The sequence below is a fragment of the Meles meles genome, chromosome 6 (genome assembly GCF_922984935.1).
Source record: "Meles meles chromosome 6, mMelMel3.1 paternal haplotype, whole genome shotgun sequence".
Lineage (NCBI taxonomy): Eukaryota > Metazoa > Chordata > Mammalia > Carnivora > Mustelidae > Meles > Meles meles.
This window is the reverse complement of record NC_060071.1, coordinates 2,655,866-2,726,507: the sequence shown is the minus strand read 5'-3', so window position 1 is coordinate 2,726,507 and position 70,642 is coordinate 2,655,866. Positions and strand designations below refer to the sequence as shown.

At 52.3% G+C, this 70,642-nt stretch overlaps 1 protein-coding gene across 1 annotated transcript; it reads left to right on the top strand.

Moving 5' to 3' along the window:
- Window positions 1–34,073: 34,073 nt before the first annotated feature.
- On the top strand, window positions 34,074–70,201 carry TMC3 (transmembrane channel like 3). The gene is made up of 22 exons (XM_046009213.1): window positions 34,074–34,159; window positions 35,341–35,487; window positions 39,030–39,105; window positions 44,519–44,600; window positions 47,330–47,436; window positions 48,160–48,258; window positions 48,362–48,504; window positions 49,919–50,066; window positions 50,850–50,893; window positions 52,908–53,055; window positions 54,378–54,487; window positions 56,381–56,459; window positions 57,491–57,736; window positions 58,599–58,727; window positions 58,988–59,055; window positions 59,957–60,085; window positions 63,335–63,445; window positions 64,183–64,308; window positions 64,931–65,009; window positions 66,077–66,119; window positions 67,429–67,684; window positions 68,840–70,201. The coding sequence occupies exons 1-22, from the start codon at window positions 34,074–34,076 to the stop codon at window positions 69,684–69,686; spliced, it is 3,303 nt and encodes a 1,100-aa protein (XP_045865169.1). The 3' UTR covers window positions 69,687–70,201.
- The last annotated feature ends 441 nt before the right edge of the window (window positions 70,202–70,642 follow it).

Below are 70,642 nucleotides of genomic sequence, written 5' to 3'. Positions count from 1 at the left end.
AGTTGCTGTATCGGTTTACTTTCTTATCAACGGTGCACGAGCATTCCCTTTTCCCCACATCCTCGGCAATGCTTGTTATCTTTTAGGTTTTTTTTTAAATTTTATTTACTTGACAGACGGAGATCACAAGCAGACGGAGAGAGAGGAGGAAGCAGGCTCCCCACTGAGCAGAAAGCCCGATGCGGGGCTGGATCCCAGGACCCTGGGATCATGACCTGAGCCGAAGGCAGAGGCTTTAACCCACTGAGCCACCCAGGCACCCCATCTTTTGGGTTTTGGTAACAGTCATCTTAAAGGAAATGAGGTGTTGCCTCCTAATTTTTCGATTTGCATTTCCCTGATGCTGAGTGATACTGGGCACCTTTTCATGTAACCATTGGCCATTTATATGCCTTCTTTGGAAAAGTGTCTGTTCAGATCCTTGGCCCATTTTTTTTAAATGGTTATTGCATCTTATTTTATTTTTACTATTAAGGTGTAAGAGTTCCCCATATATGGTGGACATGAACTATCAGAGTTTTGCTCTGAATATTTTTTTGCATCATTTGCAAATATTTTCTCTTATCCTGAAGGTTGTCTTTTCATTTTGTTAATTGTTTTTTGACTCTGTGCAGAACTCTTTTTCATCTGATATAGTCCCACTTGTCTAGTCTTGTGTTTGTTGTATGTGCTTTTGATGTCATATCCAAGAAATGACAACAAACTTTTCTCCTTGGTTTTCTTCTAGGAATTTTACTGATTCAGGTGTTGAACTTAAGTCTCTAATCCAATTTGAGTCAATTTTTGTGCATGATATAAGGGAAGGGTCCAGTTTCGTTCTCTTGTATGTGGCTGTCCAGTCTTCCCAACATTATTTTTTAAAAAAGATTTTATTTATTGATTTGACAGAGAGATATCATGAGGCAGGCAGAGAGAGAGGGGGAAGCAGGCTCCCCACTGAGCAGAGAGCCTGATGCGGGACTCCATCCCAGGACCTGAGCTGAAGGTAAAGGCTTAACCCACTGAGCCACCCGGGAACCCACCCCCAACACCATTTATTGGTACTCTTGGTGACCTTGAATACTGGTGTACCTTTATCAACACTCATTTACATATCTAATTTTAAAGCCTGAAATGTGGCTTAAAGAAAACAGGCTAATAGAGTACAGAGGTACCAGGAGTGGGCTGGGGGAGAGCTGTTTTGGCCAAATGGTCAAAGGCCTCGCCAAGGAGGTCCCATGAGAAGAAGACCTGGGGAAGAACTTTCAGGGCCAACTGTACATGCAAAGCCTTTGAGGTGGGACAGAGTTTGGCATGTTCGAGAGACTCAGAATGACCGGTGGTCATGTTGGATGAGGCTGAGGAAGGGGAATGATGAAGATGGCATTTCAGGGTGTAAGTAGGAGAATAATGTCTCTGATTCATTTTTCAAAGATCACGCTTGTTGCCTTGTGGGGAACGCATGCTTAAGAAATAGGAAGCCGTTGAGTTGGTGCAGACAAAAGATGGGGGTGGTCATCTTCCTGACCAGCGTGCATGGAAGAAATGGCAGGTTCTGTTTATATTTTTGTAGAGGAGCTAATAAGAGTCTGATGCTGGATTGAAGACAGGGGGTGAGGTCTGGGAGGGGCCGGAGATGAATATTGAGTCAGGAGAGAAACTCTGTTCTGCCCTATCCCCTTTCCCATAATGGAAAAATGAGCATGAGATATCAAAAATTCACCACACTAGCCAAACAAGTGTCCCAAGACAGTGCAAAACATGTTCAACATCATGAATAATCAAGTAAGTGAGTATTTATATATTAAAAAAAAACTGTCATTTGGTTTGCCCAATTGGCAGAGTTTTAAAAGATACATATCAGGATTATCGAGGAATGTAAATGAATCCAAACACTCTACAGAGAGATTTGAAATGTATTTTTTTCTTCTTTTAAAAAAAATATTTCTTTATTTATTTGACAGAGAGAGAAAGAGAGAGCACAAGCAGAGGGAGCGGTAGCAAGCAGAGGGAGAAGCAGGGTCCCCGCCGAGCAGGGAGCCTGACGAGGGGCTCAATCCCAGGACCCTGAGATCATGGCCTGAGCCGAAGGCAGAGGCTTAACAACTGAGCCACCCAGATGCCTCTGAAATGTAATTTCAATTACCTTCATAGTACATGCTTTCTCTAGCAATTCTACCTCTTGGAAAAGAATCTAAGGAAATAATCAAATACGAGTTAGATTTATATTAAAAAAAATTAACTACAGTAACAATAAAGGGAAATTTGAAATAATATAAATGTCCAATGATTAAATGTCGGATGGTCCCGCCGGGTATGCTGTGATTAAAATCATATTTTCGAGTAAATGGGGTAATTATAAAATGATCATGATGTAAGCAATACTGAGTTGAAAATATGAAAAATTAAAAAAAAGTAAATATGTAAAAAACTTTACATGTGAAAATATGCCCATACATGCAAATAGCAGGAAGGAGAAATTGAAGGTTTATCATGTTTTTTTTCCACAGAGACCAGATGATAGCTGATTATTTTCAAAATCTCCACAATGAACTTGTATTATTTCTTTTCCCCAGCTTTATAGAGATTTGATCGACAAGAATTGTCAGTTTCAAGGTGTACAACGTGATGCTGGATAAATGTACACACTGTGAAATGACTGAACTTCTGTCCTTACAAATTCTACAAACCCTAAGAAATCCAGGGAACTTTCTGGGCTCCCATATGTGGTCCCAGCAAGATGGGACAACTTGGGAACATTGGTGGGGTCTCCGGGGAATTCCCTCCATCTACTGTTGTGTTGGATTTTCTTTCTCCTGTGACTTACAGATTTGTGGGACTTTCCCTTCATCTGGTCTTGGCTACACAAGGTCATCCTCAAATGTCTAGAGGTTGGAGGTCTGCTTCCTTCATGACTGTGCTGGTACAATACTTCCTCCTGCCGTGTTCCTTTCATGATTGCAGTGGGAATGCGTGAGAGGTGGAGTTAATTTGCCAAATACAGAACCCTTAGTAGCCGGGGATCCCATATCGGCCACCTTCCCACACACCAGCAGTGGGAGACAGGAGGAAGAACCTTCAGGTTACAGGGACTCAAGACCATTAGGGCACCATTTTAAAGTCACCCAGCACACTGGGTTTTGCCTCTCTCTCTGGGTTATCCCACCCAATCTGAGTGCCTTTTCCTCTAAATATGTGTAAAGTCAAGAAATGAATAAAACCCGAGATACACTAGCAAATTTTTTCTGTCACCGTGGCCATATCTAGCCAGTTACAGAACTTGCATACACTGACTAGTTGGTATCCAAACAACAGACTGACTTGTCAACCCATTTTGGATACATAGTCTGTCTTCCAGGACGGTGAAAGTAAGCTAGGGAGTTTCCCCAAGGGTTGTCACATTCAGGGACTCTGATCATCATTATACCAATTCTCAAATTTTATGTAATTCCATTTTATGAAAGTCTTTGATGAAAAATATTGCTTGCATGAGTGTTGTGTCCCTTGTGGTTGTGGTGAGGTTCGGCGGGGAGAGGCAGCTCTGTGGAAAGGTGGTTGCTGACGGGTGATTTAATCAGCAAGCTCATAAATGACACGTTTGCCATCTGATTTGCATAGAGGGAAATGTCTGAGGGCAGAAAGAGTGTCTTCCCCATTTTAATTTGACTTCCAGACCTAATTGCATTTGCTTAAACTCAACACACTTGTGGTTTTACGAGGAGGATGATTTCAGCTTTTTAAAATGTCTAAACTTGATGCTCTTTCCTAAAAATTAAACTCCTGCTGTAGTTTAAAGATCTAGGCATCAGAAGGAACTTATTTTGATTGCATATTAAAAAAAAAAAAAGGTAGACTCAGGACAGCCTCTTTGCCAAACCTGATCATGTAAAATGTAGCCAGAATTTTCAAAGACGAGCAGTAGGATAAGAAAGTGCCTTCTGTCGAACTTTCCAGGTATGCCAGCTCACACCTTCTCCCTAAATGTACTAGCTACAGCAAAAAAGGTTTTCAAATCTCGTCTGGGTTTTTGGTTTTTTTTTAATGCTTTACACAGCTTTCTAGACCAAATTTGAAGTCTTTTTTTGGACAAGCCTGAAATACCACAGTCTCTCTCTCTGTCTCTCTCTAGTCCGCCACCTACCGATCTAGTCAACACCTAACCGCCACTTTTATTATATAAATCACCTGAATTGTATAAATCACGCTGAAATATTCATAATTATCTCCTCAGTCAAACTGAAGCTCTTGAGACTGATAGGAATGTAAAAATAAAAAAATAGCAGTAATTATATATTAAGAACGACTGATTTCTAACGAGCATTTCCTTTCCAGATGCTTTTCTAGATGTCTTGCCTGGATGTAACTTACCAGCTCTCCCAGTAACCCCACGGGGTGGGTAAGGCAGTGCCTATCTGTGGAGTGTAGAGATGGAGGCTCAGACCAGCACGGCCCGGGCGGGACCTGGGGAGAGGGCTAGAAGCAGGGAACCAGCGTCCTTAGAACCACATGTTACCCCTTGAAGGGGAAACCAGTGGGTCGTGTCAGAGAGGTGACTGGATCTTCATTATACACAACGAATACAGGAACGGATGACCAAGGAGCCTGGTATCAGAAACCATGCAAGCATCCGATGCTTCTGGAAGCCAAGCTGATCCAGATGCACCCCAAGAAGAGAAGCAGAGTCAGCACCCCTCCTCACTGGACGGTCCTGGGCCAAGCCAACAGATTCAAGGCTTCAAGGAAAGGCGGAGAAGTCATGGTGCTGTTTCCTCCAGGGCCGTCTGCACGCGCTGTCTTCCTCCCGCTCGCGGCTCCCATCACGTTTGCTCTGGAGGTTTCGCCGACGTGCCCCTCCTCGTCCTTCTGTGTCCAGCATTCATTCTTCTAAACGATAAACTATGTCATGATTTACTCTTGATACTTTATGTAGGTAGGTTCATACGTGCCTCCTAAAGGAGTTAAGGACAGCGATTTAGCGTCACCAGCCTCCTGCCGAGCCCCCTTTCCCCTCTGAGCTCCAGTGTAGGAAATGACAAACACCCTTAGGGCAGCGTGATTTGGGGCTGGCTGTTGCGGGCAGGACAGCGTTGTTCTAACTCATGGTCCACCACCGCCCTTGACACATAGGGGCGCTCTGTTCGTATTGCTTTGCTAACTTCAATCAATAGTTCAATGTGTAGTTTACGAGTGGGTTCAGATCACTCCACAAATGAAGAGAAATCGCCACGGGACAGTGTATGTGATGAGCGGTAGTGGAAACGTGAGTCTGATTTAAAAATTTTTAACAAGGAAATGACCACAGTGCTACAAAAACATCTCGCAAAGATAAAATGCGGCGACCTATTGTGATTTTTTTAGGTGTTATGGTGACAGAGTATGGTTTCATACTACAGCCGTGAGTACGGGTGACAACCAAATTCAACACACGCCAGCTTTTGGGGTTTTTTTTTTACACCTTTTTTTAAGTCTTAGCATACAGTGTTGTATTAGATTTAGGTGCACACTGGGGAGTCAACATTTTCATGCGTAACCTGGTGCTCATCTCGAGTTTAGAATACAGATCGTGGGGGCGCCTGGGTGGCTCAGTGGGTTCAGCCTCTGCCTTTGGATCAGGTCATGATCTCAGGGTCCTGGGATCGAGCCCTGCATCGGGCTCTCTGCTCAGCGGGGAGCCTGCTTCCTCCTCTCTCTCTCTCTCTCTGCCTACTTGTGACCTCTGTCTGTCAAATAAATAAACAAAATATTAAAAAAAAATAAAGATCGCGGTGTCAGAGTTTTACCAACTGCAACAATATTTCCCTAACAATTAAGCTTTCAAAAACCGTTTTATATCTATGTCAGGTTTATTTGTTGATTGTTGCGTTATGTCACGCCCAGGGTCGTTCGTTAGAAAAATGAGGAACCCTAGGCGTCCTTTGTGGAATGAGCAAAAAAAGAGGATGCGAGTGTTGCTAGGTTCTCCCGTGGCTTGAAATGTAGCTGTTCAACAGCTCTATTTTTGTCAGCCTAAAACAGGTCAGATATTTTTTCACGAATGTCTGCAAAGACCGACCCCCCAGTTTGGAGGATTTTTTAAGGATCTGAGTCAATGTTTCCAGGTTAGCTTTCTAGCAGGGAGGTTAAGAGACAAGCCCGTTTATTCCCGAACTAAACTCACAGCTTGGAGACCAAGAGCCCTCGAGGAATTCACTCTACCTTTAGCGTCAGGGAGCCACGGCTCCAGCAAAGGGACACAGACTCTGGCCTGATCTGGAGCATGCAGACACAGGACAGCCACCACGAGGAATGTGTGGCTCAGGGGACCGAGCCCTTGCGAGAAAACCGTCACGGGTCAGTTCTCTGTGGCCGGTGTGAACTGTCTGAACTCCGAGCCGCGCCGCCTGCGGGGACCGATTTCGCACTTTCTGGGTCTCGGTGGAGCGGGGGAACGTGTAAGCCAATACCAGGAACTGTCCTGCTAAGACCATTCTAAGAGTCAAGGGTAAGGAGAGGTCAAGGCACTCGGCTGTTTCCAGAAGCTCAGTTATGGTTCAAAGAGAAAAGTGGAGCAAAAAGAGCAGATCCGCAGAGTCCAGCCTTTCCCTTGCTTGTCCCAGACGGGGCCCGGCCGGGAGAGGACAGTACGACTCTCCTTCTGAAATCCCTTCCAAGAAAGTGAGGATTAAAGAGCCTCGGGGAAGGACTTGCGGATGCCCAGAATGCTCACAGCAGACTGTGTGGTTGCTCCGTGAGACGACACACGGGAACCCCCTGGACAGCCCCAGCAGGTGTCTGCTTCGTGTCTTTGCTTGCGGGGGCGACCACAGCAACACGGCACAGCCTGGCTGGCTCGGCCGGCAGAGGAGTGTTTTCTCATGGTCCTGGAGGCTGGACGTCTGGGATCAAGGTGTTGAGATTTGGGGTGACTGCCGTCCCGCCGGCCCTCGGGGGGTCTGTGCCTCGTGCAGCCCCTAACCTCCTATTGCTGGTTAGCTCAGTTAATTAAGATCATGCTTTAATTACCTCTTTGAAAACCTTATCTCCAAATACGGTCACGGTTGGAAGCAGCGGGGGTTAGGACTCCAACGCAGGAATGGCGGAGCTGGGAGGAGCACAGATCAGTCCATACCAAGAAATCAGAGACACCAAAATTAAACATGCTGTACAGAAATAAAAATCGTTCCGTGATGGGCCTCCGTTCATGATAAAATAGACGCAGCTGGCCGGGGACGTGTCCGGGAGACTTGTCCAAGTTGCCCCGAATCTGTTTATTTTTTCCCATCGTAATTTCATGGGCTAAATAATTTAAAGATCATGCTGGAATATATGGCGTTTTTATTAGTGTCGGATGCTGGTGTTTTGAGGCAGTTCCTTTTCTTTATATTGGATGATTGAATTTTTCAACGCCTAAGCCCGTGGTGCATTTCTCGTTAACTGTACGTTATTTCTTCCGAGCCTAATTGCGTTGTGGTGGGACAACGTACGCTGTATGGAAATAACTACCTTAAATGCTTCAAAATACATTGAGGTTTGCATTGTGGATGAGGATTAACATCCAAGTGTTATAAGCATGCCACGTGTATTCGAGAAAAATTCTTCTTTAATTCTTTAATGGTTAGGTACTGGCCACATATATATGCATTACATCTACCTTATTAACTGTATTACTCAATTTTCTGGTTTGGGAGAGGTGTGTGCCTGTGTGTGTGTGTGTGTACCTGTGTGTGCATGTCTCTGTGTGTGCCCCTGTGTGTGCGTGTCTGTGTGTGTGCCCCTGTGTGTGTGTCTGTGTGTGTGTGTTTGGCCTGCAGTTACTGACATGGTAGTGAAATTTCCCAATATAATAATAAATTGGTCACCTTTTCCCTGTGATTAGTGTCATATATTTGGGCGTGATTTTAGATGATTGTGCACAGAACTGCTCTCCTGAAAAGTGACAGTTTTATCATAATTTAGTAATTTTATACATTCATGGATGATTTCTCCCAAAAATCATTTTGATGCTACTATAGAGACGTCGGCTTTCTTTTGATGAGCGTTTGTCTGGCGTGTGTTTTTCAGCTTCCACTTTTGGCCTGTGAGTCAACTCTCCGTCCTTATCGAATCCGTGAGTCTCTCCTCATCGGCAGATGGCTGGATTTGGTGCCTTTTTAAATCTTAGAACGTGATCTGTGCCCTTTAACTCATGTATGGGACGTGTTGCCTTTTGGCATTATCCGTGATCTGACTGTATTGATCTGAAATCATCTCGTGCTGTTCCAGTAAGTGCTTCGCTTGTGGTGGCAGGAGGTTTTGGAAAACCTAGCCCACCACCACGATGCGAGCGCAAGTATAAAAAGTACTTTCAACCATACTGAATGTCAAATTTGATCAGGTGCATTTTTCTCCTCTATGGAGAGATGTTTTCTCTCCCTTTTCACTTACTAATTAACAATATTCATGGAAGGGGCACCTGGGTGGCTCAGGTGGTGAAATGTCTCCTTTTGGCTTGGGTCATGATCCCGGGGTCCTGGGATGGAGCCCCGGGTCGGGCTCCCTGCTCCGGGGAGAGTCTGCTTCTCCCTCTGCTCCCCGCTCTCCCTGCTTGTACGCTTGCACTCTGTCTCTGTCAAATAAATAAATAAAATCTTAAAAAGGAAAGATTAAACTCTTGTTAATAAAAACATTTTTTAAAAAAATAGTATTTATGGAGAATTTACAGTATCAAGGCAGTCTGCAATGTGGTTTATAGGTTTTATCTTTTTTTTTTTAAGATTTTATTTATTTACTTGAGAGAGAGACCCAGCAAGAGAGGGAACACAAGCAGGGACAGTGGGAGAGGGAGAAGCAGGCTCCCCACCGAGCAGGGAGCCTGATGCAGGGCTCTATCCCAGGACCCAGGGTCATGATCCAAGCTGAAGGCAGACACTTAATGACTGAGCCACCCAGGCGCCCCTCTATGTGTTACCTTCTCTGGTCCTCAAACCATGCTGAGAGCACCCATGAAGATGCCTCTGTCCAGTGATGAGAAGGGCCTCCAGGCATGCCTTGGCCAAGACCTTTTTCCGGCAGTAATTCACACCATACAGTGAAATATCCCTTGACATGGGCAACCTGTTACAGATGATAGTGTTCAATTATGTTTCATTATAGCATTTAATCTTTTTAGGCCTCAGTTTTTTAATCTGTGGAATGGGGATAAAACCAATGTCTCCCAGACAGGGTTGTGTGAGCTGAAGTGGGAAACATAAAAGGTATGAGAGAAGGAAGCGGAGTGCTCGGAGCATACCCACCCGTTCGTTCAACAAATATTTAATGAACAAGTTTGGATTAACTGGGTACCACGCTAAGGGCTGGGGATGCATCGTTGAACAGGTGCACACGGTCCCTGCGTCGTTGAACAGGTGCACACGGTCCCTGCCTTCGAGCTGCTCACTCTGTAAGGGAGGCGACCGAAAGGCCGGATGACAAAGCACGCAGCTCAGCACTTGGTTCTGATTCTGATCCGCTGGGTGAGGGAGAAGTCGGGGTGAGAGGACAGAGGAACCAGAGCCAATCCGGAAGTCTGAGAAAGCTTTCCTGAGGCGCTGGCGTGATCTCTTCCAGCTCTTCGGGAAGCTGGGCAAAGATAATGCAGTTTGCAAGTACGAGACTATAAATACAGCTGAAATCCAGGGAACCCCCTCCCCCCCGCCTTTCTAGTGAGTAGCTTAGTAGCAATCCCAAGTGGTTGTACGATTCTGAATATAAAATAGCAGATAAACCGGAGATTATGGCAACTTCGCTCTGCTCTTTCTGAGCCTGGACTTGCTAATTCTCGTGGCAATTGTGTGCCCTTAATGTTCATCAGCAGGACTTCTGTGTCTTTGAGCACTTTTTTTAAAATCACTATTCAAAAAACGTCCAGGGCCTTGTCAGTGAAGAGATTATCTTCTTTTAGGTTATATACAATCCCCTCTTGTGATACACCATGTTTAGCTAGGGCATAGTCAGTTGTTGGTGTTTATATAATATCCTCTGTTAATGGCTTTGATCCCAAGCTCTATTTTTTAATCAGATTTCATAAACAGAAGAAAATAGGGAAATGGACCCGCCTATCGGTCATAATTCACGCATTCATTCATCCCATATCGAACCGTCCACCCCGGGCCACACTCTCTTCTAACGGCTAACCAGTAGGAGCCCGACTGAACACGTTTCTGCCTGCTTTGACCATAAACTCTAGGGAGGGAGGGACACTCGTGAGTAGAAGAGGAGACGACTTTTCCTTTGGAAAGTGGGAGGTGTCTGTAAGCGGAGAGATGAGAGAGAGCGGCCGGAAGTCGTTTGGGGTCGAACGGCCAGGGAGGTCTCTGCAGTGCGGTGACGTATGACCCGGGAGCTGACACAGAGCCAGGAGATGAGCTGGGAAAAGTGCCTCTGGGTCTCCAGACGAGCCCTGGGCTCCCACAGCAGCAGGAGTCCCAGGGTTTCAAAACAAAAGCATCCACTGTAGGATTAAAGGAGTTGATATTGCTGGGGGAGTGTGGGACAAGACCCAGGCTTCCCCAGACCGTGACATCCTGCCGAGGGCTGCAGCATAGTGTGGGGGGTGGGGCACCCCTGGTCTCTCCCAGGGGAACCTGCCTCGAGGATCAGCTAGTCACCGATAAAGAAGGCGTGAGCGGCGGCTGATGGTGGGAACTGTCAGTTCCCTAGGCAGCCCAGACGCACCTCGTCCTCTATCCATTTGGGGGACAAAGTCCGTGCGCGTCTCTGCCTGCAGGGTGATGCTCTCAGATCTGCCTTGAGGTTCCTGAATCGTCTCCTGGCTATCTCCTGGCTTCCGCTGATTTGTTTCTGTAACAGTTTCTCTGCTTCCGTTTTCAGTCGGTCGTCTTCTGCCGCTTGAGAGCCCGCAGCAGCACGTGGTGTCTCCAAAGAGAGCGAACCACAGAACCTACGGTCCCGTAGCTCTTTTCCGTCCCTGCTTTTCCCGCAGGTGGCTTTGTGTTGTGGACGGCGCTGCAAGAGGAACTTGAACATGGAAGTTCTGTGGGGAACACGTCTGGGAACACGTGCCCAGATTCGTCCCCGAGACGGCCAGGGACTGTATCCCTCGGCGTCTCCTGCGAGAGCACGAGGCTGGCGTGTCTGCACCAGCGATGTCCACCGCCGAGGGTGGGTCACGGCCCGGGGCATCACCAGGACTCCCGTGCCTCCCTTCCTGGAGGGGGGATCCCAGACGGTGACTTAGTGACTTGGTTTTGCCTGTCTTTGGCCAGCAACACAAAGGCTCACGGACCTGGGATTTTCCTCAGTTCTTTGGTGCCATCTGGAGGTTGGACGTTCGAGTCACATCCTATAACTGAATGCTGCAAACCACGTGCAAATGTGGGGCAAAGAGAATGAGTAATGATTCACCAATTAAGACTCTTGTCTGCACCCACAAACGTGCAGTACGGGCTGGAACCGAGGAGTGAGGTCGGGCTGGACGGAGGCCAGTGACGTTCTTCCGAACCCGGCTGCTGGAGCTCATAGCAGCCCGTGGTAGTCGCACCAACGCTATTACAGTCGCTTCAACTCATGAGCCGCGTGCTGGGAGGTGGGCTAGATCTGGCCCTCCCGGGAATGGTCTCCATGCTTTCCAGTCTGTTGGTGACATTATGCCAGCACGTGCATAACCCGGGCTTGGTATGGAGAACGCGGTCGCCGAGGCACAAGGACAACTTTGTGGACATGCACAGGAGGGACCCAAATCTCCAGACTCGGGAGGGAAAGGAGGGAGAGGGTCATGCTGTCCTGCACGCCGCCGCGGGAGAGGGAGTGGGTGCAGCGGGGCTGAAACGCACCCCTCATGGGACCTCGTGTTCCTTTTTCTTCAGGTCACCCTGACATCCCACAGGGGAACTTCTGAAAAGAGGGAGAATTCTTGTTAAGTTAACTGTTATTCCCACGGCATCCGTCCTACCCCTGCTAATGACGCGGCATCTTAACAGTTCGCAGAGAACTTTCATATTCGGGAGAACATGGGAGGGTTTGCTCTTTTTGTGCATAGTGAGTTGACGTACGTAAACGCTTCAGACGGCGCGGGACGCGTAGACGGGGCTACAGAATTCCCACCTCCATCGTCATCATCACGAGAGGCAGCCGCTTCCAAAAAACACAAATGCCGAGAGCATGTCCTCGGGCCTTACTCAGAGGCTGGCATGGGAAGACGCCGCTCACCTCGGTGCTGGAAAGTGTCCAGGCAAGAATTTCACATCACGAAGAGTCCCGGGAGCTCTCCGACCAGAGTCACCCACGAGAACCCGAGAGAACAGAAAAATAAATACAGTCAAGGGTTAGGTTGGCTGCTCCCTTCATAAGAAGCCTGGAATATATCCAAGTTAGCGAGAAAACATCTAATGCAAGCAGAGAAGACCAACGATGTCCTCCCAGTACAGCACGTAATAAGCATTGCCCGGGGTCCGCGTACTCTGGGGACAATGCACGCGGAAGTTTAATTAAAAATAAAAACAAAAATAGCAAAGCTGAGCATATCCCGAGGACTCGTCACCCATACTCCGGAGTCCCATGACCTGCGTCAGCTGCCTCTGCGGACCAACTTCTCTTTTCCCCGTCAAGGGAAGAAGAAAGCTCCAAGTCACTCACGCACATTTGAGAAGTCAACTATGTTGCGAGGTTTACCATCGAAGAAAGCCAGCGATCCCTGGGGCTTCTCTGTCCCTCTCCAGGAGGAGGGACGTGGTCCAGGATGGAGGACGGGCCTCCTCCCACAAGCAAGGAAGTGGGCTTGCAGCCCCGAGCTGGTCTGAATTATGAATTACTTCAAGTCACCGTTCCTGAACACAACGCTAAAATCAGGGGGTTGGTGATAGTGATGCCTCATGCCCGCAAGGGGCCACTCCTGGTCCCGGACAAAGGTCCCCCCTCACTTCTGTGTCCCACCGGGGCCGTAGCAGAATGGATGCGGGACAGAACCACGCCGGCGTCTTGGTAACACCTTTCCAAGTCCCCTTCAGTTCCTCCCTGCAGCGACCCGGGTAATAGTCCCCAAAATATGCACGTCCTAATCCCTGCCACCTGCAGAGGACAAGGATGTGATTATGTTAAGGATCTAGAGAGGGGAAGACTCTCCTGGCTTTTTCGGGGGGGGGGGGGCCCGAGTAACCTCAAGGGTCCTTGTGAAGTGAGGCAGGGAGAGACAAGAACACGGAGCAGAACAGGGCCGTGGGTGGGGGCCGCCCCACCGGCTTTGAAGGAGGAGGGCGGGGACAGAAGCTGGGGCATGCTAGGAAGGGGGCCGGAGCCTCCTGGGTCTGCAGGGGGGATCCGGCTTTGCCGATGCGGATTCTCTGGGGACTGGCGTGAGCCACGGGCCCCGAGAGGCCGTGCGCCACCTGACTGTGATGCTTGCATCTTGTCCCAAATGGCCAACGGTACAAATAAATAAAGGGACAGTTGCCCCAGTAATAAAAGGAAATACAAAACAAAGAAACAGAATTGGCCGGTGAATCTGTAAGAGGTTATAGGCTTAGTTTTCCGGCAAATACACAAGTGTGACTTTAAATCACAGCCTGATTGCCTTTTTCACCTACCGCATGGTCCAAGATTAAAATAGTTGCTTGATGTTTGGGGGGCAAGTTCAGTCTCTAAGTGCATCCGGGGGGTAAATGGGGGCAGCCCGCTTAGGGTACAATTTGTAATTCCGTATCGAGTCTCTTTAAATGATGCGTCCTGCTGACTCCGCAATTCCAGCTTCAAGCCTGTGTGCAACGTTGGCCTGTCGCTGTAGCCACGTCCTCCGCAGAATTCTTATAATAGCGAAACAGAAAAGGCAACCAGATGGTAGAACTCGTGTACGTGTGTAATGATTTAGGCCGCATCCATAGCGCTTACCTTGTCAGACTTGAACGCCAAATGACAAGACAACGTCGTCTTCCTCACTGCCCTTCCCATGGGCCTATTGTCGTTCGTCTTAATGTCTCAGTTCTCCAGCTCTTACTTTCGAAACCGATCATCGGGACGCAGTTTAGTGACATGTCCAAGTTTTGCGCTCATCCCCAGAGAAAAGCTAAAAACCGGGGTGGTCCCCACAGGCTCACAGCATCATTGGGAAGACTCGTCCCCTGTCAACCCCGGACAGTTCACAGCCATCAGGTGCCCTTCGAGATCTCATGGAAGATCTCACAGGCCTACTGTCCCCTTGTCCGTTGGCCTTGACCACGGCTCCTACCTGGTTTACATGATTTGCCTTGTGATGTGTGCCCTTGACCACGGCTCCTACCCGGTTTACATGATTTGCCTGTGATGTGTGCCCTTGTCTCCGTTTCAAACTGTCCATCTCTTACAAGCACGACGGCCACCTTCTCTCTTGATCTGACGTTGTGTTTTTCTCTTTATAAATTAAACACGTTGGCGTACGTATGGCACATTTCGTCGGAGTTCTGTCGTGCTACTCTACGGTACAGCTTCTGCTCGATCATTGTAAAAAAGCCTTTAACCACGCGTGTGTATGTGTAGGCTCACGGGAGCCTCCGTACGTGTAGGCTCCCGTGTCCAGTTCTCTGATACCTGTAACGGTCTGTTTGTGAACTCTAGTGCTTACTGACATAATGTTTCTTTTAACAACGTTATTTTGTGGTTTGTTTAGATGGTATCACCATGAACCGGGATAAATTCGCCAGTTTCTCTTTCCTTCCCCTGTCCTACAACCACAATTTAACTTACAATGTTATGTCTCTGGGTGTATTTTGAACTGTTTTCTCAGGAATCGCTATGCCCAGCGTGGGGCTCGAACTCACGACCTTGGGGTGGAAAGTCGTACGCTCCGCCTGCTGAGCCAGCCAGACGCCCTGCTTTTGGACCGTTGAATGATGTCATTACCTGATTTAGACTAAGATTTAGTTGACGCTTTAAACGAAACCCTTTGACTGTAGCTTTTACAAAACAGTCTCCTTATGTATCTGCCCGCCTCGACTTGCTTTTCCCTCCAGGTTCTGCGGCTTGTATCATCCTGTATCACCATACAGATGGTTCCTGCAGTCTGCTCTCAAACCCTCGCACTTAGATCTACGATTAAGGGTGTTTTTCGCTCTTCTCTGGCCTTTCCGCGTGTCTTTTTTCACGGGGGTTCAGACTCTGAGAGCTTTCTCCAGAGTCTGAGCTCTTGCTGATTCAAAACAGGTCTGCGGGCTTTGTCCTCGCAGGACGATTTAGGTGGAGATAAAACCCTTGGATTAGCCTTTCTTCTGCTGATATCTATGAGCATTGTTACATTATCTTCTGGCTTTAAATGTTGCCGTGGAGACATCTGAAGCCAGCCCGGCTCTCGTCTACGCGTTAAGTGAATTTACTTTGCTTGGACGCTTGAAAGAGTCTTTCTTGGGGCACCTGGATGGGGCGGTCGGTTGAGAGTCCTTGATTTCGGCTCAAGTCTGATCCCACGGTCGTGAGATTGAGCCCCGTGCTCAGCGTGAAATCTGCCTGAGTTTCTCTCTCCCTTTCCCTCTGCCTCTTCCTGCTCGTGCTCTCTCTCTAAAATAAATAAATTTGTAAAATGGGGGAAAAAAAGAAAAGAAAAGAAGAACGAGTCTTTCTTCATCTCTAAGATGCACTACGTTTATGCCGAGATATCCTCGTGTAGTTGGCACGAGGTCACTTTTCCCTGCCACGCGGTGAGTCTTTGCAGGGCGTAAACACAAAGACTCTTTAATTTCGGGAATGCTTTCTTCAGTCTCGGCTTTAAATACCAGGGCGGTTCTGCTGATTTGCTTTCCTCACGGGCGACCCCCTCCCGGTGCATGTGTTTGTCGTCTTCCCCGTGTTCCCCGTTTGTCGTCTTCTCCCCAGCCCTACGCTTGGGCTCTGAGTGCCCACCATCCGCGCCCCTCGTCCTGGGTGTCCGCCGTGTTTGTGCGACGCCTGCCTGTCCCCGCCGTGTCCTCTTCCCACGGCTCCTGGCCCTCGAGCCTCGGGTCCGCCGTCTCTCCAGGTGCCCCCTGCATGCCTGCACTTGTGTTCGTTACTTTTCATACTCTGTGCTCCTCTCCACCCCCCATTTTTTAAACGATATTATTATTTATTTATCTGTCAGAGAGAGAGAGAGAGAGGGACGGAGAGGGAGAAGCAGACTCCCGAGCGGGCAGCCTGATGCAGGGCTCGATCCCAGGACCCCGGGAGCATGACCTGAGCCGAGGCAGACGCTCGATGGAGCCCTCCAGGCGCCCACACGCTTCACCTCCTAACAGCTCCCTCCTGCTCCCTCCCACGGTTTCCTCTCCTGTGGACGCTCCCATGGGCCTTCTCTCCTCCTCATAAAACCATTCCCTTTTTTAAGACAAACTCTAATTTCTGTGCTGAAGGGTCACTATTTTCTCCCCGGCTCTGCTGCGCCAGGACGGGCTACATCCCAGAGCCAAGGCTGCCCTGGTTGCCTCCTTGACGCCCCCCTTCCCTCTGCTTCTGTAGAGCCCATCAAGGCCAGGAGGGCTCCTGTCACCAGCCCCTCCCTGCAGTCTTGCGCCTTGTCCACTACGTGGGTGTCGTTCCTGCTCCAGGGACAGGGCGGACCCCCAGGAGGGACTCTTGCTGCTGCTTTCTGAGGCGGCTGTTCTGGGCCATCCCACTGCTCCTCCTGTTCCTTCTGTCTCTTCTGTGTGTGCGACTTCTGCGCGGTCCTAGCTGCTTCTCAGATTCAGGACAGCGGACGATAAATCCCCCCTGTCTTCCTTGTTCGTGCGGTTATTTCCAAAGAGAGTTTGGTGAAAATTCTGGGGGAGGGGAGTCTGGTTTGCAAAAATGGTTTGTGCAAAAGAGCATTTCCCACAGTGCATTCTAGAGACAACTTCTGTATAGGGCAAAGGGCTACTTAAAATTAAAAAAAAAAAAAATTGGTCAGAGAAGTTCGGAAGATCCTGGACTTCCTGACTGCAGAAAGTGCTCAAAGCCTTCTGCAGGCTAATGAACCTGTCCCTCTCCAGGACATACTGTAATACTTCCCCCACACGCCAACACCCCTAATAAACCACTAGGTACGATTTAGGAAGCCCTCATCTAAGACCTTTCTCTCTGATGTCACTTGACTTCTCAACCTTCGACACAGGGGTTAGGGACATCTGGTGAGAGAGGAGTCCCGTGCCTGAGAGGAGCTCAACCTCGGAAGAGTCCAGCCCACCATGTGGGACAGTCGGGGGCTGGGACAGCAGGGACAGGGCTCTTCTCCAGGAGCCACCAGACCCATGTCGCAGTAAAGAGAGCCCAATGCAGGAAGTGATGGGCGGACACGGGCGTGGAGGTGTGACATCGCATGTGCATGTGGGGACAGGGCTGGTTCACAAGACCAAAGAGGGGCTCGTCTTGGGGTCTGACTTCAAGGTCACAGAGTAGAGGCAGATTTCCTGAGCAGGCTGAGTGTCATCCTCATGTTTCCTGCCTCCAGGGGCTTTTTCTGTGGGCGAGCGTGAGTCTCGACTGTGAACAGAGAGGAAATGGGGCGACAGAGAGGAAAAGCAGAAGGAGCTCGAGTCTCTCATTTCAGAGGCTCCAAACCCTAAGAGATCACACCAGGTCTCCGTGCCGGAGATTTCGTCCGTGTGGCTTCGTTTCACAGGGGGACACAGAGCACATTCCAGTGAAAGACACAGGTGGTTACGTGGAGGCTATTTTCTCTTTGGAAAGAGGTGGCGGAGGGTGGCAGAGGACAGACCTGAGCCGAGGGGACAGGTCGCCTCGAACAGCGGACAGGAGCGGACGCGGACAGCTGGGAGGAGGGGACAGAACTGAGCAGCAGAGGGGACTTCTGTGCTCCCAGTGCCGCAACGTCCAAGAGCCCCTAGAAGGGAAGAGTTTTCAGGGGCGCCGGGCTGGCTCCGTCGGTGAAGCGTCCGGCTCTTGGTTCTGGCTCAGGTCATGACCACGGGGTCTCGGGATTGAGCCCCGTGTCGGGCTCTGCGCTCAGCGAGGAGCCTGCTTCTCCCTCTGCCTCTGCCGCTCCCCAGTTCATGTTCTCTCTCTCTCTAAGTGAATAAATAAAATCATAAAAAAAAAAAAGAAAGGAAGGAAGGAAGGGAGGGATGGAGGGAGGAAAAGGGAAGAGCTTTCAACCGTCTTGCTCACTTCTCCCAGAAGTAAACTAGCAATTGGACGCCCTGTTCCTCGTGATCGAGCACGGGCCCTTGGCGTGCGGTGAGCCCTGCCGCTTCCTCCCACACGGTGCAGACAGCCACGTGGCTGCCTCCTCTTCCCAGCCGCTCTCGGGATCTGCCCCCTCCTCACCTCCTGTCTTCCCCCCGGAGGACCTCTGTGGTGAGCAGAACTCGGGGGCAGGCCCCAAGATTCCGGCCTGCGGGTGCACACGGCTGGACGACCTTGGTCTTGAGCGTGGGCACAGCCTGTGGGTTTGTCCTGTCATCGGTGATCAGGTGGGCACCCCCAGCTTCCGTCACACTGGGCCAGTCTCCGTCTGAGCAGACTCCGAGGAGGGAGAGACTCTCCCGCCGACCTCAAGGGCTCCGCCTGGGGAGGGGGCCGCGGGGCCAGGGACCACGGGTGGCCCCTAGAACCCAGCATTTCTGTCCTGTGGATGCAGGGAACTAGGTTCTGCCAGAAACCACAAGAGCTTTAAAAAGGACCCCAAGGTAATACATTATATGTTTATAAAAATTTTTTTTTAATTTTAAAAAAAGGACCCCAAGGGAAAAAATAACAAAATAAAAAGGACCTCCAAGTCTGGGGGAGACCACAGCCCAGCTGACACTTGATTTCAGCCTTTCGATGCCCTGAGCAGGAGCCCAGCTGCACCCACCTGGGCTTCTGTGCCCCGGACACAGTGAGGTGCTCGGTGGGTGAGGTTTCAATGCCCTGGGTTGGGTCCTTTGTGCCCCGGCAGCAGGAAACTCACGTAACTCTGATTGCTGGTGTAGCCCACATCCTGCCAGAACCACCATAGAGCCACCGGCCCGTCACCCCACACTTCCAGTCCCTGAGACCCTCGTGATCCCCGTGACTTTATCCCACGGGAGCCACCACTAACACAAGAACACCTGGGACCCCGTCGCGTCCAGAACCTAACGCCCGTCTCTGCACTTTCCCTCGCCTCCCGCCCCGTCTCCGTGGGGCCACTACCACCTTCTAGCATGCCCTTCTGGTCCATTTCACACCCCCCAGAGCGTCCTCTCGAAGCACACGTTGCTTTCTCCTCTGCCCCCGATGCACTTCCCCTCTCCTTCCCCAGATCAAGTTCTCCACCTGCTTCCGGCGGATGCCTCCTGCTCTAGAACACCTGCCCGACTCCCTGGCCCTCCCCGGGTCCCACCGCCCACGTGCATCCATAAGCATTTCCCGCCGGGTGCCCCCCGTCCGCTTGTCTGCTCCCCACCCCCGGGCTGTGAGCTCAGCACGGTAGGGACTGCGCCTCGCTCACTGACAGACCTGCACTCCTGGCCGCAGCAGGTCCTCTCCTGGGCAAAAGAACAAAGAAATATCTTTCCCCAGTTCCCCAGTTCCCCAGTTCCCCAGTTGAGATCCCCTTCCCAATGGAGTTTCACAAAGAAGCCTACAGTTGATGCTAAGCTGCCCCTCTAGACTGACTCTGGGGTTGCTTCAGGTGAAGAGTTCATTAAGGGGCACCTGGGGGGCTCAGTGGGTTAAAGCCTCTGTCTTTGGCTCAGGTCATGGTCTCGGGGTCCTGGGCTCGAGCCCCATGTCTGGCTCGCTGCTCTGCGGGGAGCCTGCTTCTCCGGCTTCCCTGCTCCTGCTCTCTCTGTCTCTCTCTCAAATAAATAATAAACAAACAAACAAACAAAGTCTTAAAAAAAAAAGAGTTCATTGCAGAACTGGATTCCGCCACAAGATGGAGATGTCATCCTGGTCCTGGCGATTTATGGACCACCTTAATTAACTTCTAGCCCAGCCTCTGGCCCTACCGGGAAGACAGAAGACCTGAGTCGCGGAGAGGTCACAGACCATTGTCAGCCATGCCCGAGTCTCTTATCATCCCCGAGGGTCAGAGTCTCAAAAGAAAAACACCGCCGTGTGCACCCTACGCACACACGGACACACACACTCTGGGATCACATCATTTCATCACTTCTGCACGAGAGGAAGCCTCGCTATTCCTGCCTTGAGGTACCAGGAGCCGGGGAGGAGCCAGAGGAGGACGGGACAAGGTGAACAAGAAAGGACGAGAAAAGACCTCCAGCTACAGAGGGGGCGGCTTCATGAGTCATGGGAATCTTAGAGGTCAATGTTCTCTCTTTTCATCCTCCAGGAAAGCAGCCGCGAGCATGCCCACTGCCTTTCCATGGTCCAGGGAGACGAACGGGTCCGTGCTGGGAGAGTTTGCTGGGGCCTCATCCAAGCCAGTCCGCGTGGATCGCACCCACTCTATGATCCAGAACACAGTTCCGCCGTGCCAGACTCAGGACGGGGCCCCGGGCTCCTACAGAATGGCAGAGGCTGGAGGAAAAGTCAGCCGGCTCCAGCCGAGGGGCCATCCCATGGCCACGAGACTGTCTCCCAGAACTCGAGAGAGCACCGCACTTGCAGCAGTCTTAACATCGCAAAGGACACAAATCAGAAGCAAAGGGAGAGAGAGACGCATAGAGTGAGGTCTCGGAGGGTCCCAGCAGGGAGCCTCTGCTATCCTGTCCCCCAGCAACCAGGATGTGTCATCTCCTGGAACGCTGATGGGTGACATTTATGTGAATATCACCAACCAGGAAAGCTCCCCCCGGCTTTGGCGTCCAGAGTTTTTACTGAAGTTTCATTATGTAGACGTGACTGATGGGATCGTTAGCCACGCGGCTGAACCTCAACCCCAGCCTCGGGCCTCCCCTGACATTGGGCCCCCTCATCAGGCTCAGAGCCCCAACCCGTGATGCTGCCGGGTCATCCCGGCAGGACCCAGTCCCTTCTTGAGTCACCTGCTTAGAATAAACTACCACATGGTGTCCCAGGGGCCCACCGTGAATGAACGACAAAGACGCACCTAGCATGCCTGGAATTCCAAAGGTCTGGAGGCTGCCTCCCGGGACGGGGGACACGGGCGGCCATACTCGCTGTTGCACATTAATTAAAATAACAGGGAGAGTGACATCAGCTGGTAGGGAGAGGTGCCCCTTTCCAATGTCGGACCACAGTTACAGGGAGAGTAAAGATGCTAAGACAGAAGTTGTGGGCCCAGGAACGGGGTTGGGGGACAGGCGGCTCAGGCCTAACAAGGTCTCAAAGGATGAAAGAACAGCTGCGAGAACCCTGCCTTCTGGTTGAAGGGACTGGAATCCTTGGACTTTTTCAAAATTGTCACCTACCACCTTCCAGGAGGCCTCCCAGCCCTGTGACTTCCAGATGGGACCCTTAGCTTTGCCCACAGTAGCTCGGTCCCCACACACTGACCACTACATCCAAACACAGATTGGGACACTTTGTGTCTACCCAGCCTGGGTGGGAAAGCTCCTGTTTCTGTTCCTATCGGGTCAAAACTGAAGACCGTGGCGAGGATACTTTCTCCACTGGCATTTTGTCATGAGCTAAGTCAAAGAAACAAGTTGCTTTTATTCTCCTATTACCAAGCAAGAACTGTAAGAACAAAGGAGTTCATTCACTGGCTCTTTATTTCAACTCTTCCCCCTCGAGAGGGGTTCAATTCCACAAGCTGTGGGATGAAAGAATAGGTTGGAGATGTCGTTCTGAAGGACCAGCACCCTGTTCCAAACCACACAGGCATTTCATTTCTCCTGTAGCTGACTCTCTGGCTGGCCCAGGTCACCAGCCCTCCCAATACCCCTGGTCATGACTCCACCATCCAGAGGGACGTGGCCTCCTGGGACACAGAGAGGAGGGAGGTTACACTGAAAGGTTGGCTGTGGCCTGAAGATCCCATGGATTATTCCCTGAGAAGCCAGAACTCTAATATAAATTTATCAGAGCTCGGTTCCGAAAGGAGCTTGGTTTGCGTTGACCGATCACGTCCATCTGAAACGGCTTTGTCGGGATCCCTGATCTCCAGGCGCTGATGCTGTCATTGGAGCCAGGCCAGGCTGTGACTGAGGTTCGTGTCTTGTGTTTCACTGAGGCCCAGGCTGAGGGCTGAGGGCTGCCCTGGGGAGGCACTTGGCTAGACGTCCGAAACCTATTTTTCTGCATCAGCGCCAGCAGACACGGTAACTGCATTTGCTCCATTTCCTACACAATTTATTGGAAGATCATTAAGCAGCAGGAGACAGCAGAGGTCAGAACGTGGGTGGATGCCGGGGGAAGGTCTCCGCTGGCCCCCTGGGATGAAAAGGAACCAGAAAGGTCTGCTGCGAGGACTGCCGTAGGGGTGAGACGAGGCTATGATCCTCTCGGTGATTTGTGATGCCTTGAGCCAAGATTCATCGGGAGATGTTATTTTATTTTATTATTATTAAATCCAGGACCACCGACCCTATCAATAAGGACGGGGGGATCACACTGTCACTGCATTGTATGTAGGTATGTAATATACCAAGTCTCGGCATCACAGAGGTCAGCAGGGAAGACGTTATGGTCAACACAGTGAAGGTTCCTTTGTGGGTCCTGTCAGATGCTGCTCTGGACCCAGGGACCCTCCAGGGACGCCCTCCTCTGTGCACCCGTAGAGACCCCGCTTCCTTCCTCCCTGCGGCTCTGCCATCTCAACCCGTCACGGCCAAAGGGGACAAGACGGGCCAATGGGTCTCCCCAGCTGTCACATGTCTTGCTCTGCATATGACATGTTCTACATCGGCTCACACATCATGAGAACCAGGCACAGGACCTGGCCGAATTGCAAAGGTGCTAGAAAATATAATTCTCCTGTGCATCCAGGAAAAACAGGAAAACCAGATGTGGCTGAGCCCGGCTGCCCCTTTCTCAGTGTCTCATAACTGTCGTCATTATCAGGGTGATAACGGAGATATGCTAGTGTAGTTCGTAGATGCAAGTGCGGAGGCACAGACTACCCAGTTAAAAAACAGGTAAATTGGTCAAAGGTCTGAAGAGACTCCTCCTCTACCGACACAGCAGGTCCTCAGTCCACACTGCTGTTGTCTTTATTATGCCACTCGTGTAAGCACGAAGTTCAAGCAAAAGAAATGTCTTAGAAGCAGGAGACATTTGGGGGCACCTGGAGGGCTCAGTCAGTTAAGCATCTGCCTTCGGCTCGGGTCATGATCTCAGAGTCCTGGGATCGAGTCCCTCATTAAGGTCCTTGCTCGGCAGGGAATCTGCTTCTCCCTCTGTCCCTCTCCCTGCCTGTGCCCCCTGGCTTGCTCTCAGATAAATAAATAAAAACTTAAAAAAAAAAAAAAGGAGACATCTAGAAAGGCAGCTCAGAACTTTTCTTTTCCTACAATCGACACTATTATATTTTTAAAAATTCTTTATTTTAGAATACTTTTAGAATGATGGATAAGTTGTGCCGGTAGTCTAGAAAGTTCTCATATACACCACACCCACTTTGTCCAGTCACTAGTCTCTTCATCTGTCACGATTAACAAACCAATACGGATACATTGTTATTAATTCAAGTCCCTAATGTAGTCAGATCTTCTTGGTTTTCACTGAATTACCTTCTGCTCAAGGATCTCATCCAGGATCCCACATCTTATTCACGCATTATTTCTTTTTGGACTCCTCTTGGCTGTGATCATTTTTCAGACATTCCTTGTTTTTTTATGATTTTGATAGTTCTAAGAGTTTCGGGTCGATGTATTATAGAATGATCCTCCCCTGGGACTTGTCTAGTGTTGCTCACAATTACCCGGGGGGCAATGAGTTCAGACAAAGACTACAGGAATCATTCTTACGGCTTATGACTCAGGGTAAGACTGCGTTCACCTTTGTTGGAAACTGTTAACCCATCTTCCAAGGTGGTTGCACCATCGAGTGTTCCCACCACCGAAGAATGAGCATTCCTGTTGCTCCACATCCTCACCAGCAATTGGTATTGTCAGTTTTTTGGATTTTAGCCTTTCTAAAGGTTATGGAATGCTATCTCAACATTGCCTTAATAAGTGTTTTCTTACCGATGAATGATGTGGAGCATTTTTCATCCACTTACTTGTATAAACCATCTGGGCATCTTCTTCGGTGAGGAGTCTATTCAGATCTCTTACCTATTTTTTTAGCTGGGTTGTTTGTGTTCTTATTATTGATTTTTAATAGCTTTTTGCACATTTGAGGCACAGATCCTTTACCACATATGCACATATGTTTTGCAAATGTGGTCTCCTTCCTGTGGATTAGATTTTCCTTCTCTTACCAGTGTCTTTCCCAGCAGTTTTGATTTTAAGAAAGCCGAACTGAACAAGTGTTTCCCTCCACAGATCATACTTTCAGTGTTGTATCTAAAAACTCATCACAAAACCCAAGACCGTGTGTGCTTTCTCCTTCATTTTCTTCTGGAAGTTTCATCGTATTGCATTTCACTCTTGGGTCTCTAATACCTTTTGCATTAATTTTGTGAATGGTGTAAGGTGTGTTTCTACATTTATTTTTCTATGTATGAACACCCAACTATTCCAGCACCCTCTGTCGAAAAGACTGATCTTTCTCCAGTGAAACACCTCTGCTCTTTTGTCGAAAATCAGTTGACTGTTTCTGTGGGTCTATTTCTGGATGCTGTTCTGTCCCATTAATCTGTACATCTGTTCCTTCACCAGCATGGTGCTCTCTTGATTACCATAGACCATAAGTCTAGAAACTGGGTAGAGTGAGGACTCCAGCTTTGTTCTTTGGTGTTGTGTTAATTATTCCAGATCTTGTGCCTTTCTATATAAACTGGAGAATGCGTTTATTGGTACGTATAGAACAGCTTGCTAGCGTTTTAACTGAGATGTTGTTGAATCCGGAGGCCAATTTGGTAAGAATTAACATCTTCATAATAATATCTTCCAATCTATGAATATGAAATATCTATCCACTTATTTAGATCTTTTATTCCTTTTGTTAGTTTTATAGTTTTCACATACAAATGATGTATCTATTTTGATATATGTACACCTAAATATTCCCTTATTTGGTGCAGTCATAAATGGTATTGTTTCCTCAATTTCCAACTCCAATCATTCATTGCTAGTATACAAAAAGCTTCTCCATTTTTGTCATGACCTTGTGTCCTGCAACCTGACTATCCTCATTTGTCAGTTCTCTGGCTCCAGAAGACAATAATCAGATGCATGGGTAGAAACTTTAAAACGATGATTTCAGATCCATATAAGGAAGGATTAATGATGAGGGCAATCTGCAGATAAGTGAATTGCCTCAGGAGAAAATGATCTTTTAGCCCTCGATGTGCTCAGGCAGGAGCCACAGGGTTGCGGAGGGAAATGTTCAAATGATGATGTTCAGACACCAGTAGAGGAATTCCAGTAAAGGGTCTGAGATCCCATCTTCCCTGAAGACTGTACCTACCATGCTGATGGAGAATCTAGAAGAGAAAGGAAGGGTGTGCTTACTAAATACAAGCTCACTTCTCAGTATCTGCTAACAGAGGGGAGATGGCACCATAATCAATGAAGAGGCATTCATACGTTTAATAATATCAAGTTCGAACTCTTCGAACTTTCTCATTCCATTGCAACTTCAAACCCAACCTCTGGAAGGGAGCTAAGACTTTGTCCTCCTCCTTTCCTCCCCATTGTTACAGACCTAGAGATGCCTCCTCAAGAAACCTGTGTCTAGAGCAATTTTCCTGTGATTCCAGGAATCTTCCTGTAGGTAAGGCTAGGAAAGGGTGCGATTGGTAGGGCTGGGGGGCTAAGCTGGGGGGATGGATCAGGTGGGGTCGTGAGAGAAACGGGGCAGTTGGAGGGGGAGCAACAAAGGGAGGAGACATGGGGAGAAGGGCTCCCTTTGGGGTTCTGCCTAGACAGACACACTTAGAAGAGGACAGTGGTGAAGGGCCATCTGTGGTTATGGGGGACTCCAGGAAAGCGTGGTGGACCCAGATCCCACAAGTAGAGGAGAAAAGACCATCCTCGTGGGGGAATCAGGCCAGGGGATAAGGCAGCAGGGAAGAGACTGGTGATTTGGAATGATAGTCCAACTGCATAGACGGAGGGGACAAGTTTTGAGGCCCTAAGGGTCCAGATGTCACAAGTTCTTGAATGGCAGACTGAAAAAGAGAAATACCGGCTTCTTGTATTGAGGATGGTGGGGTCCAGAGGCATTTTCTCAGAAGGGTGGCGCGACAGTCCAAGCTTGGGACTCAGAGTTGACCCGAGCCATGACCCTGAAGAACAGACACCAGACCCCAACACCAGTTACCTCAGAAGGTTTCCCATCCCCCGCGTCCCCCGGGGCTCTCGAAGGGGCTGGCACGCTGTTGATGTCAGGCAGTGCTGAGCACGGGATGAATTATTGAATGCGTGAGGCTCGTGCTTAATTGGCGAGTGAGGCTTGATGGCTTCACTTGACTTCCGTCCAACACATCTCCCGGATCCGAGGGATGCACCGGGCGAGAAGCGTGTAAGGTTCCCTGGATCGCCAAACCTACACCATGGACTCCAGCTCCTCCCACCTGTGTCTTCTCAGGGCCTGGGGTCTAAGCATCCACGCACCCCCCCCCCCCAGGCCCTGCAGGTGGTTAGGGGCCCAAAGGCATTTCAGTCTTGAATGGCTTATCCGTGTCCCTCTGCCAGCCTCCACCGTGCCTTCAGAATACGGATTTTCCTTCCAGGGCCCAAACAGAGCAACACTCCTTTCCTCTCTTCTACCCTCTAGAGTTCCAAGCATGCACCCAGCTGAAAGGGCGCAGACACCGTCACCCTGAAATCGGCCACTTTGGCAGAGTGATCACTTTGAATTACAGGATCTGGAGAAACCACAGGTGCCGGGAGGACCCTTTGTCCCTCCTTTGTTCCCAGGTAAGACACAGACATTGTTGCTCCGTCACCATTCCCGACCCACAGCCCAGACCCCTTTGTCTTATCAACTCTACACAAATGTATTGCTTTTTTTGACTAAAAGGTATAAAAGCTTCCTTCCCTGATCACTTCTGCAGCTGCTCATTCTCCTGCAAAGATTCTTACATGGGTACAAAAATTCAGTCAGTGGGATCGGCTTTCCTCCTGCTAATCTGTCTTGTATCAGCGGAGTTCTTGAGCCGAGCCAAAGCCTCAAATTGCGTGAAGGGAATGTTTCCTCCCTCCATAGCACGATTTACCATGCTAGGACTCCTGCCTGGTCTGCCGGTCATCCCGCCAGGCCTCACGTGGCTTTAATTAAGGAGAGGGTCGTGAATTTTTTTTTTTTCATTTCACCCCCCAATGGAGTGCACGGGATCAGGCACAGGCCAGCCTTCAATGATGAATGTGCTCAGTGGTTCCATTCCTTTCTGGCACCTTCGCTCATACCCCCTGACCCCAACGTGTCAGCTCATACCAGAACAGGTCAAGCTGGGACGTCTCGTTTGGCCTTGACATTTGGATTGGAGAGGACAGAGCAGAAAGGCTACAGACAAGAGGAGGGGACTAGAACAAGTTTAAATGAGGATGCCAGAGGGTTTCTGCAGGAAGATAGAAAGGACAGGAAGGGGTCAAACCAGCTTTCAGCATAAACCGTCTCAGATTTTAGCCAGCCGAATGTTGTTCGTGCTTTCCTCCCATCTCTGTGGACGGCCGTCTCCGCTTTACAACCATTTGGAGATCATTTGAAGTCCGTTCCGTAATTGTTCTCTTGCTAAGCTTCCTTTATGCAGAAAAATGATAATGTAGTTAGGAGGCTTTCAAAAGTCCCGGGGGAAATTAATTTGTTTACAGGATGGTGTATCGTATGGTTAAACCAACAAGGAAAAGCAGCCGGCCGTCTCTCCTCTCGGCGGAGCTGAGCGGGGGCTGAGTGGAGTCACTAGGCAGGTGATGTTCACGGGGTTCCCAGGAGCCCCGCCACGGCTCTGTCTCCAACTGCTCCCACCAGACAAATGTCCCAGCACCATTCTTTGGAGCGGGTCATTCTCCAATGCTCCCCGCCACGGCTCCTCCCACTGGTGCTTGTCTTCCCAGGACTGATGCGTGCTGGACAGACAGACGTCCCTTCTGCACTCAGTCCCGTTGCCTCCTGATCTCACCCTCCTGAACCTTCTCTCTCTGTGTTGCCACCGCCCAATTCCTGGCACTCGGGAGTCGTTCCTTCTCCCTGAGCACTGAAAGGGAATCACGACCGCATTCAAGCAGCTGGCGTGGGGGGTTAAGTCTCGGTGCCCAGAAGGAAAACCCAGTCAGCGTCAATCAGCGATAGGCCTGTGTCACCGGGCCGCGCCGCTCACGGCCGAGGGTCTCTGTTTGTGACAGTGTTTGATGGCACACTGACACTTCCGTCCCACGCACCGACATCATCACAGGTTCCAGACCGGCAGGGCAGAAATTTAATAAGGCTCCGTCATAACCAGTGAGGGTCTGTCTTCCATTTGGAACTTCGAGAAGAATACCAGTTACCAAATTTCTCCTCTTCCTGCGGTCAGGCGGGACCACATGCTCGGTTTCACAGTCCGGCCTGTTGGACTGTCAGCCGGCTTCCCCATGAGCTCTGGGAAGGGAATCCCTGCGCCTCTGGGCCTTCGCACCCTCCTCCCCTCGCCCACAGCTGACCGCGGTGAGTGCACACACTCGCTTAGACTCTGCATGGGTGATCGGCCTTCCACTCAGGCTTGTTTGTCTGCTTTTCAGAGGAGGAAGGCATTTCTCAAAGGCTCACTCGTATAGACGGGTATACCGAAGGGAACACAGAGCATGTCTCTCCTGGAATTAACAAGTAGCTTCACAATACGCCTTACACGAATCCGGTCCATTGTCAGGAAATAAGTAATTTCGACGCCGTTCTCATCAGCTTTCCTGCTGAAGTTAAAATAAGGTTGATGATCGTGAGAACAACGGTCATAGCAATGGTTCAGATAAAATGACTGAGCTCAAACCATTCCAGCCGAGCTTTCGTAGTGGGGTTGGAATGATAATACGATCAGAGACACAACAGTAAAACCTGCCTGTGAGTTTGGGGCTCTGACCACGTTCCAGGCACTGTGCTAGACCCATCGTCCACACAAGCATCTACAACCTTGCAAGGTTACTTCCAGCGCATAGGAGGGGACATAAAGGCTCGTGGACAGTCCGTGACTCCTCCAGGGTAACCCAGCCAGCCCGCAGTGACGCTGTTTTTTTTTTTTTTTTAAAGATTTTATTTATTTATCTGACAGACTGAGATCATAAGCAGGCAAAGAGGCAGGCAGAGAGAGAGAGAAAGGGAGAAGCAGGCTCCTTGCTGAGCAGAGAGCCCGATATGGGGCTCGATCCCAGGACCATGGGATCATGACCTGAGCTGAAAGCAGAGGCTTTAACCCACTGAGCCACCCAGGTGCCCCAGTGACACTGTTTTTAGTGACCGGAATTTCCCGCCCCCAAGGTCGTTGCAAATGATCTCGGTTGATGAGTTGGAGTCTTAGGAGAAACAGAACAAATGGTAGACTCAATTTTTACCATGCACACACGTTAGAGTAAATTGTCTTTGTTAGACAAAGATGTAATATGTAACATGTTTTCAGCTTTTGTGCAAAAGTATAAAATCCATGACTTGTAAGGAAGACCCTCGCAGACTTTGTGTATACGGTATTTTACGATGAGAACAGAACTCACACGTGAACACTGTTTCTGGACACACACGGGGCAAAACTGAACTTTCTCATTCAAAAATCAGCAGAGATGTAGGTAGACCTGAGAAAATTCCCTTTAATCACGAAGAAGGAAACAGAGTTCTAGAAGAAAAACCGGGCGGGGGAGGGCTTTCAGTCTGTTAAGTCTTGCTTGGGGGAAGTAAAGCAAGGTTAAGGGAGAAACTGCTTTGCACTTTAAGGAAAAGGACTTTAAAAGGTCACTAAAAAACAGGAAACGGTATGTCAAAACAGGAGGAAAAGGGATGTCCGTGAAACTGAGGGGGGAAAATGGAGATCATTTTGTTAAGGGAGGATGTAAGAACACCGCACCCAGGCCGAGGCGGGACCCCGGTTGGCCTCGTGGTTGGGTGGTGGGTGACAAAGACACTCCGTCCGGACCCGCTCAGCTGTGCGGGCCTGGCCCGTCCGCAGATGCTCTCGGGGCCGTTCTCTGCCGTCTGCTCCCCTGCATCTCCACAGGGACCTGGAGAAATGCTGGCAGGAGGCTGCCCTGCCCAGAGACAGCGCCCGCTGGGCTTTCTACTCGTCCCCGAATATTCGGGTGCACACAATCTGAAAATCATTAAAGAGGAATCACAGCCAAATCTTAAGTGGCTGCTTGACGAGGACTCAGCTGCTTGCCTTCATCCGATGTTCCAGCAAGTTCAATTCTGTTTTTCATGTCCCAGGACGGGGCACGCATTTAGATGGCATTCTCTACCCCAAAGCCCTTCTTTCCTCAAGGAGCCACGACCGCAGAGCAGCACAAGGGGCTTTGGAATTTGTGTCTTGACCGCCACCTGTCCGGCCATCAGCATCTCGTCTGTGGGGTGGGGACAGTCCGTCTTCACTGGCTGTGGGGGTCACCGAGGCCAAGGCCAAGCCGGCCCTTCTCTGCCCCTGTGAGGACACACTCATCGGCTGAATGAGTCACCGCCTGGCATGTGACCCCGGATGGAAATCTCAGGGTGTCTGCTCAGTTTCAAACTCATCTGCAGCCGCTGGGTTCGTGAGGAACTCACTACCAACAAAACATCCGCTCCGTGTCTGACAAATTCGGTTGTCACCCAGAAAATTGGAAACGATCTTTTCCTGAGCCCCTTGCCTGAATCGCCTCTTTCAGACCCAAAACAGAGCTCTCGACATCAAAGCCAAGGCTTCAGAGTCCCTGAAGCAACATCCTGGGGATGTCGGTATGTCTCCGAGACAGAAACGTCTCTCTTGGAAAACGCAGAAAGGAGGACTTGATGCCATTGAGAAGGGAGGCTGGCGTGGCCCGAGGGACGCCTACCTTCCTCTGAGATGCGCTCAGGGGCATTGCTGTCTCTGAGTAGAGCTCCCTTAGCGGGGGAGGATATCATTTAATCGATGACCTAGGTTATGAATGTTTTTGTTCCTGCAAGCTAAGCCGTCTGACCGTTTCTATTAGGACCTCCTGGGATGTGTAACCAAATGATCTGGCCTCCTCCCCCGCCGCCGCTGGAAGGGATTTGTAGGTTCTGCAAATAGGTCTTCTAGGGTTCCTTCTCTCCCTCTGCCTTCATTGCCTTCCTTCTGTCCCCACAAAGATCCCATAAGCAGTTGGCCTAGAAACAATGGTTTTTAGCTCATTTTGACATTGGATGGTCTCTGGGTTTTCAGTTTCCAGCTGTGAGCATTTGAGGGGCTTGTTGTCCTTCTGTCTGCAGATGCCAATCTAACACCCAAAGCACCTGAAACCTCTGATGAAATTGTCGAAGGGTGTGCAACACAGAAAAGGTGATTGATCCCCTCGCCTTCTGGAAGCAGCATCCCCCGTCTGCGCTTCCTCTGCCTGCCCCCGGGAGCCTGCGAGTCCTGGGGGAGAGAACCAGCGTCCCAAGTGCCCGGCAGGTGTGGGGAGGAGCAGCAGTGAGCCGCACCTAGAACTCATCAGCAGGGTGGGCGGCAGGTGGACCTCAAAGGGAGTTTTAAAAAATCAGATGATGGAAGCCAGAGGGAGACCACAGACAAATCTGACTGCACTAAAAACTCATTTTTATCGGTAATAATAATAATAAACCATTAAATCCGCATACAGGGAAAGAGAGCAACTTCATTTGACAACATAACTGAATTTTGTAGTGATAATCCCTTTGGTCCAGTCATTCACTTCTGGAAAACTAACTCTAAAGAAATGATGGGAAAAGCGCAAAAGTCATCGGTGGCAAAAAAGCAAAAAACAAAACAAACAAACAAACAAAAAAACCTGCGGAGGGATAACATGATATTTGGGAAATGGCGCAAAATTTGAGTATTTCATGTTCTAAATAGAATATCCCACTAAATATTGGTGGAACGCATTCACAAACAATTGAAAAATAACACGGAAATTGCTTAGGTATAAAATTGATGGAAAGGTGAGAGATGCACATATAAGTAAAACTGAAAAATGTATAAACAGTCACGGCACCCGGGTGACTCAGTGGGTTAAGCGTCTGCCTTTGGCTCAGGTCATGATCTCAGGGTCCTGGGATCGAGTCCTGCATTTGGCTCTCTGCTCAGCGAGGAGCTTACTTCTCCCTCTCCCTCTGCCTGCTGCTCCCCCTGCTCACGCTGTCTCTCTCTCCCTTTCTCTCTTTCTGATAAACAAATAAATAAAACCTTTAAAAACCGAAATAAATAAAATCTTCAAATGTGCATACACACACACACATATCTGTACACATGCATACGCGGGGAAGAGACAAAAATGTTCAAAATGTTAATGCAGAAGGACCTTCAGAAAAAGTAGGATGAAAAACATCTTTGAAATGCTCAGAAATAATCCCTTAGGTAAAGATCTCTAAAAGAATGCAAAAAAAAAAAAAAAGAAGGTGGGGGGAGGGTTGGGTAGACATAATCATATTACGTGCACTGTTTTGTCCGTCTGACAAGCACAGATGTTATGCAGTGTTACCACACAGAGCATCAGACCACATGGCCCGGGCAAACTGGCAGACAGACGATCTGGTCTCACAGGCCCCCCCCCGGGGACCAGCTCTGGCCCCGTCTCTGCTTCATTCCCCTGCCCGGAGCTCTAGGTCTGAGCACCCGGTCTGACAGCGCCTGAGCCTCAGGACCCTGGCTAGGGCTCCGGCTTGCCTTTGGCCCTCCAGCCGGGTGCAGACTTTTAAGAGCCATCTACATTAAAAGAAAAAAAAAAAGGACTATCTAATTGATTTGCTAATGAGTCAATGGAGGAATCCCTACAGGGGAGAAAGCAGATGCCTCAACCCCTTAGGAGAGCTGCCCAGGATGTGTCTCTTTCTCTCGCCCCTTTGAGTGACCCCCTCCTGCTCATTTCTCCCTCCTCCCCCACCCCCACACCGACCCTGCATGCTGAGTCTCTAGGGCGCAAGGCGGGCTGCTCAGCAGAAACGGACCTTTCTGTCCCAGTCCTGTGCCTTCCTGTTCAGTGAGTACAAACTGCAAACAGGCCGCTTTGTGTGTTAATCAGAAAATAGGGTTTTATATCGTGAAACGGTGGGAAAATCCTGGATTTGGGGATAAATGTTTCGGTGGAGAATCCCAGTGAATGACTGGAGAGGGGAACGTGTGGGTGGAAGGGGACTGGGTCCCTTTCTACCTAGGAAAGCTGTGTCCCCAGGGACCAGCCTGCGCTGGGTACCCCTCTCACAGCAGCCGCGGATCCAGCTGTTTTCAGAACTCCGGCATGAGCATCTGCTCTCTCCAGCTCTTGCCTTCTTACTGTGAAACTCCAGGGGCCTCTTAAACCTCCTCACCCCACGCCTCGTAGGATTATCCTGCTGATTAACGTGGCCACACTTAGAAAATGTAAACTGTAAGAAAATGTTACTTTGATTCTTGTTAATATCATGCTGAAATAGTTGGGGGGCGTGTCCTTATTTCTGAAATACGCTTATAAATGATGTTGGGGGGGAGTGAATAGATAGGAATAAAGCAGAGGGGGCAGGTCAGCCACCCCTGTATCCAGGCTGGGAGGAGGCGAGGTGCAACCTTGGCGGGGGGATTTGGCTTCTGTCCAAGCAGAAAAAGAAAGCTGAGAAAAAATTTAAGTCCTCTCTTGGACTTTGCCGTGCGAGCACAGGCAAGATTCTTACTGCAAGCCTCTTTCTTGAGTGGTAAACACGAGAGAGCAAAGAACAAAATCTGTGCCTGCGTTCTATTTCGTGAGCACCAGTCACGGGAAGAGAGGAAAGGCAGTTGGCAAAGCGCAGAGCCCCCGCAGGGTGCGAGGGTCACAGATGTGAGGATCTGGGCAGCACCTAGTGGTCCCTCGCTGCTCAGCCTGGCCAAGCCTCCCGCCTTCGTCTGCCCAGACTCCAGCCAATCTGGGCTGCCGAGGCCACTTAGCATTACATATGCACACGGGCCTCCTTGCCAGGGGACTCGCTGCAGACGCGCACTCCTGCTCCTGAGAACCGGCGAGAACAGCACCGAGCAGCTCCCGAGCAGAAGCCTCCTCCGTGGCGGGAGCAGACCCCTGAGGCCGGCCCCAGAGGTCACTGGCAGCAGGTCAACCCCCATGAAACCCTCCAAGGCATGTCCGCGCCACCGAGGCCGGAGGAACACCGGCCAGCACTACTCGTACCAGGAGTCCCTGTTGCTCAGGTGAGTGGGTCCCTGCCCTCAGCCTCCGAGGAAACAGGTGTGTGGAGGAAGGGGGGCCTGAGTCCCCAGAGCCTTGCTGCATCTGCCCAGAGGACAGAGCACCCAACCCACTCCCTTCACCTTCAGAATGGACCCAGAAACTCCCTTCTCCCGGTTTTTGTACCGCGGGGCTGGCCACCTGCTCATTGACTGAGGGACCCGAATCCAAGCTACCCCAGCCTGGCCAAGCCCACGGGCATGCGTGCTCCATCCGTTTCCTCTCTGTTGACTCGGTCGGCAAGGTCACGGGAGAGCCAGCAATCCATCCGTCAGAGTAAATAAGGTGTCTGTTGGAGAGGGCTTCAGGCTAGGAAGGTGGGGGGGGGGGGTGCTGTTTGAATCCGTTGGATATTTACAAAGGTATATTAAAACCTCCACTAACTTGGAGAGACTAGAGAAAATTCTCCTATGAGTAAGTAAAAACCGTCCGAATCCGGGAAAGGGAAAGGAACGATCTCGTCTCACTTGTGGAGCAAAGAGCACAACACTCCCCTCGTGCTGACCAGCCGTCTTCGGGTTAGCGCGTGAATTGTTCCCGGGCATAGATGCGTCTACGTGTGGAAAACGGTGCCCCTACCCATGACTCTCGCCTCGTAGCATCTGCCACGTAAACCTGCTCGGCCGCATTCTTGTTTCTAGACGCTGCTGCCCGTTCTGCCTCCACTGTCTCCGTTGGCGAGAATGCAACTGGGCACGCAGGGAGGGTCTCTGGGGGGCAGTGCATGGCTTTGGTTTCCTTGGCCCCCAGAGCTGGGGGACAGGAGGAGCCCGGTCTCTGAAATGAGCGGATGATCTCAATCGGCCTGATATAGAGATTGCCCATCCGAGATGCGGCTGCTCAGGAATGGTTCATAAGTACTCCCGTGTCTCCTTCTGTGGTGTCCTCTGATGACACCTTTCCTCCAGGGAAACCATTTTCTTTCATCGACCCATCCAAGCGACAAACTCCAATGAGTGTCCTTCCGGGGTTGCCCGAGATTGCCAAACTCTCCCTCTGCCTCGCTGGGTCCCTGTCCCCTGACACGTGCAAACCGCACACAGGCGACCCTGGGGCAGCGAGATGCTGAACGTGCCCCGGGCAAGATCTTTGCTGGAAGCAACAGCACTAATCAGATTTCCTCCTTCATACCCGATCCATTCAGCAGCTTGGATGACAGCTTTAATGCTGATGAGGCAGGGGAGAGCACTGATCCAGAACAGATCTTCCAGAATATCCAGTTCCAGAAGGACCTCATGGCAAACCTTCGCTGCAGACCCTGGACCATGGGACAGAAGCTGGGAGCGCTGAGGTGAGGACTACGGCAGCCGTTACTGATTATTGCAAATACGCTTCCCGCGCAACCGCCCTGACCTGCCCACGGACACGAGCACAAAGACCCACGTGAGAGTGGCGGGCAGGCGCTCTCGACCTGACTCAGAAGTCACAAGGGCCTCAGGGTGGCCAGGATCTCTGTGAGGGTCTGTGTACGTGTGTCTGGGTTGGGGTGTGTGTGTGTGTGTGTGTGTGTGTGTGTGCGTGTGTGTGTGTTGATGGAATTTGTGGTTTTCTACCTCCTTTCAAACACTAGATTTTAGCATCGTGTCTGGAGGCGAACAAAATAACCAAACAAGCCTAGGATGGAAACTTGTTCCATCTGGGATGGAAACAGACGGTAATTCCCCCTGCTGGGTGTTTACTCCCTCTGGGGGGGCCCAGATCCTATGGGAAACCAGATAACCTGGCTGCTGAGTCACACTACAGAGTCCGGGAGAGAACTGGGAACAGCTGAGCAGTGGCCACTGGGTTGCCCAGAGTCGACCACCACCTTGCAGTCCTCAGCTGAGCGATGCTGGGTCGCTCTCTTAATTTCTCGGCCACTGTCTTTCTCTTTAAAGTTGAGGTTGATGGGCAGAAAGACACCTGCTACCTGCCTCCAAAAATTGTGCCCCGTTAGGCAGGCAGGTGTGTGTTGAAGACTCAGAAGCCCTGATGGCCCTGAGAGCTGCCCCATCAGAAAGTGTGGGAGAGACGGGGCCCGTGTTTTTAACACACATTCAGGTGGATTCTTTCACTTACTGAAGTTTGAAACCCACGGAGAGGTCCGAAGTTAAATGGATGAGCGGCGAGAGGGCTCCCACTGTCTGGGATACACGGAAGTCACGCCCCGCCCCCGAGTCCTGATGGATGGGGCGGATGCCCCGTCGCAGCAGAGGGAGTTCGTTGCGTGGTCTTAACGAGCTACTCTGACCTGCCAAGTGGACCTTCCTGGAGAGACAGGCAGCAGCCCCACTGATCTGGTGCCCCACGTAGACAGGATCAGAAGTTCATTAGTGCCCCTTTCCCGATGCGGAGCACACAGCCCCTTAGGCTTCCCATTTGTCTCCCATCAGATCATGGCTTTGTCGGCTTCCCCCACAGGCAAGACGCAGCGGCCCCCGGTGGTTCAGCAGATGGCTAAGGGCACCTGTCGTTTCCGGTCTCAGCAGTTTCTGGCTAACCCTCCCTGTCTGGTGTCGGCCCCCACCACGTGTCTGTTCCCTTGAGCGAGGATAGCAATTTCAAATAGAAGACTGATTCTCAGAGATGTGAAGTGACTTACCCCAGGACACACAGCCTCTGAGAGCCGGCCCTGAGCTGTAAAGCCAGGCTTTCTGACCCTGACTCCGATATTCTATTGAAACACTGGAACTCAGCCGAAGGAATCATGGGGACAATTTATCCTAAAACCAAAAAAAAAAAAAAAGTCATGTGTTGTATCAGAATTTTTAAAAAGATTTTATTTATTTGACAGGCAGAGAGGCAGGCGGTGGGGGCGTGGGAAGCAGACTCCCTGCCGAGCAGAGCGCCCGATGCGGGCCTCCATCCCAGGACCCCAAGATCATGACCTGAGCCAAAGGCAGAGTCTTTAACCCAGAGAGCCACCCAGGTGCCCCCAGAATTTTTAAGAATCATGCAGAAATGCTCCTGCCGATTCCTGATTACTGCCTAATAGGAGTAATAGGTAATTACTAATTAGTAATTGATGATCATTAATTATTAGTATGAGACTGAGTCTTTTCAGTCTGCAGGCAGAGCACAATGAATGATAACTTTCCCATCAAAAGGGTAAACCTGGCCTTCGGGGCTGATGCCTGGCCAGGGGCTCAGCCTGGGTGACAGGGCCCCCCTCCCCCCAGCTTCCCCGGGCCAGCAGTCAGGCTCCCAGAGGTGGCTTGTCCCCTGAGCACCTCCGTTTATCATCCCCTGGTCCCCACGTCTCCTCCCTCGTCACCTTGAGAAGCTACTGGGGCAGTGCCTCCCTCATTGGACTTGCTGAGGTGTCTGGAAAGCACGGAGACCTCTGAAGCCTGACCGGGGCGGGTGTGGGGGGAGGCAGGGAGGGGGACCGGTGCTGAGGAAAGCAGGGAGCCCTCGCTGACTGGAGCGACAGACACCTGTCTGGGACGGCATGGCGCTGGTTCATGGCCCTGGCAGGGAAGCAAGTGGGCGGGACCCTTAAGTCAACATGGGTGGTGTGGAGGTCTGGGGGAGATCGTCCTCCCTGGTACCCCAGGTCCAGGCCTACCCTGGCTCATACTCTAACCGCCGCCACTCTCTCCCAAGTACTGTCGCCTTGGACCCCTTCGTCCTATTAGCTAGGGGCTCTTTCCGCGCAGCGACTCTGTCTATGTACCTCTGTGTCTTGCTCTGCTTGGCCCAAGTCAGGGCGCAGAAAATGTTTGCAGGAAGAAAATTGTAGACGATGAAATGAAACAAATTATTCCGCTTGTAGAAGCCTCTGCCTTTTAGCTGCCAGGCGGGGTAGGGCGTCAACCCTCACCCCCGCCCGCAATTTTGGTTCTGACTGGGATGAAGCCAGGGCATGGGCGGGGCCGCAGAGCTGGGATGATGGCAGGGAGGGCACAGCGCCCCAAAACCCAGCAAGCACTCTGATGAGCTCACATCTCACTCGGGGGAGGGGAGTCAGCTGGTTTCGGCATCTCTTAGGGAAAGACTCAGCGGTGGTGGGTATTGCTAAGAGGCTACTGGGGTGCACACCTAAGACCTCCCTCGCACAAATGGGGCAGACTCGAGATTGAGGGGCTCTGAAGAACCAAGCCCTTCAGACTGAGCATACTCAAGGGGAGGGGGGCTGGCCACCCGTAAGGAGGGTCTCATCAGCTCAGTGTCCGAGGAGGTCGCCTTGAAAGTGACATTCACCTCTAAGCGTCCTTGACTGCTGTCCCTCCCACTGGTGCTGACATTAATTGTCTAATCCTGCTATTCCTGTAGGTGTCGATTTAACCCCATCCCAGTGAATTCAGTGCATTTCAAGGATCAGCTCACCAAAGCGGTCAGTTAGCGTGCTTGTAGTTGGTATATGCTGAATCAGGTTCTTTGTTTCCGTGTAGACAACACCCTTTCCTTGAGGCAGGATTCCTAGGCTAGATCTGACTTTCACTTCCAGAGGCGAGGCTGCAGGAGGAAGGCTGCTGAGGTTAAGGGGAGGGGTGATGCCCCCTAGTGCTGCTGCCAGGAGCCCCTCCCCTTCCCCCACCTGCTCATGATTGATTCCCAGACAAAAATCAGGGCAGGGCTTTAAGAAATTCATTGCAACTCAATTCATCATCGATTCATCGTTTTCTAAGAATTTGTCCATTACATTTTTTTTTTCGGAAAGTATTTTTTAAGGGAGCTTTCTGGTTGCTGGAGGTCAGGAAATGAACGATTTGCTGACTTGCACAGCCTCGCCTTGCCGTGGCCTCTTGTCCCTCACCTTTTGGCCGCCCGCTCCCGTCGCACTTTCGCACATTTAGCCAAAACAGCGGGTAGGATAAGATTGTGCTCACTGTCGTGTTTTTGTCCTCTCAGGCGAGCGAAGGAGATTGTGCTGAAGTTTGAAGGGAGGCTGACCAGGACCCGCGGCTACCAAGCAGCAGGCGCCGAGGTGAGAGTCTGCGTTCACGGGCACCCCCGTGGTCTTGGGGTCGGGAAGTTGCGAACCACTGTTCTGTCACTGCACACGGGTTGCACCATCTGTCACAGCAGCCGTAGAGAAGTGCTGCGAGCTGCGAGGTCCCCGTGTCCCAGAACCTGGAGCTCAGTCCCGGATGTGGTTACCTACTGATTGGACTCGGCCCTGGGGCAGCCGAGCTCCTCCGAGAAAGGGCGTCTTCCCTCGAGAAGATGATCAGCATCCGTCCTGATGGACCCTACCCACATGTGTAAGGCACATCTTGGAACGAGAAAGTTCCGGATATATCCCGCTCACTTTATAATCCAATGCTAAGGTGTTTGTTATTTTTTCCATTCAGTTCCTTAAAGCTAAATTTTAGTATATATTGAAGTTATCTGTTTGGAGAGACGCTACAATAATTTTCATAAATGTTTAGAAGACAAGGAAAAAACATGTCCTTAGTATCTTTTTTTAATTTTTTTTCTTTTTTTTTACAGATTGAGAGAGAGAGAGAGAGAGAGAGATTACAAGTAGGCAGAGCAGCAGCCAGAGAGGGGAGGAAGCAGGCTCCCTGCCAAGCAGAGAGCCCGATACGGGGCTCGATCCCAGGACCCTGAGATCATGACCTGAGCTGAAGGCAGAGGCTTAACCCACTGAGCCACCCAGGCGCCCCAGTATCTTTTTTTAAATCTCACATTCCAGCCACCGAATATATAATTTTCACGGAGAGGATGTGTAACAAGAGCCTTTCTCTTGTTTCTTTTTTCACTTAACCCACACAGAACAGAAGGATTTTTCCATGTTGCTCTGTATTGTTTACACATATCATTTTCCATTACAGACAAATGCGTATTAACTTAATTAGTTATTTGTCTGCTGCTGAATATTGGAGTTGTTGGTGGTTTTTCATTATCATTACTAACCCTGCAAAGAGTATCTTTGCACATATTGCTTTTCCTACCTTTTATTTGTTTATTTAAAAAATATATTTTAGTTATTTATTTGAGAGAGAAAGAGCACAAGCAGAGGGAGAGAGACCGTGATCGGGGAGAGGGGCAGAGGGAGAAGCAGGCTGCCCACTGAGCAGGGAGCCTGACTTGGAGCTCGATCCCAGGACCCTGAGATCATGACCTGAGCTGAAGGCAGAGGCTTAACCCACTGAGCCACCCAGGCGCCCCTGTTTACTTTTTTTTTTTTTTAATAGTTTATTTATTTGACAGAGAGAAATCACAAGCAGGCAGAGAGGCAGGCAGAGAGAGAGAGGAGGAAGCAGGCTCCCCGCGGAGCAGAGAGCCCGATGCGGGGCTCGATCCCAGGATCCTGGGATCATGACCCGAGCCGAAGGCAGAGGCTTTAACCCACTGAGCCACCCAGGCGCCCCAGTTTACTTTTTTTTTTTTAAGATATTATTTATTTGAGAGAGAGAGCACAAGCATAGGGAGAGGGAGAAGAAGACTCTCCACTGAGCAGGGAGCCCAATGTGGGACTCGATCCCAGAACCCTGAGGTCATGGCCTGAACAGAGTCGAGACACTAAACCGACTGAGCCACCCAGGCACCCCCTTTTCCTACCTTTTAAAATTTCTCCCCTAGGATAACTGCCAGAACTATAATCACTATAGAAAAAATATAAGTCATTTTTCAGCTCTTGATAAATATTAATAAATTATTTCCCCAACCCTTGATAGTTGATCTTGCCATACATGACAAGTTCATTATTTTCATAATATTCTTTCAAATACTAGATATGGTATTTTTTTAAACTTTGTTATACTTTAACAGACAAAAGCTGACAGACGTCCTTTTCAGATCCTCTGAAACAAAAAGTGTTCTTCCTGAAGTTTTCCTTAAAGCTGACCACAAATTTTACATACCTGAAAAATTATAAAATCTCAAAGGATCCCCGAGGTTCTGGCCTGGCTGTCCCCTCACTTTTCGCAGACCTGCCTAAAAACTCGAATCTAGTCCTAGGACCAAGAACACCCGTGACTGCTCCCGCCTGTCCCACGGCGATGGGGCTTACGGGTAAATTACAGAAAACAAAATTATCTTTTGAATCATTAGCCTATGTGCTCCCTCCTTATTTCCCTACGTAACATGAAATGCTGTGGGAAAACTGGAAGGTCCTCCCGTTGGGTTCAGACGAACTGTTGTCTATCAGAGGGAAAGTTACTGCCACTTCTAGTCACAGTGAGACGGTGTCTTCACACTGTGTTCCTCCCCGCCCCACGTTCAGAACTGCGCTCCTCCACCTTGTTTTACACCGGGAATGCTGATATTTTTATATGAACCGCCGGGGACCAGCATCTGCCCCCGCTGCCGGGTAGAGAAAGCCGAAGGCGTCTAGCCAGCAGCGTACTGCCTTCAGCCCGTCTGTTTATCGTCCTCGGTTTATACCCCGAAGACGGTTAACTATTTTCCAAATAAGAACTTTTGTGAGGTCCCCTTTCCCCATGACTCCCAGCACGGAGATCCCCGTCCCCACTCAGAGCGGCCACACAAGGCATCCTGGGGAGCCCTCCCAGGTTTCCAGCCCGCATCCCCCCCGTTCACGTGGGTACGCACTCGGCTCCTACTCCTTAGGGACGGTCTCCCTTCGGCACCAGCACGTGTCTGTGCTTCTGAAGGACACCAGGTGTGAGTGTGTGGGACCACTGGGCTCGGAGGAGTCACACCGGCATGAGTCAGGACACCCAGGTCCCTCTGTCGTTGGTTCCCTATTCTGACTTTGGCTTTCATGTTTGATTCTCAAGTTTCCTTCCGGTTCTAGTAGTCCGTGTCCTTGTGTCTCACACGATACCAATGAAGGAGGTCACCACTCCCAAGAGCCTTCCCGATGCGATTGGGCACCTGCCCATGATGGTATATAGACTCTGTGAGCTCCTGGAAGGTCCCCCGGCTTCCACGTACCATCTCCTGCTGTCCAGGCTCTTCCACACAGGAGCACGGCAGCTGGAACAATGACCTGCTCACGCCAGCCCTTACTTAAAACAATGGTAGATGAGAGAGAGATACACAGGTACAAACACAGACAGATACATGGACACATGGATACACAGATAGATACACAGACAAGTACACAATTACATAGATACGCTTTCATCACCCTAAGAATTAAATCTAAGTCCTTCCCAGCACCCACCTGATCTGGCCATTGCTTACCTCTTGGATCTCACCCCCTCCCCCCTCCTCCATCCTCTATTGTGAAACGCCCAGCACGTGCTAACTCGCAGATGTTACTGGGCTGCCCTGCCCTCCTGGACAGCTTCTCTACCAACTTATTCTTCTTTGAAACATCAATTCCTTTTCATTCAAGCCTTAGCTCACATGTGACCTCCCCAGATGGACCTCTCCTGATCCCCTTGTCTAGAAGAGCTTTTCCTCCTCCTGATGGACCATGTCCCCCTGTGGCACCGACTCAACCGTTGCTTCCTTCCCTCTACCTGGACGTAAGGTGTGCATCAGCTGACTCCTATCTGTCTTGTCCGCTTGCATCCGCGGTACCAGAAACAACGCAGGTGCTCGGTACATGCGCTGAATGAACTCGTTTTTCACAAACTGTAGTACGTGTGTTAGAGCATCTTTATTCCACGCAAACGTACAGGCCGTTCCAAAAGGGAAAGAACAAGCTTATTCTTTCTGATACCCAGTAGCCCAGGCCCACAATTAAGACCTATTTCCTCCAAGCCCAGCTTTCGTTTTGTCTTTGGCTGCTGTTAAAATCTCAAATCATTTCAGAGTTCCAGGGCTTTCCCTGGAGATGCGGGGCAAACAGCAGAGAAGTGTGTTTTCCCTGCCTTACTGAGTCTTGCCATCAACGAATCACGTTTTTCATTCTCACCTACTTCTAGGAAGCCTGTAGGAAGCTAGTGCAGGCTTGCTTCACCAGCGTGAGTGTTGGGGGTTTGGGGCCCTGGGAGCTGAGTCGGGGGCCCCCAACTTCCTGCATGAGCCCCAAAGGAGGGGGAGGAGGTTTTGCATCTCTTACCTCCAAAAGTTGCTCTGCTGCTCAGGCATTGACATTCTCATTGAGATTTAACCAAAATTTAAATTGAAAGAGGAGCTCTGCCTACCTCTGATGGAATCCTGCTTCTCATGCAGAAGAGGAAATTGAATCCTAAAGAAAGAAAACCCCTTTTTGCACAGTAGGATAGCTGTGGAGTGGAGCTGGAACTCGGGTGTGGGGCCCCCACCCAGGGCCCCTGATACTCCGGGAGGTCATTCGCAGTGGGCCAGAGACTCAGAGCTCTCCAACGCCACCCCGCCCCCCACGGGTGTCTGAGCCCCCGCCTCTTTGTGCTACAGGGCATGAAAGAGCAAGAGCTTCGGTGTTCCCCTGCATCACAGCGTGTGCGCCACGGGGAAAATCCCAAGGCGACACGAGGCAGGCTGTGACCAACGTGACAGGGTTGTCGATTGGGGGAGTTATAGGGAGAAGGATCTAGTCCTCTCTCCAGAGAAGCCGCGTGAAACCACCACGGGCGTGGCTAGGTCTGAGCTGGGTCTGGAACCCGGCACGGAGGACGAGCAGTTGCGCCGTCTGATAAAACTCCAACAGCTTCTCATTTACAAGCAGCCGCTCCGGCCGGAGCAGACACATTCCCTAAGGACAGGATCACGCGTGTCTGCCTCAGGACCACGCGCCGTCTCTGGGTTCAGAATGCTGTAATCACATTTGCGAGCCTTCTTTCGGCAATGAGATCATTTGCTTTCGACACAAACCCAGATTGTTTGTGTGTTAAAAACGAGCAGCCTGCCAATAGTGTGGGGAGCCGACCCAGTGAGGACACATTCTGCTTTATTCTCCTTGGAGGAAAAAGAAAGAAAATTAAGGATTTTGAACTCTTGGCAAATGCATCTTAAACACACAAGACGGATTTCCAGATCTCGCCGCAGGCAGCAGGGGCCAGGAGAGAGGGTGGGAGACAGATACAGTCACAGGACGGGAGGCACACGAGGGGCTCACCTTCAGGGACTGTTCTAGACTCCTTGTCCCCAAAACAAGGCACTGTGATCCCGCGGAGAGTTTGCTGGCCACGTGGATTCCTGGACCCCACTCCCAGAGTGGGGTCAGATGGGTGCATTTGGACATTATTCCTCAAGTAATTTCAGGCACTTGTTTTAGTGCCCAGAGCAGGAACAGAAGGAATAAGGCGGGTGTGACCCTGGAGCATGAGTGCCTCAGTACAGACAGCACAGCTCAGAGCCTGAAGCAGGAGCCTCCTTCACAGAGGAGACGAGGAGGCTGCTTGGGCCCTCGTATTGCCCAGAGTCCTGCAGAGCTGTGATTAAAGGCATCAGACAGTGTGTCTGGGAGCCCGGGCTCCACTCGGGACCCTAGCATCCCAGGGTCATTGCCGCGTTGACAGCTGTGAAGGTCTCTAACCCTGCTCTCTCCTTTTCAGCTCTGGCGCAAGTTTGCACGTCTGGCCGGTAACTTCATGGTCATCTTCATTCCCTGGGAAATGAGGATAAAGAAAATTGAGAGTAAGTGTGGGTGCTCGGAGGAGTGTTTGGGGATGTGGTGCCCGCGGCCTGCGAAGGAGGGGCCGGGCATCCCGGTCCCCGCAAGGTGCCACGGGGGCCACGCGTACATGATGTGGAGTGGGACTGGACGTGGGACGGGGGGGATGGAAGACATGTGTCCCACCGCCGCCTCCGGGACGGCAGCGGCCCCACATCCCTGCGGCTCTGCTGTCCTGGCCTTTCCTTCCGAAGTCAGACCCAGCGCGGACCCCGAAGCATCAGCTGAGAAACCGCAGGAGAGTGAGAGGGTCTTATGAGAGGCTCGGCCAAGCAAACCCGCAGCACTCCGTGTTTTCTCAGACGCAATAGGGACAGCTCCGAGAGCATGTTCTGAAAAATAAGTGAGTCACGTTCATAACGTGTATACACAGCACATTCACACTTAACACACAGCGAACGAGGCCAGGGATAAACCCAACGGTGAGTCTACAGTGAAGAAAAACCGGAAAACTGGGCGACGGGGTGTTTAAAAAACCTCGTGAAGAGACACAGGAGGACGTAAGATTTGAAGATGTGGGTTCTCTCAGTTTGTAAGTTTCATGCAATTCCAGGAGAAATCTCACGTAATTTTTTTTTCATCAGTGAAATGACGGTTGAGATGTACACAGAAGCCCATCCCAAAGACCCAGCTAGAAAAAACCTTCTTAAAAAGAAAAACGCAAACGAGCTTGCATAACCGAAATGTTCAAATACATTGTGAACCCTAGAGCCGTGGAAAGTGGAGCATCGCATCATAGATGGTTCCGGAACAGGTGGTTTCTCTGTTGGAGTGAAACCCTTCACCGTGAGGTTCTGGGAGCTGTTACATAGGAGATAGGAGCTGCTCTAGGATTACAGGAAACCACAGAGTCTGACTGTGAGAGGAGAGGAGGACATCCCCAAGGAAAGCAGCACTGTGTTTAGTTACCTCTAGAAGAAATCGTGCGTACCTAGAACAACAAAGCTAAAAGCCCACAAACGGAGAGAACACAATCTTCAGCATTTCAGTGGAAGTCAGCAGTTTTTTTTTTTCCTACACAGTGGGTGGGAATGCAAATGGGAACGGGCATTTCTAGGGGAAAGGTACAATTTGTAACCAAAGCCTTCATAATATTTGTGCTCTTTGATGAAACCCTCCCACTCCCTAACAACCAGAGAGAGGAGAGCCACAGCAAAAGCAGCGCGCCAGGACCAAGTGGGTGCCCCACCCAGATTTCTTGGCTGGTCTGGCTGTTCTCAGCTGCTCTGGGTGTCGATGCTGTGACTCACCGCTGTCCCCTTTCCTGGAGAACGGTCCTGGGTCTGCACTGTTCCAGCCGCTGGGCTGGGCACACATCACCTGCCCCGCCTCCGGGGTGGGGGACCCCGAGGGAGGGCCTAGAGGGAGGGAGAGCCTGAGCAAGGGGGAGTCAAGTTGGGTTCCTCCTGCAAGGTGGACCAACTGTTAATGCAATTTGCCTTCCAGGATTCCCCATGGGATCTGGTGAAACCAGGTCCCAGCAGAGACCACATCCTTGTACCCGCCCTGACCCTTCACCTCTCCCCCTGCACCTGCCCTGCCCCTTCCTCCCTCCTGCCTCCCTCCCCTCTCCCTTTCTCCAGAGAGCACTTCCTCAGAGTGTCACTTGAGCTGGGTCCCTACCTTAGTCTCTGCTTCCAGGAAACCTGCCCTTGGAGGGAAATTATTTATTGCAGATTTATTTACCCTAGTGAATCCCCTACCTAGTGAAAAGTTAGAGGCTTAAGTCTCAAGTAGTGGGAGCAGTTCAAAAAAATTATGGAAAATTCAGTTGAAGAAACAATAAGATTTATTTTATAGAATGTTTTTTACATGAGAAAACACTTACAATACATTAAAAACTCAAGATACATATCGTAGAGAGATGCCGACTTTATACCAAAAATCTATACATACAGAATAAGAATGGGGAGGGGCACACTAAAAGTTTACTAGAAACTCATTCTAGTAGTGATTTTAAGTTAGTGGGCTCAGAATAAGTAATTTTTTTGTTTTCTTTGTGACGCTTTGCATTTTTCTAGTTATTATGACAAACCTAAGCCGAATTTGAAGTAAAAATTCAAAAGGTTTCTTTTTCTAAGGATGGTACAAATCACCCACATCCTCGTCTAATCTCTAGGCTCCCTTAGTTTCTTAGTACAAATTTGGTCTCGAATACACTTTGTTTGTTTTAGAATAAAATAGATATATAGAAAAGTTTAGCTATACAGAAAAGTTGTAAAGTCCCTGTGATTCCTTCCCCCAGTTTCCCCTAATGTTAACACCTAGCAAGTTGCTCTATTTCCAAGTAAAAAAATTAAGACAAAGTAATTCCAAAAGAAATCCTTGAAATTCTCAAAGGTACACAAAATGAAAAAAACACATATCCAGTTCTCAAAAGATGCTGATTCTTCTGAACAAAAGCGAAATGTGAATTTGACAAGTATTTTAGATGACTGTGTCATAAGGGAAATGATTAAATTAGGGGCTTTTATGTGCTGATACGTGGAAAGCCTCATAAACATCTCGACCCCCTATAAATGACTATTTGGGGGGATCACCCCGATTGGTACATTCACGGCGTTCGTCTTTGTCCTGATACACAATGGATTGCAGGTCTGCTGTACAGAGAACTTTGTGCAGATTTTGTACTGCTCATTCTGTTGTTGCCGTGTTTCACTGTTTTATCGTCCGGCCTTTCTTTTTATTTTAGGTCATTTTGGCTCTGGTGTTGCCTCGTACTTCATATTCCTCAGATGGCTGTTCGGAATTAATATTGTGCTGACGATAATGACAGGTGCTTTTATTGTCATTCCAGAGGTAAGAACGAGTGGGGGGAAATAAGGAGGGCCTTTCGTTCAAAACGGGAGACAGGCGTGCAGCCTCGTAAAGCGATGGCCCCCTTCATCCTCGTGGGAAGGATGACCCGTGCGTTCAAGCAGGGCACAGCCGACCTCTTCCGTGAAGGGCCGGGTAGCAAACAGGGGAGGCTTTGGGTCCCACCCGTGCTGTCCCCCATGTGGCGTGAAACATGATACACGAGCTCATGACGGTGTCTGTGTTCCCATCGAATTTTATTTATGGATATTTACGGACACAGGTTTGACGGTCACATCATTCCTAAGTGTCCCGATGTATGCTTCTGCTTTTGATTTTTTGTTCCAACCCATTAAAAATGCAAAAACGATTCTTAGCTCTTGGGCCACATAAGAGGAGGGGACAGGCTGAGTTTGGCATCCGGGCCGGCTCACCGGCACCGTGATAACACGAAAGCCGCTTCTCAACTAAGCTTCGTCCTCATGAAGTAAATGGGGCTATTTCCCGTGCAGAAACCCAGTGACCCAGGTGGGCTGATCAAGCAGGAAGCTTGGCCCACGCAGGATGACTGTTCCCTCAGTGACAATCTCGCAGAAAGGCAGCCGCTGGCGACCTTGGCCATGCAGGGCCTTCTCAGGCCATGGGGATCTGGGGATCGGCCACCCCTTTTCTTCTGGTCCCCTCCCTGTCCCCGAGGATCACAAGACATCCTGTTTTCTCTACCAGCTCATCGCAGGCCAGCCCTTCGGGAGCACGGCCAGCAAGACCATCCCCAAGGAGCACATGGCATCTGCACAGGACCTGGACACCGTCTGGTCCCTGGGGGTGAGGCTAAGGCTTGGCCGCGCTCTAGTCTTGAGGGAGGGCTGACCGGGCGGCCAAGTTCTGGGGTCCGGGGTGGGAGCTGACGCCGGCGCTCTCTCGGCAGGGTTACCTGCAGTACTCCGTGCTCTTCTACGGCTACTACGGCAGGGAGCGAAGGATCGGAAGGGCTGGTTACCGGCTGCCCCTGGCCTACTTCCTGGTGGGGATGGCCGTGTTTGCTTACAGCTTCATCATCCTCTTGAGAAAGTACGGCTACTCTGCTTCCCTCCATATGCCAGGGATGGTATGAATGATTGCAATCTGGTCCGTAACGTGTACGGGTCAGCCATAGCTGCACCCATTTTGCAGATGAGAAGACTGAGGCTAAAAGCGATATGTTCGTTTTAACCAACACGGACCCAACGTTCACTGCTTTGTGCCAGGTTCTGGGTCGGGTCTGGAGAGACAAGGATCACGTGGGCTTAGCAGCTAACGTAATTTCAGGCGATTCAGTAACCGTGCTCACAGAGACAGGAGCAACGTGGTCTCAGTGCCCAGAGGCTGCAGAAAGCAGAATGTGGTCCTTGACTGGAAGTTTCCCTGCAACCTGTCTACACGCCCTGCAAAGGCCAGGCTCATCCGTGCCATGAAGGGGTTTGCACAGCCAGTTTCTCACCGAGAGGTGGCACAGCGGAAGGAAAACAGAGAGGCTGGGGGCCAGGGGTCAGGCACCATCCCCACCACGAGACCTAAGGCAACTCCTGTCGCCTCTCTGGGCCTTGTTCGTAAAATGGGCAGGTTGGCTCCGAAGACGGCCCGGTTTCCCGCCGGGGCTCCCGTTCTGGGCTTCTGTGTTAAAGCTGGTTAAGTGCACAGATGGGCAGGCTCTGAGCTGGGGGAACCCACCCCTCCCTGCCTGTTTCACCTGCTGCTTCTGTCTGCCTCCTGCGTCCCAGTGTGTCTCCATCACCTGCCCCGTGGGGCATCTTAGCCCAGTGCACATACAAGTGCTTGGGGTAAAAAAAGACTATTAGCTCGTCATCACCATCAAACCACAAAATTCTGGGGAGGTACATGGGGTCCTGGGGACCCTTGGTTCACAAGAAGCTTTCCCGCTTAGCTTCTGGGAGAAGAGGGGGCTGTCTGAAGACCCTACCTGCAAGACAGGCCCTTTGCTACTGTTACAGTTTAGGGACAGATGGAGGCAAGCTCAGGACAAAGAACTACGGAGGGAGAGGATAACCGGGGAGGAGCTTCCACCCGAGGGGGGCGCAGAGCCCTGCCTTCTGGTGCATCCGAACAACACCGTGGGCTGGAGGGACCCAACTGGTGCCCTGAGGTGGGGTCGCTGCCCCTCCACAGGCAGGGCCTCCAGGAAGGCCGGTTCAGCTCTAAGAAGTGTTTGATTTCACGACCAGGCTGCACGGAGATGAGATGGGCTGCCTCCCCTCACCCCGGGCGCACACACCTCGGGGACCTCCTGACCACCATGGCAGCAAGGCTGCTTGTCAAACGCGCTCACCCTACAACCGCCCAGTGCCGTTTCCCCACAAGGCGGGCTGAACCCAGCCCACTCGGTATCCTTCATACCAGGGCCTTGCGAGGACGGGGGGCAGCCCCGGGAGGACAGGACCCAGCCTGACCCTGCTCCCATGCGCCCGGCCGGGCCCCTCTCTCGCAGGATGGCCAAGAACTCCCGCACCAGCCTGGCCAGTGCCTCCAATGAGGACTACACCTTCTGCTGGCGGGTGTTCTGTGCCTGGGATTACCTCATCGGCAACCCAGAGGCCGCTGAGAGCAAGACCGCCGCTGTCGTGAACAGCATCAGGGTGAGTGGGCACTGGGGTGGGCCGGGGATGTCAAGGCTCCTGCCCCCACAACCGTGGCCTTTACCATGGAGCCACGGGGCCGCTGTAGGTGCCAGAGGTCCTCCCCGCCGTGCTCCCCGGGCAGGACACCACCAATCCCATGGAGCACAGGCGGAAACGTTGAAAAACTCCTTCTTTTAATTTTTTCACTCCACCCCCCTAAAATTTCAATTGGTGTATTTTTTTTAAATATTTTACTTATTTATTTGACAGAGAGAGGTCACAAGTAGGCAGAGAGGCAGGCAGAGAGAGAGAGAGAGGAACAGGCTCCCCACTGAGCAGAGAGCCCGATGTGGGGCTCGATCCCAGGACCCTGAGATCATGACCTGAGCCGAAGGCAGAGGCTTAAACCACTGAGCCACCCAGGCGCCCCTCAATTGGTGTATTTTTGACGCTTTGCATAATGGGTTGGGACCATATTGCAGGTAACTCGTGGGAGAATCACACGTGTAACGTGCCGGGGTCGTGAGCTTTACCTTTAACTCTGAGGACGAGGTCACCAGATGCACTGGGAACGTGGTTCTCCTGAGCAGCACGGACTGCTAAATGTTGCCCCTTTGAGGGAAAAAAAATCTAGATTATTTCACTTATATAAACGATGTGCCCTTTCTTCTCCATCCTCTTATCGTTAGACAAAACACTGATGTCAATAAAAATCTCAATTAAAAGTAATAAATCATGTCTTACCGTGCACTAGGTGAACGGCAAGGCCGAGTGTTGAATTCGGTTGTGTCTTTCTTAAAGGAGGCGATCCTGGAAGAACAGGAGAAGAAGAAAAGCAAAAACCTGTACGTATGGACACCCCCTCCCCCCTTCGTTCACTGACGCGCGATTTCAGTTCCGTGTAAAACTTACCAGATGATCTCCGTCTCATTCCGCACATGGTCGGGCAGCTTTCTTTCTCCTTAAATCGATCCTTCTAGTAAGGAGATGCGTGGGAAGCCGGTAAAGGCTAGATAGCGGTACTCGGGACTGGCTCCTCCCCCCGTCCATCTCACCCTGGAGGACAGGGTGAGAGTTCGGAAGCTGACCGACTTCTTTCACTTAGATGATAAAAGAGCTATTTGGGGGGCCAATTTCTAGGTTGCTAAATTAAGCAAAAGTACTTTATTTAGCAAGAGATCCCTGAGCGCATAAGACACAAGTAGCATCCAGTTCTTGCTGACAAGCCTTCCAAGGTGATGTCTCCGATCTGAGCTCTGCTCCGGGATTTGAGGACGGCCTTCGTGAGGCGAGTCCCTCCCACAAGAGAGTCGATGACAGGGAAGGGCCGTTCCCTGGAAGGGACGGTGACCTGTCCTCACTGGATGGCCGTGTCTGCCCTTCGATGTCCTCACTGCTTCTTGATCAGTTCCTGTGACGCGGAACCTGACGGCGCAAGACAGTGGACATGGGGCGAGGGGGCCGTGAGGAAGCAGGGTGTGGGGATGGAAAGGACTCTCCATAGGGACACGGATGAGGGGCTCCAGGCCCCCCTTGATCGTTAGCTTCCATGACCTGGAAAAGTCCCCTGGACTTTCCAGGCCCCACTTCCTCCCCTGTGAAATGAGGACGGGGCCCCAGCCATGCTTCTCAGGGGGCGGAAGGGAAACGGGGATCCAAGTGCATGACCTGCCTGACCCTACAAATGGCAGCGTGGTTGGGAACAGGAGGGAGTGAGGAAGCCCCGGCCTGGTATTAATGGGCCTTGCTGTCGCTCCGAATTCCCATCTCCGGGCTCCGATTCTTTATGTAAAACTCTCCCCAGAGAGACCAGGTCATGCTTCTCTCTTCATTTGGGAGTGAGCTTCCTCCTTGAACACAGAAAGGCCCAAGAGTCACGCAGAGAGAAGTCACAACCAGCCCAAGGTCACCCAGAGGGTAGACTTGGGCTCTGCAGGCAGGATGGTACGTCTCTCCTGTGCCCTTCAGACCCTCCTGGCCACACCTGTTTCTCTAGTCCCTGCTGCCAGTGCGGTGGGGGGGGGGGGGGGGGGCACGCACAGGTCCCCGGCACCCCTGGCTGGTACCTGCTGCCCCAGGACACCCACCAAACTCCCATCAGACCCGTCAGTGTGCACACATGCAAATCAGGGCGGCCGGGGGCAATGCGGGGGTTCGTGCTGAGGGAGGCGCCCTTGACCAGAGGGACGGGAGAGATGACCAAAGCCTCCCTGCTTCTCTTCTTCTTCTCCAGCGGAGATGAAGCTGTCAGCCCCTCGGAAGGCCCTGCCGTTGCCTCCAGCTGGGGCTGTGTCCACCACACACCCTTGTCCGGATGCTTTTCCCCCCATCTGCCCCTAGACCTTCTGGGATCGTGTCCCAAATACAGTACTTGCACTCGGGCCATTGCCTGAGGCTCTGCTTGGGGGGAAACCCCATGTCAGATGTCCTAAAGGTCACAGTTGGCATCCGTGAGATTTCCCCAGCATGAGGAAGGACAGGGCAAGCCCCCATTCCAGCTCAGGAGCTCACTCGTCTGGACCACAGCTCTGACGCGCTCGTGTCCCGCGGGCCTGTCCTGTAGCCGAGACTGCTACCGCAGCCCCCGCCGCCGCGTGCATCTGGGCACGGTGGCAGGCTCATGGCGCCAGCTTAAAGTCCGGCCTGTGGTAGCTGCTCAGATTTTAAGTGGCCCGGCTCCCTGAGGAAATGGGTTTGGACCCGGGTAGAGGAGGGGGTAGTAGGTTAAAGCGCGGACCGGCGGGGGCCCAGGATTCCCGCGACCGTAGCGGGGGTGTCCTGTCGCTACCTGGCGTCCGTGCGTCTCGGGGTCCTGAGCGCAGCCCGGCGGACCCGTCCTCCCGTTGCCTGTCCCCGCAGGGCGGTGACCATCTGCCTGAGGGTCGTCGCCAACATCCTGGTGCTGCTCTCGCTCGCGGGGAGCATCTACCTGATCTACTTCGTGGTGGACCGCTCTCAGAAGCTGGAGCAGTCCGGGAAGGAGCTGACGCTCTGGGAGAAGAACGAGGTACCCGCCCTGCCCCTGCCCCGCGTCCCCACATGCCCTCCCAGAGGGACGCGGGACCCACCCGCCCTCTCTGTCCATGTGGTGTCGCGGGTGGGCTAGCTGGACGTGTCTCCCTGGAAGGACTGAGTCCTCTGCTCCTAGAGCACAGACTGCAAGGGCTTTGAGCCAGAGGGACGACCCCAAGCCCTGGCTGACCGGTTTTGCTGGTCCCGATCAGGAAGGTTCTCGTTCAACGTGGCCTTCACGGCTCGTCCCACGGCTTGCCTTTGGGTCTTGCCGATGGCGTGGCTGTTCTGGCGCGGTGCCTTCGCAGAATTCCAGAAACAGACTTCACCTGCTATGGTGTTGTTTCCACGGCACATGCCACAGATGACCGGGGGCCAGCTCTCGCACACTTAGGTCGTTTCTGCTTTTCGGAACTACAAACAATGCTTCCCAAACCATGTTGGTTTGCTAAAAGATCTCTTCCCTTCGTTCATGGGAATATCCCCACGACGGGAAATGGCCGAGAGGAGGAGATTTGGGAACAGTCTTACAATTCTTAATATTTGCAATAAGGCGGCTGTGCTCACTTTTCCCGCAAAGATCTGAAAGGCCGACGGAGCTCGGAGGCCCGCTTGCCCCCCACGGAGGGGGAAAGGAGCGTCCTTCGTGGGATTTGTAAAGCAAAGTGTGTAGGGGACATGATGCTTATTTATCCCCAACGTACGGTGGTTGTTCAGAATCCGAGGCCACGTGAGGTCGTCGTTTCCCTGACCTCCTTGTATTTCATGCCCGTTAGGTGGTTTATGTAAGGACGTGCTCGTGTGTCTGCAGATAGGTCAGGTTCTTAAGGGCCGATCTAGGAATTCCGTCTTCCTTCAGCTCGCACGTCCCAGTTCCCGGCGAAACGTCCTCTTTCAGTTACCAGAAGAGCAGACACAGCAGAGCCAGGCATAACCCTCTCGATAACTCTCTTCCACGCACAGGAAGAACATTCCACCACCCGTCAGCCCGCCCCCTTCCCTGTGTGTAAAGCTGGGGTCCCTCCGTCTGCCACCTGCAGTGAGCGGGACGGCAGGGCAGTGGGGAGATGGGGCCGGACCGCTCCTCCTGAATCCCAGCGGCCAGCGGGAGCTTCTGGGATCCCGGATGGTTTCCGGCAGGAATAAACCCAAGACAAAGCGGCGGGGGCCTCCGGGCACCAGCTGACTGGCTGTTTGGGGGTTTAGGGGAGGTTTTCTGTGCCGCCCTCGGAGTGCCCGCCAACCAGGAGGCCGGTGTGAGGGAGGGGAGGGCAGGCCGCGAAGCCGGGACTCAGGCGGGCACGCACTGTCTGGCAGGTGAGCGTGGTGGTGTCCCTGGTCACCATGCTGGCACCATCGGCCTTTGACCTCATCGCCGCCCTGGAGATGTACCACCCGCGAACCACGCTGCGTTTCCAGCTGGCAAGGTGAGACAGCCCCGTGGGAGGGGCTCATGGTGGGGGCCCCTCCGCGCGTCCGCCCTGCCGGGAACCCACGTCCCTCGAGAGCCAGGCTTGCCCTGCTGCCCCCCAGACCTAGCAGGAAGCTTCCCTCAGGATGCCTCGTAGGGACAGCAGGAAAGCAGGATGCAGCAGGAGAGAAGGGGAGAAGGAAGATAGAGGGGGGTGGGGCGAGAGGAGAGGTCAGAGGAGGGACCGGACAGCAGGTGGCGCTGGCGGGCCTACAGGACGGCCTGAAAGTGGCCCAGGGAAATTTGTCCGTGAGGGGCGGTGGCCAGGTCCCTTATCACTTTTTTGACAAAAATGGGTAAGGCTAGTGTTTGGCCTGGAGGCTGCCGTTTGCCCCTCCCTGAAATCCGACCATCATTTCAAAGGCAGGAAAAAACAGGACTAGAAAGAGCCCGGGGTCTGCGGAAGCCCCTTCCCTGGGTGGCTCCGGGCTGAGATTCTGGTCAGCCCCAGCTGGAGCCTGGGGGTCCCTACTCCGCTCCGCACGACCTTGACCTGCGGGAGAGCGTCTTCTAGCTCTCCTCCCTCACCTGCAGACGCGGGAGGATCGATTCTGTGACTGCGCTTGTTCTAAGGGCAGCCCTATCACAGACTCCTCTCGTCATTCACATCCACAACTGGGGGAACGGGGGCGTCAAGAGACGCGCCCCAGACGACTGAGGGCCGATTCTGAGCCAGACATATTATTTTAGTTCCATTAAGTTCCATTTAGTCCACCGCCGCTTGTGTCCCCTGCTGTCCAAGACACAGTGCGGACCAGAGCAACAGGAGAGCCGGGCAGGGGGCAGGGGCGGGGGGCATCGGGAGCATTTCTGAGCGCACGCCCAGGGCTCAGGGACCCCGAATGCAGAGGTGGGCAGGCCCCCACTGGGTGTGCAGGGAATCACGGGGAGAGCCGGGGCCAGCCGCCGCGGTGTCCCTGATGCCCTCTGGTCACTCCCACACAGGTGTTGGTCAGCCTTGCCCCTAGGGAATGTCAGGGCCTGTGGGCACCAGGGGCCACGCAAAGCTTCACCTTGAAGTCTTGTCCTTGGGATAAAGCTGCTCTCTCGTTGTCCTCCCCTGTATTGGTTTCCTGACCCCTAAGTTTGCACTTAGTGTCCGTGGGGGGCTGTTGGTGAACCTGCTGCTGTCCTTTCCCACCTCGCTGTCCCAGACACATTTCTGATCAGACACAAGCTACGTCCTGGGAAACTCCCAGGACTCCCGATTGCTTCCAAAGCCTTCCTGCTCCTGGGAGACGGCAGCAAGTCTTGGCTCACTGGCCAGCGGCTCCCACCAGGTCACAGCTGCCCGCAGCCCCCTGCCCGCTCAGCCTGCATTTCAGAAGCAGACCCCGAGATCCTGGAATTGTCGTCTGACTCTTGCAAACTGTGCAAACCTGAGCAGCTGCCCTGCATGTCCCCTGCCCCCATGTTTCAATCTCGTCCGTCCTCCCGTGTGCCTCCCGGAGTCGTGAGGGTCAAATGAGATCCTGCCTGGAAAATCACTGTAGCCACCAGAAATCAAGGGGAGAGATGAGGCCGGCTGTCACGGTGCCTGGCGTCCTCAGCTCACCCTTTTTCTGTGACAAAGTGATTTTAAAGGCTGAGCCAAGCACGGGCTGCAGCGGGATCTCGGGGGAAGGCTAGAAAGGGGTGCCCAGACCCCATCCAGCCTGACGATAACAGAACGGGTTCTGGAATCCTGTATTTTTTAAATGCCCCCCACCCCCGCCATGATTCTGAAGGAGACCAAGTGTGCTGGCCGCTGGCTTAGCAGGACCCTGAGAGTCCCCCCGACTGGTGGCACATGTGTCCCCCAGGGCTCTCCCACGTGGTCTTGTCTCTCCAAGCAGGCTTATGCTTTCAGGGTCCTGGTGCTGTACCTGGGGAACCTCTACAGCCTGATCATTGCGCTTCTGGACAAAGTCAACAGCATGAGCCCGGAGGTGAGCGCTCCCCAGCCCCGCGGCCACACGCACGAGTGCACACACATGCACACACGCACGAGTGCACACATACCCACACAGGCACACACATGTGCACACGCATACACGCCAGGGCCATCCTTGTGGACATCCTCGTGGCTCATTCTCACACTCCACACATCACGTTCCAAACTCAACTCGGCTGTGGTGGTCTCGAGGTGAGGAGAGGAGTGTTAGCCCCACTTCCAAGGTAAAGAAACCAAGGCCGGGGTTTAGGGTGAGTGAGTGACCCTGCTGGGAGGAGAACCGGGGTCTCCGGAGTCCAGCGGTCGTGAGGGCACCGCTCCGTTCCCGCCAGCGCCTGGGGGAAAAAGTGTCCGTGGCGCTCACCGGTGACCCGAGGACGGGAGGCAGGCCGTGGGAGTCTTGTGGCAAACTGGGAGAAAACGAGTGCTGGAGGGGAGCACCCCACACGGGTTTCGGCTCCCATCCTAGGGAAAAGCGCCCCGTCTGTGAGCATTTCCCACACGGTGGGGACGGGGAGGAGCAGGGGGTTCCCAGGGGTCTCGGTCCATGCCCGCTGCACCCGAGTGTCCCATCCCAGAGGCTCACAGGGCAGAAGAGACGGTGCAGAGGGCAGTTTTGCATCTGGGTATCACACAGCTGGGTCTTACCGCCGCTCAATGGCAGACCCCCCTGGAGTGGTCCCCTCCGCCGGCCTGAGCTTCAGCCTCTGTGTTTGTGACAAGGGATGATGGGTCGGACCCAAGGCACTTGTAAGGGTGAGGAGAAACAGAAGGTGTTAACCTAGGGCCGTCCCCGACACTCACAAGGGACCAACAAATGCTGTCTGTTAGGACCCTGTGTTCATGGTCAGGGACAGCTGCAAAGTGACCATCCACCGAGCGGAGACAGACAGACAGATCCAGTGAACACGACGGAAAGGGGGAGAGAGAAGTCGTTCCCAAGCAAGGCAGCGGTGCCCTCGGTGGCTGTGAAGCTTGCTCACGAATACGGGGGCAGCCTTTTTCTCTTCCTCCCTCCCCCCACAGGAAGCTGGCACCCCAAATAACACGAGCCACTGGACAGATCTCATCACCTTCTCCGCCACCAGCACAGCCCCTGAAGAAGAGAAGTGGTCCACACCCGGGCCGGGGCCGGGGCTCCCGAGACACAGCACGTGGGCCCCGGGAGAGACCAGCATTCCCGCTCCCACCTTGCCCTTCTCCGAGGCCAACAAGACCAGTGTCTACACCCAGCGTCCGCAAGACCAGTGCTGGGAGACCTACGTCGGGCAGGTGGCTCCCTTTTCTGCCTTACGAGGCCCCTTCCTCCGCCCCTGTCATCCTTAATTCGGGGAGGTCATCATCTCTGTTTTGTAGAAAAGGAAAATAAGATCCGGTGACGGTTTATGGTTTCCCCAGATGAAGAGTGACCGTCAGCACAAGGGCCCACAAAGTGTCAACGACATGTTGGCCCTGGCTTTTGTTTCGTTTTGTTTCGTTTGATTTATTTATTTATTTTGGGGGAGGCAGGAGCAAGCAGGGACAGAGGCCGAGCCAGGAGGAGAATCCCAAGCAGACTCTGTGCTGAGCCCCCAGGGGCCCAATAGGGGCTCGATCCCGGGACCCTGAGGTCATGACCTGAGCCGAAATCAAGAATCAGGCGCTCACCCGACTGAGCGCCCGAGGGGCTCCTGCTGGCCCTGTTTTAAGAGCTTAGTCCTCGTGAGAATCCGAGCATCCTCCTCACAGGCACAAATGGGGAAACTGAGGCACAAGAGGTGACGTGTGTTGCCTGAGGACACAGACGGGAGGAGCACAGGAAGGTCTGAGCCCAGGCACCTGCTCCAGACCCTGTGTCTGAGCTGCTCTGCCTTCCACCTTCCACACGGGATCTCAGGCCGAGAACTCTGCCCCTGAACTGGAACCACTGACCCCACGTGGTCTCCGGTGGCTCGGGCTCTCTCCCGGTTTCGTGTAAAGTTGGCCTCAGACATCAAAATTCAATTCGAGTCAACAAATATTGACTGAGCCCCCGTGATGTGGCAGACATGAGATGCCACGGGTGAGCCCGTGGAACTGGCAGAGGAGGGGCCCCGCAGGAGGGGGGGACGGTGGCGAGCGGGACGTGGGGGCACTGAGGCCGCTGTGTGTCCAGGAGATGCTGAAGCTTTCCATCATCGACATGCTGTTCACCGTGGCCAGCACGCTGCTCATAGACTTCTTCCGAGGACTCTTCGTCCGGCACTTGAGCGACTACTGGTGTTGGGACCTGGAGAGCAAGTTTGTAAGTGAGATGCGGAGTCCCCCCACCAGCCCAGGGGATGTTCAGATGCCTAGATCCCCTTCCCCTTTGCTGACACAGCTGAAACTCAGGAGGGAGCAGGGGAGGGGGCACAGAGCTGAGTCTTCTGTTCTGACCCTGCTTCCTGGGGCGATCGCTCTGTGGCTGTGGGAGCAAAGTGTCCTCGGCCTGGGACGATCATCACTAGGTTTGTGCAAAGAACCCTGGACCCTTTCTTTGATGCAGTTCATTTTCCCTTGCAGCCTGAATACGGGGAATTCAAAATAGCAGAGAACGTGTTACATTTAGTCTACAACCAGGGAATGATCTGGTAGGTGCCGAAGCTGCTTCTTACCTCTGCTTGCATCTCATCGGGGCTAAGATTTTGATTTACTCGGTCTGGACGGGACATGCCTGTAGTCAACAGCCATAAGAATTAGGAAGGATGTACACTGCTCCGAAGGAAGCCATTTTGCTTGTATAATTTAGTAATGGCTTTCCGAGCATTTTGAGGAAAGGAACAATGAAAGAAGTAGTCTGGGTTTAGGCCACTATTGGTCATAGCCAAAAAAAAGAAAAAAAAAATCTGCACAGGAATCATTCGAATAATCATTCTGAATAAGAATCATTCAGAAGCTTCTAAGCTTAGGCCCTCCCCAGAAGCTTATTCGAATGATTCCCGTTACAGGCACGTCCCATCTATGGTTATCATTGTTCTCTTTTATTATGAATTATTATGAATTAGTTAATTTCCTACTGTGACTGACTTACACACACAACGTTATCATAGGCACGTAGGTGTGTACAGGAAGAAACAGTCTATAAGGTTTGGCTCCGTTTCTCCGGGCATCCACCCGGGTCTTGGAACAAACCCCGTAGAAAAGGGGGCACTGTTGTACCATTTTGTAAAAGCAAAAAATGCCAAGATCCTCTTCGGATGTCTTTCAATTAGCGAGAACAGGTAGGAGGTCAGTCTGCTGTGAGTGGGGGGCGGAACGCGGACTCTCAGACGGGGCGGGGGGGGGGAGCCACTGGAGTGGAGGGAGAGACGAGCTCGGGGTGCGCAGGTGCACGCGGGGTGCCGGGCGAGGGGACCCCGGCTGGAGGGCTGGGCCGCACACTTGTCTGGGGCTTCTCTAGCTCTTCTGGCACAGGGAGGGACCCCCAGAGTCGCAGACGCACGGTGGGCGGGAGGAGGCCTGACGCTAACCCGCCTCCCTCTGCGGCTCTAGGATGGGGGCCTTCTTCTCCCCATGCCTCCCGGCATTCAACGTCCTCAAGCTGATCGGCCTCATGTACCTGCGGAGCTGGGCTGTGCTGACCTGCAACGTACCTCACCAGCAAGTGTTCCGGGCCTCCAGGTAGCGGGGACCCCCTCCGCCCCCCCCAGGGGACCTAGGCCATGCGCACCCTCCTCGCCTGCGGGGGGGGGGGCCTCCAGCACGGGGCTCTCCCAGCCGCCTGCCCCCCTCATGTTATCCCCTCCCCGAAGCCACTCCGGTGCCCACCCTCAGATCGAATCTTTACTCCCCTTTCTTTTTAATTTTTTTTCCAACTTTTTATTGGTTTAATAACCATTTAGAAAATGCACGAGGCATAAATGTCCATCAGGATATTTACAAACCAAAGCTTGTAACAAGCGTCCAGATCAAGACACGGAGTAAGAATAACCCCCAGAGGCTCCCCTTGGGCTCCATTCCACGCGCTACCAATTCCTTTTTTTTTTTTAAGAGATTTTTAAGCTTTTTAAAAAAAGATTTTATTTATTTATTTTGACAGAGAGGGACAGAGAGAATGAGAGAGAGAGAGAGAGCACACAAGCAGGGGGTGTGAGCCTTAGGTAGGGGGAGAAACAGGTTCCCCGCCGAGCACAGAGCCCGATGCGGGGCTCGATCCCACGACCCTGGCATCATGAGAGCCACTTGGCGTCCACTTCACTGGCTGAGTCCCCCCGGCGCCCCAGAAGAGACTTTTAAACGATAGTCGTACACAATATGTAATTCTACATTTTAAAAAGTTGAATCATAATAAAATAGACCTTTTTATGCAAAACTAAAAGCTGCCAAGATGACTCACGAAGAGGGTGAAACTAGGAAGATCAAGGACTTTGGAAATAGACGGGAAAGAGAAACATCTCCCCAAAGTCTTCAGCTTCACAGTGTTTTACAAACAAGTTTCTCAAACTTCTAAGAAAACATTATTTCCGATCTTCATAAGCAGTTTTTTAAAGCCCAGAAAGGAAGGCGGGGAGAGTCCAAATGGGACTGAGACTATTAAACAATGAGACTATTAAATTAAAATTTGATTGAGACTATTTTTTAAACTTTTTTATTAAGATTTTATTTATTTATTTGACAGACAGAGATCAAAAGCAGGCAGAGAGGCAGGCAGAGAGAGAGAAGGAAGCAGGCTCCCCGCTGAGCAGAGAGCCCGATGCGGGGCTCGATCTCAGGACCCTGGGTTCGTGACCTGAGCTGAAGGCAGCAGCTTAACCCACTGAGCCACCCAGGTGCCCCTTGACTGAGACTATTAAACAATGGGACTATTCAAAATGTCAGCTTTGAATGAGGACTGCCTCCTAACCTATGTACCCATGCTACTGTCCTATACAAATCACTCCTAAAAACACCACAGATCTATTGTCTCACAATGCTGTTTTATCTACTAGGTTTGGAATTTAACTCCTCGTAACCACCTGCCCTCACTCTTGAGGACTGAGGACCACTCAGATGTAAACTTAGTTTTCCTAAAGACGCTCTTTGCAGGGCACGGGACACACTTAGTAAGAGATTGTTAAAGTAAGGCTTTCCCTGTGGAATAAAATAGTTCAATGTTAAAGTAGGGCTTTCCCTGCGGAATAAAATAGTTCAATGTTAAAGTAAGGCTTTCCCTGCGGAATAAAATAGTTCAAATTTACACTCGTTCCAAAAAAATGCTACGGTTTCTTTCCCATAATTGTAGAAATCTAGCAAGGGTTTTTATTTTTTCTTTCTTTCTTTCTTATTTTCAGAAGTTCTGAGTATCTAGTTAAAGCATCCAGGTTTGTCTTGTCAAAGATCACGGAGTCACAACCACCTTCTAAAGGCATTAACGGTCCGCGGTTCTTTCCCGGACTTAAATGCCGGTGCGCACACTCTGGGCCCTTCCGTCCCAAGCTTCTCTGCCTCAGCGTTGTGCCGGGGAGACTCAGCTTATGAAGGAAGCCTCCCCGGTGTCCGCATCCGTGCTCCTGCTGGCGGGCGCGTGGGTCGCTTGCTGTCACAGATAACGCTGCCATGCCCACACTCCTCAGCGTCTCTGCTGGGAACGCGCTCAGGGTACAGCTGCCGGCTGGGCGCGTGCACGTGCTCCCCTCCCCACACAGGCCCAGAAAGGTCCTCAGGGTGGTCACGCCTTTCGCCCCTTCTCCCAGCATCGTGGGAGCGTCTCGGATGTCCCACAACCTTGCTGACACTTGTTCGCTTCTGTTTCCCCTTGAGCCACTCTGGTGAACTCGTAACACGGTTTGAACACGGTGCTTAGAGCCCCGTTGTTTTCTTTTGATGTGAGAGCTACTTATGCAGCTTTACAGTGGTGGCTTTCAAACTTCTGACCATGAACTGCCTACGTGACGGTGTTCATATTTCTATTTTACCTGGTGACCAGGACACACGTTCAGGCATACACTTGTACATATATGTATATTAGTATGTTTTTATATGTCTCACGTGGACAGGCATACATATATTTTATCAGTTTAACGTCGACACACGCCCTGTCTGTGTACACACGATGTGTGCCCCTCCACACTGCGCCTGATACTTACATACTTATGTGCAGGACACAGAGAAGGTTTCACAAATGAACAATCAGCATTCACACGCTTACTCCCTTGCACGAGCTCTGATATTTTCTATTCGCTTCTAGGCCAGTCTCTTTCACTAAAGAGAGACACGGAGCGGCGAAGGGCGCTAGCTGACCATCTCTACACTGACTGCTCATGTCCTCTCTCCAGAGCTGTGTGCAGGGCCTCGCACAGCGCACAAACTGGAGCTGTCCTTGGGGATGCCCAGCGGGGCCGAGCTCCCTGATACCAGCGTAGCGCTCAGGGCCCAGGCCTTAATCAGGCAGAACAGTCACCCTGAGCAGCCAGGACCAGAGAGGATACAAACCACATCTCAGTGAGAGAGTCAGGAATCGCCCCAGAGGACCCTAACTGTTCTTAGACAGAGGAGGCAAGTCCAAGGCTGGGAACACGACGGGCAACCATCAGGCAGGACGCAGGTGGACGAGGGAAAGGTGCTAAGACTTTTCAATGAGTCGAACTCATTGAACCAAGCCCATTGAATGGGACAACCAAGGGCCCGCCACTCTCTCGGTGTGAGGGAGCAGGTGCTCAGCCCGTGCGGAGCAGAGGACCGGGCGGGGCTGGACCGCCTACGAAGTCCCTCTGGGCGCCCAGATCTTGTTCGCTAAGCTCCCCGCGACCTCATGACAGACCCTCTCCAGGTAACTGGGGGAGGAGCTCTCTGTGTGTAGTCAGAGCTACGGCTCTGGTGCGGTTCTCCGGGCACGTGGGTCCTCGGCAACGGGCCACGGAAGGGACTCAGCCCGCGGCGGTTCCTCTGCAGATCCAACAACTTCTACCTGGCCATGCTCCTGTTCATGCTCTTCCTCTGCATGTTGCCAACCGTCTTTGCGATCGTCCGCTACAAGCCGTCCCTGAACTGCGGGCCCTTCAGGTGAGTTATTTTGGTTCCTTCTGCTCCAGCCAGCTCCAGGGGAAGGGCCCCCGCACGGAGATAAACTCTCCTCCCGACCGACAGAACGCGTCCGCAGCAGAGAAAGCTCTCGAACCCACAGCTGGTGAATCCAAGACCAGGGCTCCTGCCTCGAGAGCAGGCGGCTGTCAGAGAGGCGTGCCTCTGGGCTCATCTTGCAAAGTTGGGGAGCTCCGTTAAAAGCAGCCGGGGCCAGGGCAGAGCTCCTGGGCTGCAGAGAAATTCCGGCTGGGCACTGTTTCCCTTCCAGAACTCGGGAAGCTTTTATTAAAAGATAACCTAGGCCACTTTTTTTTTTTTTTTTTTTATTTTTTTTTTTTTTTTTTTTTTTTTTAACCTAGGCCACTTTTGATACATTATTTCTCAAACGGCATCAAGACAGCGAGTTCTAGACTAGCGTTTGCTTCAGGTCAGTTTCACAACTACATACGACATTTAGAGGCTGGGTTTTATACAGCATCAAACACACGCACACACCGGGATCACGGACGCCCCCTTCAAACCTGGTCTTAATCAGACAGTCAGCTCCTATAAGATCTCCTTAGGAGCCTTACGTATCCTTCCCATGGCGGGATGTGTGCCCTGCCTCTGCCCCTGACTTTGAGGGCCGGACCTCCAGCCCCGTAGCTGTTTGGTGATGGCTTTGCGGCACCCTCCCGCCCAGAGCGATCCAGTCCGGGGTTTCGCCTTTCCCACAGTGGACAGGAGAAAATGTATGACATCGTGTCAGAAACGATCGAGAAGGACTTCCCCGCGTGGTTTGGCTCCGTGGTGGGCTACGTCAGCAGTCCCGTGGTTATCCTGCCTGCCGTGCTCCTGCTTTTGTGAGTACCGCCCACGCCTCCCGGCCAGCTCCCGCCAACAGAGGAGCACTGCTTTACAGCCTTTCCAGAAAACCAACGAGCTCATCGCAGAGTCACATACAGAGCCTCATGATACAGGCAGGGACTGGGTCGCGCAGGAGCCGGGGAGGTCTGGGGTCCTGATTCGTCGTGCGGGTGATCGCTGGGACCACGGCGATGGGGCTGCATGTCATTAGCACCGTCCTATCTGACTGAAGTTAAAATAATCTCGAGAAGGGGTTTCACAAAGCAGCTGGGTAGCTTCTGCTTGTTTTTGACTCAGAAGAAACACAGCAGCGAGCAGGTCCAGCACTCCTAGTGCAATGCTCTGTAAAACTTCTCCCCCACCCCCCCCCCCCCGTCCCCATCCTGGCCTCGTCCTTATGACCCTGCAGAAGTCCAGGTCAAGGAATGTCACGGGGAAACCAAGAAGCTTTCCTTCTAAAGCAGCACCCTCCTGATGCTGGCTCGAGCACTCTCATACCTCCCTCCCCGGCGGCAGGGTGGGGATGGTGGGGACCCCGGGCTCCTGCCCACCAGCGTGGCGGGGAGCGTGCCCTGAGCCCGGAAAAGGGGGCTCACTCATGCCCGTGCTCTCTTCCAGCATGCTCATCTATTACCTCCAGAGCATCGCAAGGTCCCTAAAACTCAGCAACCAGCAGCTCCGAATGCAGATCCAAAACGCAAGTATCACATCATCTTTGCTTTGTCCCGTGTGAGGGCCACACGGCAGGTCTGGCCAGCAAGGGAATGCAGGTGGGGTCCTGTTTTCAAATCACGATGAGTCTTGGCCGCCCCCAGGGGACATAAGGCCACGCCTGCCCCAGGCTCCGCAGAGTTATTTCTAAGAACACCCAGGGACAGCTCCCATCCGACCAGGAACTCACGGAGTCCGGCTTTTCCTGCCCCAGGGCCCTTGCGGATGCCCTGAGCACGTTGGTGCCCTCTTGTGGCTGCACCAAGGCTTTAGGGCATGGTGGGCTGGGGGAGAAGTGGGCTTCCCAGGCCTGTGTCAACCTGGACATCTGAGCCCACTCTGCTTGGACCCAAAGACCCAACTTTCTCATGACTTAGACTCTGGTCGTCATTATCCTCTCTCCCATCTGGGACTTTGCTCTCAGAATGGTCAGAGGGAGACCGACAGGTCCAGTCTCTGCAGACCACGGGGCCCCTCCACCCCACCTAGGCCAGGACAGGGACAAGGGAGGCACCTGCCCTCAGGCTCACACCTACCCTGCCCCACATGCCTGAGAGTGGGTGCCACCCTTTTCTTACCCCAGTCCCAGAATCCTGTGCAAAAAGAGATGCCTTTCTCAGTTTTTGTAAACATAACTCCATGGATAATGAATTCACGTCAAGAAACAGTTCCAGAAGCAATCAGAGAAGAAATGAATTTGGAGCTGCCAAGGGCGTTTTTGGGGAAACATACATTTCCCATGTTGTCGATCCATACTTTCTCTTTCGTGTCTCAAAGTTTCGGCAGAGTCTAAACATGGTCTAAAACAAACCTTACGAACAAACAAACAAAAACTTCCTAAGTGAAACATCGGCCCTGGGTGTGAGCATTTACTCATTCAAGTAGCAGGTCTGAGTCCGGAGTACGCCGTCCCCAAGTGACAGCAGGTATAGGGACATGGCGTACGGCATGAGGGATGACACACAGTTCCCCCCCACCCTCCACCCAAGATTAGTATTATTATGTCTTCCTGCTACACCCAAAACAAACGTACACTTATCGTTTGTATTTTAGGCCAGATCTGAAGATAAGAAGAAGGTTGCCCAAATGGTAGAAGGCAAGTATGAGCGACGATGTCAGGTGTCTCGGTCATGACTGTGTTTACAACCGGGGCAGCTGATGGTACCCCACCAACAGTGAACTGTGGTTGTCACCCTTAACCACACACAATAAAATAAAATCTACGGTTATAAATATTGGTTTAAATTTACCATTGTTACATCATATTCAGGCCTGTGAATCACATCAAAACATGTCTGAAAAGAGAAGGAAGTTTTGAGGTAGGGGAGAAAAAGGAACACAAAAATCTGGAGAAAACCCCCAAGAACATCCTTGCTCACTTTTGTCTACTTCTCAGTGGCCATTTCTTCCTGGCAAGACCCCTTCCCCAGGTCTCCACTGCAGGGTCCAGCCTCCGGAGGGCACGCCCCTCGGGTCCCCTCCGGCAGGGCAATGCCTGATGGGCTCACCCAGCCACCGACACGGCAGGCACTCCTGCTCGTCCCAATTCCCCAGCAGCACCTGGAGAAACCAGGCTCCTTGAGGGAAGAGGAAAGAGTCTCGTGGAGAAAGAAGGAAAACAGGAAGCCGAAGGCTCGTGTGGCTGGAAGGGAGGCAAGCGGCAGGGATAGCTCGAGGGAAACTGCCCCTCTCTGGGGGCCACTTGGAGACCACATCATATGCGGAGCTGGAAGGATCAGCCGGCGATGTTAAAATGACCAACTGCATCATTTTATGAGCTAATGGGAAGGGGGGCGTGGGAGGGAGGCCGACGTTGGAGCCACACAGACCAAGGGTTAGGTTTGCCCCACCCCCTGGCCGGAAGGCAGCCTCCGCACAGGAAGGGACTAGAGCTCACGCCATCAAACCCCACTGAAAGTCATAGGACGTAGTCAAGTTCAGCTCATGTTGTCTTCAAACCCAAGCATCTCCGGGACCTCTCTCGGGATGGCAGGACCAGTGTCTGATGGTGCTTACCTTAATTCAGTCTACATGTCCTCTCAGAATGCTCTGTGAACCGCTTCCAAAAAAAAAAATCCCAGTTGTCCCATCGGCTTTATTATATGCCTGAGACAGATCAACCACCAGAGCCCCAAAGCTGGGGAACGACCCATTTGCTCTCTAGGGGGTATTCGATGGTGCATGTGTAAAGTCTCGGGGTTCACGTGAGTCCACGCTGCCTTCCTGTTCCAACTGACCGTGAAGAAATGATTTGAGTGGCGGAATGCTCGTTGCCGGTGGGAGGGGCGTCTCTGCAACGTTCATGTGATTGTTTGCAGACCAGCAGCTGGAAGTCAGCCCCACTGGGCGCCCGGTCAGCTTAAGCATGTCTCCCCCTCTTTTCCCATCCCACCCTCCTCCTGCAGCCCGAATCCAAACCCAAGAGGAAAGCATCAAGAGGCTTCCAAAGGAGAGTGACCTCAGCAGCCAGCTGTCCTCGGCTCACTCGGTGTTGCCCCAAAGCAACGGCGCCGTGGTCAGCGCAGGCTCCTCCAGCAGCAAGAGTGGCAGGATGGAGACCGTCACCCCGGGCACACCCCCCAGTCCCCAGCCAGGCCTCAGGAGCCCCAGCTCGCCTCTTCCTGGCACCTTCAAGCCCAGGCCGGAGCAGGACCCTAACAGGTGAGCTGACCCACAGCCAAGCAGGAAATCCACCTCCCTGGCCGGGACACCGGCCGGGGAGGGCCCAGGGCCATAGAGCTGGGGATAAAGAGCCCTTAGGGATTTGAGGGCCTCCGCGGTTTCAGGGGGACAGGGCCATCGAATTCCGATTCTGTCAGAAGGCCCCGGGACCAGCTGCTACTGAGAAGAAATGGGAGGACCGAGCGCGTCCAACCGGGCAGTCTGCTTCCTAGGCCTTCTGCCAGACAACCTCCAGGCAAACATTCCTGCCGCCCTAGGGTGTGTATTTCTATAGCCCAAGGGTGGGGGATATGCCTTTTAATAATTGTTTTGTCTTTTATTTTTTAACTTCGCAGTGGCCCTGTTATTGCCAAGATCTTTCATATTTTAGTTCTAGGCTGTCCGAGTTAGTGGCAGGATCAGCCTGCCGTGATGGGACACGGGGCGTGTTGTCTCGGCCTTACTTGCCTGTAAGACAGCAGCGGAACCCTGGATCTCCTTCACGGAGGAGGGGCTTCTGGAAGGATGCAGGGCCCCTACCCCGCCTGGAGAACCGCATCTGAGTGTAACACAGTGAATGCCACACGGATAAGATACAGGGGGATGGAGGGTTGGCGTTCTGTTCTGGCTTTTTTGTTAAAGCCGCTGGCCAGGTTAACAAAGGATTGGAAGGTCTGCTATAGGAGGGTTATCTTTGCGTATCCGTGGGGCCTTGACAAGGAGGGATTCCGCTCTGATGGGTGGGCCACGTCCCATGTCGGACATGGACAGGCCGGCCGCGTCCGAGCTGCTGGACAGCTGGGTGCCTGGCCAAGGGGGTGAGCGGCGACACTCCTAACAGGATTTCCACACGTCAGTCCCACTACGCACTCCTGGATGGAAGGGGGCTCCCTCGCGAATTATATTAGCAGACCCTCCATGGAGGGTCACTGGGCACACCATTCCATGAAGGACTCTAAGAATTCCAGGAGTAAAGACATCGGTGTAGCTGCGTCCCCAAACCCTCCTGCGTGTCATCTGCAGAACCTGCGCTAACCCTTGGGAACGTGGGTGAGGGAACAGGCGGAGAGCGCCGCTGCCCTCGCTCCCCGCACGCAGGAGGCCTGGGGCTCAGAGGGTACCGAGGGCACGGGAGACTGACCCCCTGCCTTACAGGTGTCTGTGTGGTCAGAGCGCGAGGGCAGGTGACTGGCGCAAGAACAGGTCCTACTCCCTGGGGACGCGGGCGAAGCACACGGAAGATGTCTACACACAACCGGTTTGCCGAAGAGACTTCCAGCAGATCGACCCCCCTCTTCGTGCAGTGGGGCTCTCGGCCGCGGTGCCACGTGATCCCAGGTCTCGTGCCCCCAGATACTACGTCGTTAATGAACGAGACTCTCGCCAAAAAACCCATCCCACTTTCTGGCCAGAGAGACGTTTCAGGATGGAAGCCTCGGGGGACATCGTGGAGATGTGTCCCAGGACCCCGCGACCAGGTGTGTCCTGGGCCCACCAGCAGGGGCCCTCTCCGCCGCTGAGCAAGGAAGAGGAGGGTGTCCTGTGGAGAGAGCTGGTCCAACGGTCTCTCCACCCGCTGTCCCTGAGAGGCCTCCTCCAAGGAACTCCGCGTTTTTATGTCGGCGACAGGTCAGAAGGTCAGAGCCCAGCTCCTGAGCACCGGGGGAGGCCGCACTTCAAGTCCCTGGATGACGGCTTTGGGGCTCCATTCGACAGGCCCGTGGCTGTGTACAAGAAGCCGCGGTCCCGCACTCTCCAGGCCATACAGCACCCCCCGATGCCCCGGGGCAAGCCCGAGGTTGAGCCATCCCTCTCCGAATCCGATTCCATGTCGGCGGCGTCCAGCAGCGACCAGCAGACCAACGGCAATGACCAGCACCTCCAGATCGCCCCCGGCCAACCCGGATTCCCCAGGTCCGTGCGCCCGCCAGGCGGGAGGAAGGCCATCTCCAGGCAGGAGCTGATCGTGGATCTGAACGACCTGATTTGTTCCAACGTCTAGAGGCGTCTTCTGGTGTCGCCGTCATAGCACGGGAGCCCTGCCAGACTGCCAGCGTGGTCTGATACCGTGTGCTCCCCGGCCTTCTGGAAGGAGACGCAAACACACAGCCCCGAGATAGGACCACAGCTCCCCCTTCTCCAGCAAGTGCCTGCCAGGGGGCTGTGTCCAGGGGGCTCTTTGTGACCAGTGCCTCTGGAAACGCCATCCCCTTCCTCCATTCCGGGTGACCACAAATCATAGGCAAGCCAGACCGCTCACGAAGACGGATGGCAGGGCCCCTTCCGAGATGTCCGTGTCCATCCTTCATCCCAGGTGCGCTCCGTTTGGACGGCTCTGCCTGGGACTCAGTCCTCCCCAGTAAGCACCCGGGACTGACGTGCCCACCTTTCAAGATCTCACAGGGCTTCGTTAGTTCCCATGGATAATCGGTTTTGGGGATGACAGCAGTAACTAAAATTGGGGAGCTGATTATACCAGCTGCGTGCACGTCGTATTCATGAGTCAGGACAGTTGGATCCCTGAGGTTTACTAGTTCCTTTAACCGTGAAAGGTGAGATTCGAGCTGGTTTCAGGCTTGGCTGGACCTGGGCTCAAACACCTTCAGGACCCTCTGTCTTCACCTGTCAGCTCTCCTCATTGGTCGCCCTCAATCTCCCCTGATGACAACAGACTTCCTCCAGGTGGGACGTGGAAGAGGAATTCACGGCCGCAGAGGATGGCAGGTGGATGCCACCCAGCCGACGAGGCCAGGGGAAGAGCGGAGGGGTCCCGCCCCACGTGGCAGCAGTCCTCACCCGTCATGGCTGGAGTCCCTCCTGCTGGCGCTGGGCAGGCTTCCGCAGGAGGGTGGGAGGGTCTGCTGCGGTCAACCAAAGGGCACCCCCTTATTCCCATCTCCAGGATCCCTCTTCCTGCTGTAAATCGTGTCTTTCCCGTTTTCTCTCCTCCAGCAGCCC

Coding starts and splice junctions, on each gene's coding strand:
- TMC3 (XM_046009213.1), top strand. CDS start 34,074: ATGAAACCCTCCAAGGCATGTCCGCGCCACCGAGGCCGGAGGAACACC. Junction 47,437..48,159: donor CTTTTATTGTCATTCCAGAG/GTAAGAACGAGT, acceptor TTTCTCTACCAG/CTCATCGCAGGCCAGCCCTT. Junction 50,067..50,849: donor CTGTCGTGAACAGCATCAGG/GTGAGTGGGCAC, acceptor TCTTTCTTAAAG/GAGGCGATCCTGGAAGAACA.